Below are 72,089 nucleotides of genomic sequence, written 5' to 3'. Positions count from 1 at the left end.
GTCGAGGATCGATTGAGCATCCAAAACTTTTCTCGATCGATCAAGGATCAATCGAGGACTGTGGATCCAGAATTTTCTTAAAGTGTTTTTTACATATATAAAAGAGCAAGGCTATGTGTAATTTGTTTACGCATGTTTTAAATTTAAAAAACCTTTATTTTAAAACATCTAGTGGGAGAGAGATACAAGGGTTGGATCTCACGGCCTCCATTAACGGTTTATAGTAGTGTGATTAAGCACCTCGTCTTGGCATATATGTCTTGGTCCCTTCGAAGGGTGTTTAATTCTTGGAACTACAGATTAATCACACTACTATGTGTTTTTACATTAAGAACGACCACGCTACCGTGAAGTTACTTAATGACTTGCATAGAATTCAGTCAAAGGTGTAGACTAGACTAAGTTTAATGTTAACCTCCTTTTGGTGATATGTCATTATTACTTAGAGGCTAAAGGAAAAATGCATATTATTAGTGCTTGATAAAAGTTATCATGATAGCACTAATAATGAGAATAATTCTCAATCAATCATAGTGTTTATAATTTACTTGCTTCCAAGAAATTTTAAACATGGGATTGGGTTGTCGTTGCATATATTACGTTATGGTTTTATTAAGGTTCCATATTATATGCTTATATGCTAAATTGATAATGTCCAGCTTACTTATTATATTCATGTTTATTGTTTTCAGATTTGAACATGGCATCATTTAGCCCACTTGTTTCTATTCTTAATCAAAACAAACTGACTGGATCCAACTGTGTTGACTGGAAAAGAAATTTGGACATTGATCTTACAGCTGAAGAGCACAAATATATGCTTACTCAACCATGTCCTAGCTTTCCTTCATTAGATGCTCCTCTTGAGGAAAAACAACGATATGATCGTTGGCAGAAATCTAATGAAATGGCCAAGTGCTATATCCTAGCATCTATCTCAAATGTTCTACAACATCAAATACAGGATGTAGAACTAGTTTCGGACATTATGCAAAGTCTGAAGGAGATGTTTGGTGAGCAAGGCCGTTTAGCAAGGCAAGAAACTATGAGGCAAATTTATAAAATCAAAATAGCTGAAGGCAGTTCAGTGAGAGAGTATTGTCTTACAATGATCTCTAATTTGAATACATTAAAGGTTTTAGGTGCCGACATTGATGGAGAATCCTAAGTGGATATGATACTCCTGTCACTACCAGAATCATTTAAGGAATTCATACTCAAATACAATATGAACAAAAAGATTTATTCTTTGTCTGAATTAATGAATGAGTTAGTGGCAGCGGAAGGCATCCTTGGTACTTCTAGTGTTGAAGCCAATGTAGGTGAAGCTTCTACTTCCCAACCTAAGTCGAAAGGCAAGGGTAAAAAGAAAAAGAAGAAGAAGGAGGAGGAGGAGGAGGACTTCACTAAGCAAGAGGGTAAGCAAATTGCCTTAGGGGTTGCCGATAAAGGAAAGAAGATCAAAGGAAAGTGTTTCTATTGTGGTGAGAAATGACATTAGAAGAGGAATTGGCCAAAGTTCAAGGCTGCCAATAATAAGGGTATGAAAAGTTCATTCCTCCTTGAAATATGTTTGGTGTAAAATCCCACAGATTCCTTGTGTGTGGATTCAGGTTGTACTAATCATATCTAAAATTCTTTGCAGGGGTTCTAGGAGACCCGAAAGCTTTATGAAGGGGAATCGTTTCTTACTGTGGCTGATGGGAGCAGGATTTCGTTTGTAGCTATTGGTGTTGTTAATTTGTGCTTTGAGTCTAGGGTTTTAATATTGAAAGATTGTCTTTATGTACCTAATGTTCGTAGGAATTTAATTTCTGCAACTTATTTACGTAAAGATGGATATTGTGTTATCCTTAAAGACAATGTTGTAATAAAGAAGGGTAAAGTGTTTATCTGATCTGGCAATGTTGTTGATGGTCTTTATAGTTTAACTCCTGATAAGCATGAATTACATAATTTTGAATTAGATAATAACTCTTATGTAAAATCATTAAAGAGAAAGTTTCCTTCTAGTGATGCATATCTTTGGCACTTGCGTTTAGGTCATATTAATTCTAATAGAATTCAAAGACTGATCAAAGATGAACTTTTAAAGCCCATGGACTTTGATGAATTTCCAATTTATGAATCTTGTTTGGAAGGTAAAATGACTAATCGACCTTTTAATGCAAAAGGTAGAAGAGCCCAAGAGCTGCTTGAATTAATTCATACGAATGTATGTGGTCCTATGTCAATCCAAGCAAAAGAAGGTTATGAGTACTTCATCATTTTCACGAATGATTACTTAAGATATGGTTATGTGTACCTAATGAGACGGAAGTCCGAAACCTTTGAAAAGTTTAAAGAGTTCAGGGTTGAAGTTGAGAATTAGTTGGGTAAACGCATAAAGGCCATTCTATCTGATCGAGGTGGCGAATACCTTCTTGAAGATTTCAAAAATTACCTAATTCAGAATGGGATTATATCCCAATTAACTGCACCTGGAACTCCTCAACAAAATGATGTAGTGGAGAAAAGGAATAGGACTCTTTTGGAAATGGTTAGCTTCATGATGAGTTACTCAACTTTACCAATTTTTTTTTTTGGGGTATGCCTTAGATACAGCAATACATCTTTTGAATTTAATTTCATCAAAATTTGTTCCCAAAACACCCATGGAATTGTGGAGTGGGCATAAGCCTAATATGAGATATCTCCACATTTGGGGTTGTCCAGCACATGTGCTAAAGGGGAAGGTTGATAAGTTGGAATCAAAATCAGAAGTATTGTTGCTCGTGGAGATGTGGTAGTAGCAAAGATTGATGGTGCAAAGAATCTAGCGTATCACTTTACTAAATCCTTGCCCCAAAGGACTTTCGACTCACATTTGGAGGAGATGAGAGTTAGATTAATGCCCAATAGTCTTTAGGGCAAGTGGGAGATTGTTAGGATGTGTGCCCTTAAATCCTATTGTATGATACTATGTGTATGACATTATGTATGACTTAATGTTGTGTTTAATAAAGTTGTTTTATTATTATCTAAAAATAATGGTAACATGAATATTGGGACATTATCATATAGTCCATGAGGTGCATTGTATGTGATTTAGTCACAGAAGATGTAAATCACAAGTTCCTTGTAAACTCAAAATGTAGTTTGTAGTCGGTGATGAAATTAAGTGTTTCATTTGTGAAGACTATAACATATCAATTAAGATGATTTGTCTTGATCATAGAAATGGAGATTTCTAGTTGGTATGTTGATATGTTTTAAGAGTTAAAACATATTAAACTGGACCGCTGTGAGATTTATTATTCTCCTAACAATTGTCAATTGAATAATAAACTCACAACTTATATTTACATGAACTCTTAATCCTAAGAAAATAATGGACCTGATCATGAAGTGTAGGTTACTTTGATACATCAAGAGTGAGATCTAAAATTACAGTCCAGACCTCAATATGTTGGGCAACCACATTTAGTGTTGATGGAACATATATTCTCAAGATGGAATTCATAATCTCTTAACGGATATACAAAATATTCCCTTGAGATAAGTTTAATGGGTTTGTTATTCAGAGAGTTAGACCTAAACACTTTATTAAGGAGTTACTAAAGTATATATTTATAGAATTGAATTTCATAAATATATAATAAATAATTTTAAAGGATTAAACTAGATACTCAAGGATAAGATGTAATAATTTCCAAAGTGACAATCTACATTCATGACTTTGTATTACTACGAATATTTTATGAAGGGGTTGCATGTACAATAAAGTCTTAGGATATAATTTATGAATAAGGTCTAGAGTGCAACTATATTTATATAGTGATATTAAATATAATTAATGGTAACTTTGGACTTGTCAAGAGTTGACAGAAAAACTGAAGGCTCATTGGAGCTAGTGTCTTATTAGTCTCTTTTGGTCTCACTCTAAGCTACACACTTAAGCCCAATTAGAAAGGCCTAAAAGGTCAGCTTAATTAGATAATCAGTTAGATACAAAATGAGAAATATACAAAAATTTTTGTAGGAGAGAGAATTGTAATAACACTACTGCGAAGTGGTGTATATGTAAGTGTTAGACACTTTGACATTCTCCCTTATAAACTGATTAAGAGACCACACATCTTGGACGTTGGTGGAATTGGAGTGAAGATTGAAAGTGTTCTTAAGTGCTTCTGATCTTCGGTTTTAAAATTCATTACTCCAAGTTACACTCTCTTGTTCTCAAATTCTAAAACTTATCTAGTACATGTTAACTTTTATTTAATGAAGTAGATCTGTTATTTTTTCGCTACGTATGTTTTGTATGTGATACAAACATGTTATTTTTCATCACTAGTCACAATTGAGACTCCTTATAGTTGTTAATAAAGCTCACATCTACCCAGTAAATACCCGATGCGGGACTCATCACACACCCACACACATCACATAATCAATCAAATTGGAGTATCATAATCTCCCCCACTTAAATTCCTAACGTCCTCGTTATGGCCTACTTTGTGGAGTAGTGTCTCCAAGCCCACACAGAGTTACTGGGCCAGCTCTAATACCATATGTAACGACCCAAGGAAAAGTGCTAGCCACATCTGCACTATATCTCAAAAGGACTAGTCACAATTGAGGTTCTTTATAGTTGTTTACAAAGCCCAGATCTACCTAGTAAATACCCGATGTGGGACTCATTACACACCCACACACATCACACAATCAATCAAATTGGGGCATCACAATCTCTCTCACTTAAATCTCTAACGTTCTCGTTAGGGTCTCTGAGCCCAAACGGGGTTACCAGGCTGGCTCTGATACCATATGTAACGACCCAAGGAAAAACGCTAATCATATCTGCACTATACCTCAAAAAGACTAGTCACAATTGAGGGTCCTTACAATTGTTAATAAAGCCTAGTTCAACCTAATAAATACTGATGTGGGACTCATCACACACTCTCACACATCACACAATCAATCAAAATGGAGCATCACACTATAAATAGAGGAAAAACATCAGAGACATGCCCTTCTTTTTCTGACTTCTATGCTCCCCTTACATTAAAGACGTTCTAGCAGCCTTGGTTTTAAGAATTTCCTTTTTGTAAGTAAAAAATATTTAGATCTAAAAGAAGTGAAAATTTCTTTGATTTCTAAAGTATTCTTCCATTGAAGGGTTCATTCATGCAAGTAGTTATTTAATTTCGTTCTTGTATTTATTTTTCTTTTTCTTAATTGATATATGTGTGTTGTTCTTTGCATGGTTTTCATGGATATATGTCTGATTTCATTGTCAATATGATCTTGTTCACAATTTATATATGCCATGTTCACATGTTTAGTTAGATTTTTCTTTAATTGATTAACGTGTTTATGATTTAATTCTTCTTTAAATTTCAAGATCTACAATTAATCACTAAAATTAAAAAAACAAAACAAAAAACAAAACAAAACAAAAACAGATCTGTATTTTCATTAAATACAGATCTGAAACTTTTCTGAACAAAAGTAGGTCTGTATTTTCATTAAATACAGATCTGAAATTTTTTGTAAACAAAAACAAATCTGTATTTTCATTAAATACAGAATTGAAAATTTATTGAAATTTTTTCTAAACAAAAACAGATATGTATTTTCATAAAATACATATCTGAAAATTTTTCTAAACAAAATCAGATCTGTATTTTCATCAAATACATGTATGAAAATTTTTTGAACAAAAACAGATCTATATTTTCATTAAGGCGTAAATGCACTTTTGGTCCCTACATTTTGGGGTCATTTCTATTTTTACCACTTTTAGTCCCTAAACCAATTAACGCGTCACATTTAAGTCCTTACCGTCACCCAACTAACAGAAAATGCTGACGTGGCTAACGACATAGTGAAATAATAATTAAAAAATCTATTTTGGTATTAAAAAATTGTCACGTCAGCGTGTAAATTAATTTTAAATTAAATAAAAAAATTAAAAACAAAAAATTGAATATGAACATCAACAACAACAAACCCAGAATCAAAAACATGAACATCAAACCCAGAATCAAGAATATGAACACCAAAGAACAACACCACAACAAATAAAAAAAAAAACTTCTAAAATTCCACACCCAAAACACACAACACCACAAACAACAATTCACAAACCCAAACTTCAGGAACAAAATTTAGCAATGAAAACAAATAAACAACCCCAAAAAAACCTAAATTCCCAAATCTGAGAAAGCAACCCCCACCCGCTACTCTCAACGATCACGAGGACGAGGGCGGCGAGCACAACCAATGTTTGAATTTGAACTTGAATTTGAGCTTGAAGCTTGCTCAGCAGCGGGAGGAGCGCAAGGAAGTCGAAGGAGAAGGTGAAGATTCGGTCGCTGATGGTCCCAGTAGTAGTAGATCGAGTTACCGATCTACTAGCAGTATCCGCGAGATCAATTTGGTGTCGTCTGATGCGATATACGATCTGCGATGCATCGCAGAGAGGATGATCGCCACCGGTTACTTGCGGGCCGCAAAGGTTTGCGTTAGGGTTTTGTTCACGAGCGAAAAGAAGCTCTGCTAGCCGATATCGACGACGAGTGCTTCGTTGAGACCATGAAAGGTCCGACGATTCAGCTGTTCAATCTTTTCGAAGCGATTAGCATCAGCTGCCGATTGCTGGAGAAGCTGTTCAAGATTCTAAACTTACACAACGCTTTGATGGTTTTGATTCCAGACATCGATATCGTGTTCTTGATTCTGGGTTTGTTTTCATTGCTAAATTTTGTTCCTAAAGTTTGGGTTTGTGAATTGTTGTTTGTGGTGTTGTGCGTTTTAGGTGTGGAATTTTTAGAGGTTTGTTTTTATTTGTTGTGGTGTTGTTCTTTGGTGTTCATTTTCTTAATTTTGGGTTTGATGTTCATGTTCTTGATTCTGGTTTGTTGTTGATGATGTTCATATTCAATTTTTTATTTTGATTTTTTTTTTATTTAATTTAAAATTAATTTATACGCTGACGTGGAAATTTTTTAAAACCAAAATAGATTTTTTAATACCAAAATAGATTTTTTAATTATTATTTTACTGTGCCGTTAGCCAGGTCAGCATTATCTGTTAGTTGGGTGACGGTAAGGACTTAAATGTCACGCGTTAATTGGTTTAGGGACTAAAAGTGGTAAAAATAAAATGTAGGGACCAAAATAAAAATGACCCCAAAATGTAGAGACCAAAAGTGCATTTACGTCTTTCATTAAATACAGGTCTGAAATTGAATTTAGGGATTTTAATATCATTGTAATGTCATGCATCTTTTAAATGGATATATAATGGTCATTTAGAGTCTAGAAGGCCAGATTCCGTCTGGGCAGAATGGGTGCCTAACATTTTCTCATTCCGTAACCTAACCCCTGAACTTAGGTTTGTGGATAGTAGACTAGTGTTTTATCTTTTGTTTTGGTAGATTGTAATTAGGATTGAAATTTTGTAATTTTTACATAGATTGTATTTAGGACCAAAGCCTTGTAATATTACTCTACCAAGATTATAGATTGTATTTAGGACCAAAGCCTTGTAATGATTGTTTGACCAAGATTGCATTTACATAATTAATGAAGTTTGATGTATTTAATGTAAAATTTATATTTATTTTTTTCTTATTTTTTGTAACAAAAAAATAAGTGGCAACTCCACACAGTTACCCAAAAGAGAGGTGTCCTAAGCACCCAAATCTCTTTTTGAGAGCCCCAAAGTTTTCGGTCTCTCACACTACCCTTTAAAAAATTCTAAACAAAAATAATTTTGTTCTTACCCACACACACCAAAAAAAAATCTCAATAGCTAAGCTTAAGTAGTAGCAAAGTTAGAAGTTAAAACTACCGCACACAGCCAACAATAAAGCCGCCCCCCTAACTTAAAGTTCTATCTCCATCCTTGAATGTAATAAATTAAACCTTGTGGTTTCAAAACTAACAAATCAAATCTTGAGATTTAAAAAAAATTAAAAATTAGTTTATATAGTTTCGAAAGTAATAAATAAAATTTTAAGGTTTCAAAATGTAACAAATTAATCATTAACCCATTTAAATGGAATGGCAATGTATTTAGGATTTAATGGGTTGCTTTTTGAGCCCTTATGGTTTATTTTGTTAGTACTTTTGAAACAATATGGTAACTTATTTTTATTTTTTGAAAATTATTATTTAATTTGTTATTTTGAAACTATATGGTTTAATATATTACATACCTAAATTTTAGGGTTTGAAATTTAATTTTCTAAAAAATAATTATGTAATCGGATTTGAAATTATCGAACCTTTAACTTTGGGTAATTTTATGTTGTTAAAGTTCTAATTGCAGATAAATAGATCTATTCTAATTAAGAGTGTGTTTGGTTGGAGTAATTTTTGGGAGGATGAAAAATATGGGTCAAAAAAGTTGAGAGAAAATATGATTTTTGGTTATTTGGTAAAGAGGGAAATGGAGGTGGATTTTGGAGGGACTCGAGTGTTTTTTACCTGGGTCCACCAAAAACAAATCCTCCCAAATCGAAGACAAAATAAGGAAGAAGAAGGTTCTTAATATGAAATGACATGGGTACGTCTATTTGTTATTAATTTTGTCGTGTGATGAGGTTCTTACTCGTCTGTCTTAATTTTATATTCTCATTGTTTGTCTTTAACCCTGATAACTTATTATTCACTTCATATTTTCAAGTTTTACCTGGTGTAATTCTAAACAATATTACACTACCTAATAAATTGTCATTGACCTCATATTTTGAAAATCTCACAATTGAATTACATATTCTATATATTTTTAAAATACATGCCAATTTTCGTGTCAAGATTTTATTTACTATTCAATCCATAAACTCATCTTTTATGCATTCATTTAAACTACAAAAACTTGAATTTAAACAAGGACACCACCGCACACCATTGGTAGTATGGTCACTTCACAAGTATAAATGCTTGTGGGATGTAAGGGCAAGGGCCGGAGTTCAAGTCTCTATGAGAGTGTTTACACACATATACACTTAGATTAGGCTAGAGTAGAAATTCTATCTTATATAAAAAAGTTTAGCTACAAAATTGGTTGTAATCTTATACTACAACCTTACTCAATATCTTTTTATTGGAGGTGAATCTTGACAATTCATAATTAGATTACATCTTCTTCTTATATCCTTCATGTTTGCAAAATTTCTAGAAAATTAAAGATGAATAGTTGTGTCATTGATCTTTAATTGGTTGATGACATGATTATTGATCTTTAATCACCTTGGAATTTTACAAGCATAAAGATTAGAGAATATACGAAAATAATGTAATACAATGGTGGATTAGTTAAAATTGACATTAAATTAAGAAATATTAAGTGGTGTAACATTATTTAAAAGAATAAATGCGTAGGAGGGGAGAGTGGCAACCTTTATGTGCCCATGGCAACATAGAGGAAGATAGACACCAACACACTTACTAGTTATTAAAAAAACTAGTCGCAGACCCACACGATGCATGGGAATATACAACTATTTTGTAAGATTTTATAATATATGATTTATTCTATAAAACGTACAGGAGATATTATTTCTAAAATTATTCTTCATCTCTCCATCTTTACAAATATATCATTCTATTATTTTGAGTTTTTTTATTATTTAAAAACTTAGGTGCATTCGATTGATATTAGTCTATTATATTTTTTGAGATGAAAGATAGAAATACTATTTTTTTTTTTTCAAGTGATCTATTTTATTCAAACTTTTGTATAGTGTGTTATGGTTTTTTTTTTTCTACAACTAAAATTTTAAGTTCCAAAATTAATTATTTGAATTTCTCATTCTCTTAAGAAGATTATCATGATAATCAAACCTCATTACAAATTTACAATTGATATTACTTAAATAATTTATAGAGACATTCAAATACATAATCATCACACTTCTTAAATATCTAAAAATTAACTTAAACCAAAACTATAAAATAGAGAGTACACACCACCAAAGTGTATCATCCAAAAGTAGAGACACAAAAAAATTCATTAATCTAAATTTACAATTGCAAGAAAGAATTAATAATTGAGAGAGAGAGAGAGAGAGAGTGAGAGAGAGAGAGAGAACAATCACCTTTTTTGGAAGAGAATGTGAGAAAAATAATAAAATTATATAAAATAAGATGAGTAGAAAAATATTTAATAGAAAAATTTATAGTTCTAAACACCAAATTATCCAAATCATGCATGCAATAGAATAGTAAATCATTCTATAATTTCAAATGATAACATGTAACAAATAAAGAAAATAACATTAAAAAGATAATAAATTAAAATATAACTAAATCATATTAATCTAAAGTAGAGTAAAACATTAAAATTTATCAATCTAAAGAATCAAACATCCACCAAAAGAAATAGATAAATATATATATATATATATATATATATATATATATAGAGAGAGAGAGAGAGAGAGAGAGAGAGAGAGAGAGAGTATTCACCTTTTTGTATGAGCAAAATATGGATTGAATGAAGAGAAATAACAAGTTTTTATAGTAAAAAAATGGGGAGAAGAAGAGTCAAAATAAAAGAAAGATGAAGGGATGGAGAAAGTGTAAGGCCAAGGTGTAGAGCAGTGGGGAGATAAAAAGGTTAAAATAACTAAATGTTGGAAAATGTGTAGTCAAATTAATAAGGAGAAAAAAATTAAAATAAGAGAGAGAAAATATTGAAAATAGATTGATGATGTGGTGTTGGTTTGGTGCTGATGTGGCTCAACAGGAGCACGACAACATTAAACTCTACGCTTTAGCTTTTAAATACATATAGATATAGATGAGCAAAATATGGATTGAATGGAAGAGAAATAACAAGTTTTTATAGTAAAAAAATGGGGAGAAGAAGAATCAAAATAAAAGGAAGATGAAGGGATGGAGTAAGTGTAAGGTCAAGGTGTAGAGCAGTGGAGAGATAAAAAGGTTAAAATAAGTAAATGTTGGAAAATGTGTAGTCAAATTAATAAGGAGAAAAAAAAATTAAAATAGGAGAGAAAAAATATTGAAAATAGATTGATGATGTGGTGTTGGTGTGGTGCTGATGTGACTCAACATGAGCATGATAATATTAAACTCTACGCTTCAGCTTTTAGATATATATAGATATAAATGAGCAAAATATGGATTGAATGGAAGACAAATAACAAGTTTTGATAGTCAAAAAATGGGGAGAAGAAGAGTCAAAATAAAAGGAAGATGAAGGAATGGAGTAAGTGTAAGGTCAAGGTGTAGAGCAGTGGGGAGAAAAAAAGGTTAAAATAAGTAAATGTTGAAAAATGTGTAGTCAAATTAATAAGGAGAAAAAATTTTAAAATAAGAGAGAAAATATTGAAAATAGATTGATGATGTGGTGTTGGTGTGGTGCTGATGTGGCTCAACAGGAGCTCGACAACATTAAACTCTATGCTTCAGCTTTTAGATATATATAGATATAGATGAGCAAAATATGGATTGAATGGAAGAGAAATAACAATTTTTTACAGTCAAAAAATGGGAAGAAGAAAAGTCAAAATAAAAGGAAGATGAACGGATGGAGTAAGTATAAGGTCAAGGTGTAGAGCAGTGTGTAGAAAAAAAGATTAAAATAAGTAAATGTTGGAAAATGTGTAGTCAAATTAATAAGGAGAAAAAAAATTTAAATAAGAGAGAGAAAATATTGAAAATAGATTGATGATGTGGTGTTGGTATAGTACTGATGTGGCTTAACAAGAGCACGATAACATTAAACTATATGCTTCAGCTTTTAGATATATATACAGATATATATGAGCAAAATATGAATTGAATAGAAGAGAAATAACAAGTTTTTATAGTCAAAAAATGGAGAAAAGAAGAGTCAAAATAAAAGGAAGATGAAGAAATGGAGTAAGTGTAAGGTCAATGTGTAGAGCAGTGGGGAGATAAAAAAGTTAAAATAAGTAAATGTTGGAAAATGTGTAGTCAAATATATAAGGAGAAAAAAAAATTTAAATAAGAGAGAGAAAATATTGAAAATAGATTGATGATGTGGTGTTGGTGTGGTGCTGATGTGGCTTAATAGGAGCACGACAACATTAAACTCTATGCTTCAGCTTTTAGATATATATAGATGTTTTATGTAATAGGGGTATAAGAGTAAATTTATACAAACTATATTTTTTATCATCTAATTTTTCTTATTAACAAAAAAAAAAGAGTTTTCCCGACATATATTTAAAAAAAAAATTCAATTACTCAAATTTTTTACCTCCAAACCAAACATTATTTAAAAATATATATAAATATATAAATAAATTTTTTTTAAAAAAACTTCTCTTATCCTCTCATTTTTCAATCCGTTCTTTATTTTCTATCCCCACTTTTCCATTCCTCAATATACCAATTCTAGAGACTAGCTGGTTTAATACTTGTCTCAACCAAGTAGTTGTTATAAAAAGGTGTAAATACACTTTTGGTTCCTATATTTTAGGTCATTTTTTGATTTGGTCCCTAAATTGATTTGGCTCCTAGGTCAATCCTTGACTTTTTAAAATTGTTTTTAAAATAGTCCCTACCGTCAAGTCAATTACGGAAAAAACTGAGGTGACAAACGGTGTGTCTTACTTGCTGACGTGGATATTAAAATATAATTAAAAAAACTTATTTAGCATTTTTGAAATGCAACGTCAGAAATAAATTAATAACAAATTAAAACAAAAAATCCAGGTCAGAAATTTTAAAATAAATAAATAAATAAATAAACATTAATTTAATTTAATTAAGAAAAAAAAAGCTTTTTCAGCTTAAAAAATTGAGTTCCTATCCCAAAAAATCTCACGAACCCCAACCCAGACCAAAATTGAGTTTCTATCTCTCTAATTTCTTTTTCATCTGCTCCAAACCCAAATCACCCATGGCCAGAGAACCATCCCAAAATCAAAACAACCATCCCAAAATCCCTACCCTAACCCGATTGAGAGAGAAAGAGAGCAGAGGAGATTGAGAACATTTAAGAGAGGGAGATACAGATCGAGGGAGAGAACCAACGAGTAGATGCCAGAGAGGGTTTGGGTGGTGGATCGGTTTGGAGCCGCCGATTTTTTGGCTTTCCTAGAGAATCCGAATCCTGGAGAAACCAAGTTTTTGGGTTTTTTGGAGTTTTTGAGTTTCTGGGTTTCTTGAAGCAGTCGAGCTTTTGGGTTTGTAGCCACTGAGTTTTTGGGTTTCCTGGAGAATCCAAAAATAGCTCTCTCAATGGAGGCAGTGGAGTCGGTTAGGGTGGTGAGTCGATTTGGGTGGCGGGTGTGCCGTGTTCACCAAGACGATACGTATGCCGTGTTGTTGCGGCCCAGATCGGCGGTGGTGCTGTGTTGTCGTGGCCCAGATCGGTGGTGGTTTTTGGTTGTTGTGAAGCCCAGATCAGTGGTTCTCACACCTCTCTCTACCTCACCCTCACTCTTTTCTTATCTCTAAGGTTGATTTGGAAGTTTTTAGCTTAGGATTTTTGTGGATTTGATGTTAAGGCTTTGCTGGTTGCTGGGAAATTTTGGAAGATTTAGGAAGATTTGATTCGGTGGTGGTGCTTTGTTGGTTGCTTGGGTTTATGGATTTGATTGCTGGAGATATGGTTGGGGTTTGGTTGAGATCTGGGTTTGGGGTTTGGTTCTTTGCTCTGGAGATTGATTATGGGGAAGAACACAAAGAACAAGAACTGTTTAGAAAAAATAATTAAAGGAATTAAAAAAAAAAAAAAGAACAGAAAGACATTCAATTAATTTATTTTGATTTGATGTATTTAGTTATAAAGAAAGCACAAGAAAGTTACAGAAAATGATAAGAAAATAAATATTAATTTGCTAATAATATGAATCATACTATGAGGAAGAACACAAAACAAAAAACATGAATATGTTCTTCTGAAAAAAAAGATTTAAGACTAAAAAAAAATTTTTGATTAAATTTTTTTTTTGGATAGGAACTCAAATTTTTAAGCTGAAAAAAGCTTCTTTGTTTTTTTCTTAATTTAATTAAATTAATGTTTATTTATTTTAAAATTTTTTACTTGAATTTTTTGTTTTAATTTTTTATTAATTTATTTCTGACGTTTTCAAAAATGCTAAATAAATTTTTTTAATTATATTTTAATATTCACGTCAACGTCACGTCAGTCAGTAAGACACACCGTTTGTCACTTCAGCTTTTTTTGTAACTGAGTTAACGGTAGGGACCATTTTAAAAACGATTTTAAAAAGTCAGGGATTGACCTAGGAGCAAAATTAGTTTAAGGACCAAATTAAGAAATGACTAAAAATATAAAGACCAAAAATGCATTTATCTATACTACTATTTAAGGGGCTTCTGTTTGGATTCCACATTTTAAATGCCTAAAGTACCCTCATCATATCTACTTACAAGTTTTCAACTAACGAGGATAAATATGTAAATTAAAACTCTTACACTTTAAAACCCACAAACTCACGTACGTTTTGCAGTTTCTATATCACTTTCTATCTCTCATTCTTCTTCAGAATGAAAATATTTATTTTAGCTCTACATCCTCCTTTCTTTTTCTTTAGTTTAAATACATTTATTGTCAGAGGCTCCAACAAATTTTCAAGTTCTATCTTTTGCAAATTCTTTTTTTTTTTCTTTGGTTTATGATTGACTTTCTTTGAGCTTTACTTTTTTTTTCTTTTTATATGTATCACGTTAACTTTTTTTTTTTCTTCTTCTTTTTTTAAATGTAATTATGAAATGAATGGTTCCTTCATATAAATGATCAATTACTATTTTCTTCTATTTCCTCACTTTTTTTTTTTTTTCCTTCTTCATATTTTTTTGTTCTTTTTAAGAATTTTTTTTTACTATCATCGTATATGTTTTTGGCGTTAAAGTTTTTTAGTTTTTTTTTTTACCATCATTGTATATGATTTTGGCGTTAATTTTTTTTTATTTAGTTATTTATTTAAATAGTTGATGATGTGGTGATTAGATTTTAAATTCTAAAAAAATTTTATCTTCTATTTCCTCACTTTTTTTTTTTTTTTTTTCCTTCTTCGCATTTTTTTTTCTTTTTAAGAATTTTTTTTTTACCATAATTGTATATGTTTCACCAACTATTTCATAATGTTTTGGAGACTGTTTGGTGTAGTCTTGCTTATGGGAATGCCGATGCCTTGGTCTTAAAGGTTTGATTTTTACTTCGTTTTTTTTTTCTTAGCTTTTTCTGTATGGCTTTGTTATTTTATGATGAATGTGTTGCAGCTTTAATAGGAGAAGAAACAAGTTATATTTGAGATAATAGGGAACGATGTAGATAATAGCATTGTCTTTTTTCCTTCTTCGTATTTTTTTTTCTTTTTAAGAATTTTTTTTTACCATCATTGTATATGTTTTGGGGTTAATTTTTTTTTATTTAGTTATTTATCTATATCTATACTTCTATACTATTATTTAAGGGACTTCCTCTGCTTGGATTCTTCATTTTTTAATTCAAAAATGTCCTTACACCTCTATATTTAAGTAGAGACAAAACTAAAGGACTCTAACTCCCACTAAAACATTACCTAAAAAATAGAACCACTATCCTGTTAAGTTTTAAATTACTTTATTCACTTTTAAATTACTTTTTCAAAATAAAAATTATATATATTAGTTTTTATTTATTTATTATTATTTTTTTACGTGATATGTGGCAGTTTTTTTTTTTCTTTTAGGAAACAGTGGGTGGGTCTTTTTTTTTTTTTTTTAAAGAAGGTGGGGTAGTTTTATTTTTTTTACAGAACTTGGGATAGCTGTTTTTTTATAGAAAACCGTAGGGTAGGTTTTTTTAGAAGGTGGGACGGTTTTTTTTAGGAGATAGTGGGGATTGTGGACAATTTTTATTTTTCCACTTTTTTGTTATTAATTTTTGTTGATTTACCGTTTTAACCTTATTTTTTATTTTTTAGGAATAAGAATAAGTTAATTAAATTAGGGGTTTTTTTTGTAAGTTGAAAATACAATAACTAACTTTTTGAATACTCTTAATATATAGAGAAGATAAAATTAAAAAAAAAAACACAATTTTTTCCTACAAAATAGGACCACTAACAAAAAAAAAGCCTCATTGCACGCGCTCCGCGCGTGTGATGAGGCTAGTTTATTATTATTTTTTTACGTGATATGTGGTAGTTTTTTTTTTTTTTAGGAAATAGTGGGTGGGTCTTTTTTTTTTTTTTTTTTTTAAAGAAGGTGGGGTAGTTTTATTTTTTTACAGAACTTGGGATAGCTGTTTTTTAATAGAAAACCGTAGGGTAGGTTTTTTTAGAAGGTGGGACGGTTTTTTTTAGGAGATAGTGGGGATTGTGGACAATTTTTATTTTTCCACTTTTTTGTTATTAATTTTTGTTGATTTACCGTTTTAATCTTATTTTTTATTTTTTAGGAATAAGAATAAGTTAATTAAATTAGGGGTTTTTTTTGTAAGTTGAAAATACAATAACTAACTTTTTGAATCCTCTTAATATATAGAGATTAATATATAGAGAAGATAAAATTAAAAAAAAAACACAATTTTTTCCTACAAAATAGGACCACTAACAAAAAAAAAATCTCATCGCACGCACTCCGCGCGTGTGATGAGACTAGTGCCTTATAAAAACTGTCGGTTCTCCCTCTTTCTCTCTCTCTCTCTCTCTCTCTCTCTCTCACACACACACACACACACACACACACACACACAGAAAAGGCGGTTATAAACAATTGTTATTAAGAATGTCGTTTCTTAATGTAATGATGTCTGCAAGACTGCAACTCTGCTTAACCCCTGATGCTAACTGATGTTGCCATTTCTCCTAAACTTCCAAATCCCAATCCAGGTATTTTGTTTTATTACGTTTTCCTGTAATTGGGAATTAATTAATTCATTTTTATTTATGTGAGAGAGAGACCCACATGTGTCGGTAGCACTTTATTCCAGAAACAGCCAGACTGGCTTGTTCATAGCGTATTAGCCTGGGCCACGTGGGCAATAATAGTTGGGCGGTGCCACATCAGCATAAAATATACTCTGATGGTTTGGATTTTCTTTTCAGCTTGTAGAAAAACTAGCTGCTCACTTTATCGCCTGTCCAGCCTGTTGTTTTCAACTTGGAGCTCACTTCATTGGGTCCAGTTAACATGTCAATACAATAGTTTGGGATTCTTCTCTCTGTGCCATTCCTTTTAGTCCAACCCTTGTGCTTATTTCTTTATCTCCAAAAAGTGAATTGTGATTGAATTTCAACTGCAAAAAATTGTTCCATTTCTATCATTTGGTTTCTTACCTCAAATCCTGCTGTTATCTAATGCTAATAGTTCTATATTTTTTATTTGATATGGAGTCTAGTTACAAAAAAGTTGTGATTAACCCAGGTGAAAATCTAGTGGTAAGTTCTAGTTTGCCTCGCTATCAGTGTTTGGGTTCAAGTCACCATTAGTACTTTGGGTTGTAGGTTAATGTGAGATGCTTGTAATCCTGTCAAGTAAGAAGTGACTAATCCTACAATCCTAATGGCCTGTTTGGGAGTTTAGAGAAGGAGGAGAGTAGAGGGGAGTAGAGGGGAGGGGAGTAGTGGGGAGGAGAGTAGAGGAGAATGATTACCCTCCACCTTGTTTGGATGTTTTTATAATTAGTAAGGGGGAAAGGAGTAATTAGTCATTCCCCTTGTTTTTAACATTGTAATTTTATAAATACAATAAGGGTAAATTAGGTAATTTACTTTATCAATAATTTTATGTGCTCTACTCTCCCTCCAAATCTCTCCAATTTGGGGGAATTAAAAATGAGGGGGTTGGAGGTAGTTGAAACCCCTTCAAACCCCTCCAAACCCCTCTCCCTCCTTCCTTAAAAAATTCCCAAACAAGGTAATTAAATTACTCCCCTTCCCTCTACTCTACTCCCCCTCCTTTTTTAAACATCCAAACAGGCCATAAGGGAAAAAAGTTGTGATTGATGAATTGTTAAAGTGGTTGTAGCCTTATAGGTGTGACTTGGTAGGCATCTTCATTTATCCACTTTAATTGAACTGCTCTCTTGTGACCACTCTTGGTGGAACATAGCCATTTGGTAGCAGGTTCCCCCATCCACAATGGAGGGTAGCAAAATTTAGTAAGGTTGTGGTTGGATTGAATAGATGATGTTGATCATGAATTTAATGTAAAAGCCATCAAACACTAGGAAGGCCCAAAGCTAGTTAGGTATGTACGGATACTATAGTAGCCCCCCCAACAAAAAAAAAATGGTCTTCCTATAAAATGGACTGATTTATGTGCATTATTTGGTGGCAAACATGAAATGCCAACTGTTTCAATAGGTCATTCCAACAATGCACTAACATGTCCTTAAAAAAAAAAAAAAAAACAAACAAACAAACAAAGTGTGATTTGAAACTTGCAGATATTAGGCCTCATTTTCTTTGGATATATTAGTGTCGTTTTGTGGGCTTTACTTTTGGGAATTCGGATAAAGAGGCAAAAAGTTCTATGGTGGAGATATTTGTTAAGTGGAGTAGGTAGGACCTTGGTGGATATCTCATTCAACAATGACCAGGTAGGACCTCGGTGGATATTCCTTGAGGGATCTTACAATAAGTTTTAAAGAGGTTTAATAAATTTTATGATGTTTTTCACAGTTAAGGTAGCAGCTTGTTTTCTCCACAAAAAAATAAAAAATAAAAAATAAAAATTGATAAGAGTCTGTGATTGGTATATAATAAAAATGATATTAGAGATAGTCACATGTCAAGACAACGTTGTATTCATCAAAATTTATCACCTCAGCAAGTTGTGAATGAAATTGTGAAATTTGTTGTGTTTATAGCATGATTGAGATATAAAGATTCAAGGTGTAGTAATTGAGGGATAAAAATATTAAAGAATACCTAAATAATCATATTTTAAATAATAAGAAGAAGAAGGAGAAGAAGAAGAAGAAGAAATTAGATTTGAAAGAGATTATGGAGGTCAAGGGTACATTGATATTAACCAACACTTAAGTTCAACTAGTGGATATCCCGCGCGATGCGCGTGTTTTTTATTACTTATTTTATAATACTCATATGTGTTATAATATTTGGAAAATTAATTTCGATTATGTATTATACGTCACAAAAATATAATGAATGAAAAAAATTGTAACACAATATATCCATAAGTAACCATAATTAATTGGACTTTAAAAATGTCACTATATGCCCTTTTATGTTTGATTAGGTGTACATGTATATTTAGTTTTTACATTTGACCGTTTTCAATATAAAATTTTTTATTATTTCCTTTTCTTTTTCTTAGAAGTATTTATTTTTTAAAAAAGAAAACACGTGAACTTTTGAAGGCTAAATATCTAAGATTTAAGGTTTATAATTTATAATTCTTAAAACTAAATATACATGCCAATAGATTAAAAATAAAACAATAGTTGAACAGGGAAATATAAACTTATACTATTTCGTATCTTACATTTAATTTTACTTACATCTGAGTACCTTAATCACTTACAAAGATTAAATACTTTCCAAAAATATAAATAAAAACAAAAAACACATACCTTTTAGAAACCCCATATATTGTGAAAAGATTGTATCAAGCTTTGATAGTGTTGTTAATGAGTTTACTTGCATCTGGGTACCTTAATCACTTACAAAAATTAAACACTTTCCAAAAATATAAATAAAAACAAAAAACACATACATTTTAGAAACCCCTTATGTTATGAAAGCATTGTATCAAGCTTTGATAGTGTTGTTAAGGAGTTTAGAGCATATGCACCTGAAACCAAAGGCAATTTCATACTCTTTTTTACACTAATTTCTAACTCTTTGTCGCTCTATCTCTCTAGTCCTATTTTTCTTTTGGCCTTTTGATATTTTGTGAAACTGGAATATATAAAAGAACATGAAAACTAACATTGAATGGAGAAAACCTTTCATTTCTTAAATTAATGAAACTAAAAGTGGAAGAGTTCAAGAAATTGGAAAAGGGAGTAGAATTAAATCTTTTAATTTTCTACATTTATGGCTTAAACTAATCATTGATAAGAAAATGGGAGGTGAAAGGCTAAACGAAAAAGTACTCATACAAAGCGTCACATAGCAGAACCTCATACACTTCTGCCTGAGGTCTCTGCTTTTATATATATATTGATTGATTAAATGGATTCATATATATGTGTGTGTGTGTGTGTATTGAGAAAGAAAATGGATTCATATTTAATTTAGTCATATTGATTTCATCCTTATTCAATCAATTGATAGTATGTAAATATTATAAAATTAACTAAGAGGGAGTGTAACCACTCAACATAGTTTGGTGCCACTAGATATTTGTATTAGAATATAGAAAACAAAATTAAGAGATGGAGTTTGAAGGGGTGAAAAAAAATTGTGTATGCATAAAGGCTTCCAGTGGTATGGGTCGATATCACACTCCCATTTGCTACAAAATTGACATTTTTTACCTCGTGCTATTCAAATTAACACAATTGGCCATTCTATTAGACTTTGATCACTTTTAACCAAATTAACAATTGAAAATGACCACATGGAAATATGTGCTAGACATGAATTATATAATGTGCAAGCTTTTTGGCTTATGTGATGTCCACATGATTGTTTTTCTCTCAACAAAAGTGGTGGAATTCTGATAGAATGGTCAGTTGTGTTATTTCAAATACCATTAGTGTTTTAAAAATCAATTTTGTAGCAAAGGTGGTCTGTTTAATAATGATCCATACAATAGGGGGTCACTTTGAATTTAACCCTAAAGATAAAGTGATTATATAAGTCAATTAAGTGTGGTCTTGACTAAAATGATGATAAGATGCAGAATGAAATGACCAATTGTTTTAAATTAACGACTAAAGAAGTATTTAAAGAATCTAAAAGATGTGGGCATCTAAGAAGACTTGGTGGTAAAAAAAAGGAAGAGGTTCAAGTAGCAATGTGATTAAAAAAGAGAGTTATAAAAGCCACCTATCTATACGTAGAGACAATATCACTTATGAAAATTATTAAGAAGTGAAAAGAGGAGCAAAATATGATGTCCAAGTGTGGGCGCAACGGGCTAGGACTTAGGAGGAGTACGCCTCGGCCAAGTGGACTGGAGTGGAAAACGAAAATGGAGCCATCACCTAGATTAGGTCTAGAAACCATAAATATAGCACCCTTTGTGGAAAGACTGATCTACTACCAGAACACGCGTTTGAAGTTTAGATATGGAGATAGGAAGGTGTTAAGCATCCAACCCTATGCGACCTGTGGGTCGACTTTCACTCATTGTTTCTTACATCTTAATCTTATTATAGACACATTTAACATTCATCATTTCTAGACTCACACATACACTAGCATATATCTAGCAATCAACATAGCATTTTTTATCCCAAACCCTAACATACATATATCATGCATCTCATTATACCCAAGGCAGCAAACAAACAAGCATATATCAAATCCAAGACATGGCATATAAACTTGCACATCATGTTCATCAAAATTTATACCATATTCATAAAGACAAAACAAGATCATACCCACAAACAAATGCATGTTCATGTGAATGCACTTACCTCACTTATCTCACTACAACATAGCACCTATGCATCAATGCATGGTCATGTTATATGCATGTTCATGATATATCAAATAAAGAAATGAAAAGAAAAGAAAACCTAATCTAACATGTGAAGAACAAACAACAAACAAAACATAGAGGCAGGAACTCATAAGCATAAAAAAAGAACAAGATAGATGCATATTAAACAAATAAAATGAAAAAAACATGAGTAAAAAATGGTTAGATTAGGGTTTATGCGCATAAGTGTACATGCACATACATAGGGCCTGCATGTCCAACCCAGTTGTATGTGTACGCATACTTTGAGTATGCGTGCACATACAGAAAGCATGCGTACGCATACAAGCCCTAAAACCCCAACCTAGAAACACCAAAACAAAACAAAAACTTTAAACTAACAATCTAACAAGCTCAAAATGATAAAATAAAGAAAACCTAAACTAAACAAACATATTGTAACAAAACCAAACAAGAAAACAAGGAAAAGAAGATCAAAACAAGAAAACGAAGAGAAAAAAGGACTTAGAACATTATACCTCAAAACACAAAACTCCTTAGCTTGATTTTGATCGTTCACTTCAGTCAATCTATTCATAATCAAATAAAGAATTGATTAGTAAACTTGAAACTTGAAGATCAAGGCCAAAAAATGCCTCAATCAGAAAAATATTGGCTTAGGGATGTCTTGTGAAAAACTTCTTCTTTGATTCATTATTTCTAATGAATCTTGTGTTTTTCCTTAGGATTTTCTGTGTGTATTGAAAAGGACCATGTATGGCTTTTTATAGTTGAAAAATGAGGGTTTGGAATGGCTCTCAGATGATGTGAAATTTGTTCCAAAATTAAGTTTTAATACGGAAAAACTTGTCTTTCATAATTTCTGTAACTGTAGCATGCACACGCATGCCCATGTATGCGTACGCATGCATGAAGCATGCGTACATAAAGCTACGGTATGTACGCACATATGTGTGTATGTGTATGCATGCCCTAGGATTTCCGTGGTCTTTCTTTTCTAAAAATAGCTTATTTAGTTAATAAAAGAGTTATATTTTTCAAAAATACTTTTCTCAAGTCAATTTCAACTTGATCGGGCCCTAAACCAACTTTGGGTTTTAGAATTCCAACATTATTGGGGAACAGGAGTCCCAGTCGTAAGGGGTAAAAAGTGCGATGTCTACACCAAGAAGATAGATTTAAGTTTTATGATAAGTTATATAGCAAGTTGAGGAGAAATGTTTGAGAAAAAGTATAATGATAAACTTGCTAAGACAAGTAAATGAAAACAATAGACTTGAATTGTATCAAATGCATTATTTATGACAATCAAATGGAGGAGGAACACTCAAATACATTTGTAAAAGAATAAGGAAGATATTCAAAATTGTACGAATTATTGTGAAACTAAACTTATTAGTCACCTTATGTAACTTTGGAAGAGAGTGATTGAGTATAGATTAACTATAATTTGAGAGAATTAATTTGGCTTTGTGCTATGGCAATCTATGAACTATTTTATTACTTAAACATCTAATGGTTTATTAACCTAGAGAAAACATATGATATGCATACCCATAGAGGTTTTTGGGAGGGTTTAGAGTAAGTGAGTTGCTCTAAAGTATATTAAATTGATTAAGAACATGTATGACAAAATTGTAAATAGTGTGAGAACAAGTTGACGCATCATAAGTGTGTGTGTGTGTGTGTCACTACAGTTTTACGTTAAAAATCAATATTATGTCCAAATATTTTTTCACTAGTATGGATAGACTCAGTAGACTAATTCAATATGAAGTCCATTAGTGTATGCTTTTTGTAGAATTATATAATTTTAATATATAAAACTAAATGTGAAGTTAATATCAAGTTACAAATTTGGAGGGGTGATTTAGAAACTAATTATTTAATCTAATTATGAATAAAACAAAGTTCATGAAATGTAAGTAGAATCGAAGGTGAAGGGGGTAGAAAACTTGATGGTAAAGAGATATCAATATTTTGAATTAATAGTTCATTAGAATTGAGAGATTGAAAGATGTGAATCATAGGATAATAGCTATGTAGATAAAGTAGAAGTGCATAATAAGTATTGTGTGACAATAGAATACCAACTACGTTAAGGGAAAATTTTAAAAGTTTTTTTATAACTTACCAAATCAACTACACCCTATGATATTTAGTATTGTAATATTAAGAAGCAACATGTTCATGAAATGAATGTATCTAAAATGAGAATATTAAATGGATAAGTTGAAATATAAACAAAGATAAGATTGAAAATGAAGAAATTCACTTAAAGATAGAAGTGACTCTATTGATGAAAAGATGAAAGAGTTAGTTGAGATTATTTGGTCATGTTTAGAAGACTTTGATTAATACACCAAAGAGGAAGAGTGAGTTTTATTCAAGCGAGGGAGAGTGAAATAGGTTAGAGAAAGATTAAAAATAAAAATAATATTAGCAAAAGTATGAAAAAAATGATATCTCAATTAACAATGTGACAAAGGGTATGATTATGATATGATAGAATATTAGAAATGAATACATATAGCCAACCATGATTATTTTATAGAGGTTCCATAACTAACTCCAAAGTTTTGAGGCTCAGGCATGGTTGTTGTTGACATGGAATGTTGTGATTGATGTATAATAAAAGTGGTTTCAAGGATAAGCATATGTGAAGGTGATGTTGCTCAAGTCACAACTTTCTTTAACTAATCATGAAAAATGCTATGAAAATTATTCTTTCCCTAACATTTCTATGCCTTTAGTAATTGTAAAAAACATAGAAAGTCTCAAAAAATACATCATGATTAGGCTCACAACTTTCCCATTCTTCTCATGTGTCAAAAAAGAGCAAGGGAGAAGTTTTCTAACTTACTGCACACTTCACTAAGCTATGCTTTAGTGCTTGTAAGGGTTGATTAAGCCACTCACTTAGTATGTTCATTGCTCCAAATGCATCCCTTCCATCTTTTTCAAACTATGGGGGCTGCTTGGGACTAATGAGCTAGCTCGTTCACTTTTTTAAGGTTGTTAGTACATATGTTAGTCTAGCCCACTAGGCTTAGGGTTAGTGTAATGTTCTTGTAGTACATTCATATTACTTATACATCACATATACTATAACTATATAAGGCTCTCTATTGTACAGTATTACACATAGAATATATATCAATATACAAACCATTCTCTCTCTCTCTCTCTCTCTCTCTCTCTCTTTATATTTTTAACATGGTATTAGAGTCAAACTTTGTTCTTGGGTTCTAGCAAAATTCATCTCTATCCATCAAAGAAGATTCCCATGTGCACAAATCCACCTCAATCACAATGCTGTTGCTTGCCTCCAAATTTGGACTCCATGGCATCACATAGAGAGCCTCCCACAAAGTCATCATCATTGCTTCACTCTGAGTCCAAGATCCAAAAAACCAAGCAAAGCCATGTCTCAATCTTTCAAATTTGTGCAAATCCAGACTCCTTTTGAAGAAATTAACCATACAGGCCTCCTTCCTGACATCCTACGAGCAAAACCTTAATATCTAGCCTTCAATGGATGTCGCACAAGCCTCCACTAGCTCCAATAACAATCCCTCATGCCTCTCGGATTCCATGCGTAGATCCTCCTTTGGTCACATGCATTGCCATGTCAACCTCATTGTCTGTCGATTTGCAAAATTTAAGAATCTAGCATCCATACGCTTATGCACGTGCCACCATGTGCCACCCGAAGATCTTGCCCGCTTAGCCATGCGCTTGCACGCGCCAAATTACCTTTGTTGATGCCATCTAATGATGTCACCCTCTTCACGTCAACAGCCACGCAAGCATGATATGTCAAGTTCACGTCATCCACGTTAGCATCTAGTCATCGCCACATTAACAAAATGCCATGTCAGCACTACTATGGTTGACCCGACTTAGTTTTCCGGTTCTAGAATAGACTTGTGATGTTAGCATGACATTTAGTGTGCGTTTAGATACTGTTTATTTTGCTAAAAACTGAAAACAATAAAAAAAATATTTTTCGATTACTGTTCAGTACTGTTCACTACTGTTTTAGCACTGTTCTTATGCCTGTTTGCACTGTTCATATCCCATGAACAGTGCAAGAGGCGTTGCACTTAAAAAAAAGGCCAAAAACGTGAGATGTAGGACATGGACGCGCAAAACAAACAGACCCCTAACCTGTGGACCTTTGACCATTGACTACCTTTGACTTTGACCATTGACCTTGACTAAAAGTGAAAATTTTCAAATTGACTTCTTCCTTGCCACCTCAAGTTTAGGGGATGTCAGTATATACGTCATTCTAGCCCATTCGGCTTGGGTCCAGTGCACTGTACATATAGTACATTCATATTACTACGGTTCTCTATTGTACAATGTCACACACACAATATATAATATACAGATAATTCAATCTCTCTCTCTTTCACTTTATGTTTCTAACAAGATTTTTGCTTCACTACGCTCAATTATTTAGAAAATAAGTAAAATACTTCCTTTCAGAAATAAAAAAAAAAAATTATGGCATTTGTACAGAATTTTAGTGGCATACTAAACAGTGAAAAGGGGGAAAACAAAAAAGTATTGCATTATTGTGGAAAAAAGCACCACCACCTTGTAAGTGAGAAACCATTGAGGCATAATACTAAGGTCCCTAGTAATTGGGACCGAATAGAAGTAAGATACATTGATGGAAGCTAATTTAATAGGATTAATTTAGGAGGAAGAATATTCTGAATTGAGGGGGATGATTTTTAGAATTCTCATGGCGTCTATACAGATCAATGGAGCATCGAAGCATAAAACTCAAGAATAGGATGTATTGATTCCTTTAGACAATGGAACCATACAAATATATTGACATTAGACCGTGCGCACGAGGGATCAGATAGAGATAAAAGGAGTTGCACTAATCTGAGTACAAATATGCGTAAGTACAGGCCAAAATGGCCTACAACTAGTAGTAGGAAGGAGATTGGAGACACTTGTTATGGGAGGGGTACCCAAAAAGAAGTGTATATGCGATTGTTTGTTCATAGGTGAAAGTGGGTTAAGTTTGCTCATAGTGTTCTACACGAACTCATGGTTAGGTTCCTTTTTTATTTTTTATTTTTTTAACTGTTCTAGAAATATATCCCACCCAACCCTCCAACCGAGTCCTCTCCAGGTACCATCCAAACTATTTTGATGTAATTTCAGGTCCTCGAACCTTTGTTAATATTATTTTTGGGAATCAGTGCTTTGTGTGGTTGGAATTAGAATTTTTCTTTCAATAAGTAAATAAAAAAAGAAACAGTGATAAGTGATGATAGTTTGCTACTTTGAATTTTAGAGTGAGCTGTTGGAAGAAGACAGAGACTTTATCCAACGAAGTTCTAGAAGGGGTCAGGAAAGCTTGAAATCTTGCTTATCGTACAACAGCTCCAATTCAAACATCAATACCTCTACGCAAACGCAATATCAATACAAAATTCCCTGTTTTATGTTTCCCATGTTGTTCAGTAACCAGAAGAAGAGCACCACAAAATTTTTTTGGTTTTCCCCAAAATGCATATGCTTTCATAAAGGTATCTATCAGCTAGACAATGAATGAATGACACAACAGTGTCTTTATACAGCCACCATAAGCTTAAAATGGAAACGTTGAGCAAATAGATCTCTACGATAAATACAGGCCAATCTTAAATGGAATAGCTCTCTTTCCCTATTGGGTATACACGTAACCATAGAGACAAATGGCCAAACTTAGGACAATAATCCCTTTCCTCAAAAGAACATGTACATGCAAACCCTCCTTTTCTTAAAGAAAACTGTCAGAACCAAAGAAAAATAAAAACCTGTCAGTTCAAGCAATTTCCAAGTTCCCAATGTACCATGAAAGTAGAAACACAGAAACTTCCAAATCATTCATCCATTCCATACAACAGCAACTAAACCCTTTCATATAGAACTAGAGGGATCAGAAAAGAACTCTACAAAGAGAATCATCATTATAATACAAACATTCCCCAATGTTTCCTCTCCCTCAATCAGTACTAGTGCTCTCTATCATTAGAGGTTACAATTTTCTTTTTACTACTACTACTACTAGTATGCATCATATAATCCCATGAACAAGTACCCAAAACAAAACAAAACAAAACAAAAAAATAGTAATAATCCAAGTGTCTAACCCCACCTCAGATTAAGATCCTCTCTCTAATTTTTCATTTGCCACAAAGTTTTTAAATGCTAATTGCTAATTAAGAGAGTAAATTAATCAAGCACACCTACCTACTACCTTGACCTCACAATGGAGCCGCCATTACTGCCACCCCCACCACCACCACCGCCACCACCAACAACTGAGCCACCCTTCCCAACCCCAACTCCCCCATCAATACCCTGGATTCCATGATGATGAAAGCCACCAGAACCGTACACGTGTCCCTGATGATGACCCATAACACCACCATACATCCCAGCATACATTCCTCCAACCCCATTATACCCACCACTATTTCCTGACGAACTAACACCCCCACCACTTCCACCACCACCACCAGCGGCGCCACCACCACCAGCGGAGCCACCACCACCACCACCCCCATCCTTCTCACCTGGCCTCCCTCCTCCTCCACCTCCTCCCACAGAGCTCTTCTCTCCTTCCATCTCCCTATACTTCTGCAGATAAATCTTGAGTGGCTCCACGTACTCTTCAAACCCCAAAGTAGTCATGGCCCACAACAAATCGTCACCATTAATAGTCTTCCTCTTCTCTCTCTGACACTTATCCGAAGCCTCCCCAGTGATGAAGCTAATAAACTCAGACACACATTCTTGCACTGTTTCTTTAGCATCCTTTGAGATCTTAGCGTTTGCTGGCAATGCCTTCTTCATGATTCTGCTCACGTTTGCAATCGGAAGAAACCTGTCTTGTTCTCTTGCTGACAACTCGCTGTTCGCGTTGTTGCTGTTGTTGTGTCCTCCTGAATCGTTATCCGAATCCGCCATCCCCAAACTCAACCAACTCTCTTTTGACCTTCAAACTTTAAAAGCTTTTCTGGGTCTGATCCAGTTCAACCCAAATGGACCAAAATTCAACAACTTTCTGCTAAGAACTATTATGGGTCTGACAAAGTTTCAGACAAAAACAACAACAACAAAAAAGAGACCAAAATCCACAATTTCACGCCGTAAATCTATATGGGTCTGACTAAGTTCACAATAAAGTTACCAAAAAAAAATTTAAACTTTCACAGAACAGACCAAAAATCCAAAATTTTTACGGGGTCTAATTCAAATTTACAAAACAGTCTAATAAGTAAAATTCCAAAACTTGTTTCCCCTAACACGACCAGACCCAACACAACTATTTTTGAAAAAAAAAAAAACAAAACAAAAAAGTTTATATCACAAAACAAAGAAGTTTAAAAGAAGCACAACTTGGAAAGTTTTTTTTTTCTTTTCTTTTAGCAGAAATTAAGGTACGAGGGGTGGGGATATGGAGGGGATTTAGAGGAAAGGTGAGGGGTAGAATTGGAAATATAAGGATATAGTAGGGACTGGCCGGGAAAAGTGGAGGAGCTCCGGGAATGTGGGTGGAGTTTTTTTCTGTGTTTTGCAGAGTTTAGAGAGAGAGAGAGAGAGAGAGAAAGAGAGAGAGTTGAGATAGGGAGAGGTGTTAGGGTCCGTTGGATCGTTGGGGTAATAATTGCATCGTGAGCGACACGTGGGTATCTCTCCACCGTTTATTTCTCGATAAGAATGAGTCACGTGGGTTGTTAATAACCGTTCGATCGTTAGTGGGGGCTGTGAGATCTAGACGTTACTGGGCTGACACGTGGCGGGTTATGTCAAGTTGGGTTAAACTGTCTGTTTATAACTTTTGTAAGAATCTTGTGGCGGGTTCATGAAATCTGAGCCGTCTGTATCTCTATGTCTACACACGTGGCATTACATTAACCGTCGATGAGTTTATGTGAGTGTAAACGGCACTAGCTTTTGTGTCGTTTTGATGTAGAGACTCTTGAAGGCAATGCCCTTTTTCTTTTTCTTTTTTCTTATTTTATTTTTGAAAATTGTATTTTCAAAGAGTCAATTAATCCAATGGCTATAAACTCTTTGTTGATTTGTCAACCTAAAATTGTTGCAAATTGAGGGTGGGTCCTAAATTCCACTTATATCAAAGTACTGGTGTTGAAGGACTTACTTTTTGTAAATCAAAGCATGATTTGCGTACAGTAAGTTTATGCATTAGATGACAGTTTAATACATCATCTTATGTTTCAGTGCCACAAAATATTAGGGGTAAACAAAAAATTATTAGGTTCTCTAGGTGGAATATATCCATCACTTATATGAAGGTGAAATCTATTCATCAGTCCTTTATATAGGGTCCACATTTTATGGAACGAGAGTGGACTTTGTTCAAAGTACCTAATTATTTCTCAATATAAACCAAGTTTTCACTTATCATCATATAGATTTTTTTTTTTGAAACTTTTTAAAGATTCATTTAACCCAATGGCCACTATAATTTTGTTGACTTGGTTATTAGTTTAAACAAATTACTCATTGCTTGAAAATTATTGTGAGTTTTTCAACATTTTCACTCACACAATTCGACAGTGTCTTTCTTGTCGTTGCACAGTTTTAATTTAAGCCTCGTGCGTCCAAATAGTGTATGAAAATTTTTTACTTAGCAAGGGAAAAAGAACACAACAGTGCATGAATATGGTCATTTGATTAATAAATTATGGCCCATAATTGAGCATTTTGATCTGATCATGTTTAAGGCTTAAATTTGATGATTAGAATTTGTTATAAGCTATGCCAAGGCTTAATATTGTAGATCATTTTCTTTAGGCATGTAACCGTGTTTATCAACTTTCATTACCAGAACAGTCTGTGTTCTTTTTATTACGAGATTTGAACACCATAGTAAAAAGTAAAGAGGACTTATGTTTTGTATAAGTGTGGAAGCAATAGGGGCATCACAGAGCTAGTTCTGAGGAATAGTATGGGTTCACTGAGTGAAGTAGGTGTCCACAAATCTTGTAAAATCTCTATTGAAATCCTAATTCATAGTGGCAGGAAGTTCAATGCCTGCCAAACAGCCCTCATGTCACATATCTCTGAATATCAAAATTTAATTATAAGACTGTGGTCCAAAAGTTCTGGTAAATTGCCTCAAAGGATGTAGACGCATGCTTATAAAACCAATATGTGCAACTTGGTGGAAGTCATATGGAAGTTTCTATATGCTATTGGATCATTTCAAAATTGTTGTTGCTAGTTGGTCAAATTTATGGCTACATAACGAAACAAGAGGGTATGTGACCTAATGTACAAGTCAGCAGCTGAGGAGGCATGGTTAAGTAGTGCAAGCATTTTTTTTTTTTAAGAAAAAAAAAAAAAAAAGGTACAATACCATAGCTATGCAAATTGGCAGGCAAAAATGGTCGAGAACAAGTGAGCAATGCATAAAAATGTGACAGTTGTCCCTCTTTTGTATATCACTGTTTTGTTTAGGACTTGATGAATCTGGGCGCCCTAAAATAGTGCTCTGTGACTACTTTGTTTATGTAAATAGTTTATATAAATAAATAAAATATCCCTTTTTTACCCCAAAAGAAAAGAAAAAAATAAATAAAGAAGGAAAGATACAATACCATAAGTCCATAACAAGTGTGACTGCCTGAATTTTCAAAAAAAAAAAAGACTGCCTGAAGAATTTTGGACACTCTCCTTAATTCTTTTGCTTCATTTTCAGGGTTTTGTAAATTTCATCTTGCAATTTACGTTTAGATAGGGATACCTTCCTCTTATAATTCTTTTTAGGTGTTAAAAAACATTAGAACTCTCATAAAATTCCTCTCAGATCGATGAACTAAGTTTATAAAGTTGTTAGCATACATTTGTGAATGTACTTTTGGGCCCTTAAGTAGAAAGATATGATTAGCTTTAATTAGTATCATGAAAGTTTCAGAACAGTTTGCAAAGTGCTGATCACTGTATATGAAGACTAACTGATTGGATCAAGCTAATGATGACTTATTATGGACTACCATATATTATTCCTCAATAACTTCTGTGGATAAACGAAGTTCCTTATGAGTTTTATGCCTTCTTCCTTGGTGGATATATTAAGTGCTGTATGTGGAAGGTGGAAATCAATCAGGTAGATAAAATCAATCAGGTATTTAATCAAAATGTGTCATGATGAGACTGATGGAGCCACATAGTCCCCCAGCAATCAAATATAAGGCTAACCATTACTAATAAGTAAAACTTGTAAATAGATATAAAAAGTAAAAACAACCAGGAATCATGAATGCATTACAAAAAAGGGTATGATACGCAGCAAGAATATCTCATAGAAATGAATAAGAATACTCGAGCAAAGCTCAAGTGGAGATAGATCAGCTACTAACAGCTGCTAATTGCTACATTTTAAAGAGATGTAGCATAACTAAGGCTAACTATGACTTAAGAAGAGATGAGTAAAACTAGCAAACAGATACAGAAGGTAAAACTGCAAGGAGTCATGGATGACTGGTCACAATCTGATTAAGAAAGTTCAAAAGGCTTTGATATGCAGCAAGAACAAACTTATACATACGACGAGAAATACTTGAGAAAAGCACTAGTGGAGAAAGATTGGCTCCTTTCAGGTGCAAAATTCTACATTTCAAAGAGCTTTTCAAAAGCAGATTAAAGCAAAAGTAATATGTTTAACAACTTTTCATCATTTGAAATTGACCTTAGCATAACTTAATTTGTTGGTAATAAATTTACATTAAATGTATCTGAACACATGTAGTCAATAATAATTTTTTAACATCAAGATTTAGTCTTAGGGCTTTTTCATCTTCTGGAACCCACAGAATAGTTCTAAAACATAGGATGATGCCAAATGAACAAAAAGAAAGTATCAGTGAAAAGAGAAATGCAAGTGAGATTCCACCAATTGCCTATGGCCTTCAAACTTTTAATACTTTTATGTGCATTAAGAGAAAACAAAGGGCCATAATACAAGTGCCTTACTGGGTATCCAATGTTTGGGAAAAAAAAGCTACACAGTTCATAACAATATAACAAAATAAGGGAAGATAAGAAGTATGACATCCTAAATTCAACAAAATCCAGTGTGGATCAAAAACTTAACAAAGTTATTCATAACTTTCAAAACACTAAATTCATGCTTCAATCTCAAACCTTGAACACTTGATGGAGCCCATGGATATGTCAATCTCAATCAAATTCTCTTCCTCATTCATCTCATTTATCTCTGATATGAGCTCCATTAGACAATGTTGCTGGAAAATGGACTCAGGTGAGAAATCTGGCAGTTTGATCTGCTGCTTATAAGTATTAACTTTTGGCAACTCTTCCTTATGACCAACATACTGCCCACTTGGAAGGGCAATTTCAATGAGGCTTTCCTCGTCGGAAATTGAACCATCCGAGTAATCTGGACTCTGATCATCCACATTATCATGAAACGGCCACTCCACTTCTGATTCCTCACTAGTCGATAAGTGATACAGACATTCACTCTCTGAAAGTGAATCAAATGATGTGACCAAGTGTTCATCAATCTGACTCATACCTTCTTCTTGAGCTTCCTTCTTTAGTGTTATAGTTTCACTGTGAGGCTGAGGTTCTGGTTTTACATCTTCCATCTGAACCTTTCCTTGGACTAATTTCTCAGCTGCAGCTGGTTTGTGCTTTGAGAATGTGAAGTAAATAGTAGAAAAGATCAATACTGTAGATGTTAAGAGGATGGATGAGAACCCAAAGACCAAAATACCAGCAGAAATTAGCAGTGGAGCAAGGACAGCAAACCATGGTAGTGGGTTTCTAAAGCAACATAAAGGAGATGCCATTTGATCTTTAACTGTGTTTTCCAAGTTCATGAATTAGACAAAAGCCTAGCCTACTAATCAGTAATCCCGAGAAAAGTAATTATGCAAGAAAAAAGGAGGACTTTCCTTTTTATTCAACTGCAAGCACAGTATATGGAAGATAAAATGGGTGGAAAAGATAAAACTTCTAGTAAGACATAAGGATTAAGTATAAACTATAATATAGATCAAGGGCATATGAATAAGAAAATTAGCTATGAAGATACCATAAAAGTTGATTGATGGATCTACTATAGATTGAAAAAGCAAATACTACAAGTGAGGATAAGATATTTTGTAGACACAAGAAGGGCATGTGACAGTTTAAAGCTCCACTGCTTTTCTTGTTCAAATATTAGAAAAGACACTTAGCTAAAAAGGAAAGGTTTTTACATGGGATTCAAACAGAATCTGCAGATGACATTAATAGGGATATGAAAATGGCATGAATAAGGAAGCAAGAAACAGTGTGATGCCAAGCTGTGCTTTGAGATTTGAGTTACAGATGTACCTGCACTAGCTAACACAGAAGAAGAAAGCTAAGAGAAAACTGCCTCTTTTCTTTCTTATAAAATTGGATTTGTGCTGAAAATAATGGGCTGTTACTCTTATCACAGGCTCACAGTTCCCCAGTCCCCATTGCTCCTAAAAAACTGGGTTTTTGCTTCCTAAAACCAATCAGGTAGTTTTCCTCTGCAACTGATTCTCTTGAAAATCACAAAACCTCCTGGTTTCCCACTACTGGTTTATGGTCTCAGAGCTTGGAAATGAGAGAAGCCATGTGCACATATCTCAGCTCACCACATGGCACTTTCCCTCCAAATTCAATGCAACAAAACTTGGGATGAAAGAAAATTATAAAAAATAAAAAAATAAAAATAAAACCCCACAAAAGGCAATATTCTTTTTCTGCTTCTGTGTACTCCAAGAATACTATTATCACAACCATACATGAAGCTTCATCAAAGGCTCATGTTTGCTCATTTTTTCCTTCTAACCAATAACAGCTTGTTTGTCTTCTATTCAAATGCCTCATCTGACTTTTAACACACCCTAAAAGAGAGGGAAAACATAACCAACTCTGTGCAGAAACCAAATGGCTTTCAAACACTGTGTGCTATTGAATTCAAACTATCATTGTATCTGAAAGAATATCAGTTCTTTTGCTTTAGGCTCAGAAGAACAGACCTTTTAGTTAAATTCAGGAACTTTGCTGCAATGACATCAAATCTTTACATACAATCAACCAAAATGAGTATTTTCACGTGTCTTCTGTACCACCTCTTATAGACATAGAAAACCCATGAATCTATTAGTTGTATATATGTAACACACCAAGAAGTTGTAATTTTATATCCCACCTTTTGTTATTATATGAATTTTTCATTAAAATTAAGCGCAGAAAGAGGTGACCGTACTAGACATAACAAACGAAAGTGGAGCTTATTTTTTTCATTCAAAAACTCAGTGACAAGCACAAAGCAAATTAAAATTCAGACAAAACCAATTCAACTGATAAAAAATTCAAATAAATGAATGTGTTTGACTTAAAAAAATAATTATTCTAGTTCCTATACAGTCATGCACCCAAGTACTTCATTTCATTTCAATCTTTTGCATTATTCAGGTAATATTTTGCATTGGCTAATTTTATTCATTTTGTGAATGTGAATATTCGTTGAGATAAGAAAGAAATGCTTTGCATTAATTAATAATTTGTACCAAAAAAATATATTACTATCCTAATATTAGCTGGTGGTAGTCACTTTTTCTTTACAACACAAGATTAAAAAAAATAGGAGCTTTTAATAATATATAATTTAAATTTTTGCATGGCATAATTACTTAGAAAAATAAAAATAAAGGCTATAGTACCCTCAACCAAATAGAATGGAAACACCTATATATATCAACCTGTTATAAAATTCATAGTTGCTATTATGGCAAACCCTTCCTGCCCTAGTATATAGCTAGGGTTAAAAAAATTAAGTTATGGTACATGCTTTTTTTGTTTCAGGATTGCGCCACTAATGATGGCTTCAAGTATGCTTTAACATATGGGCCACCAGTGTCTATATGTACCTACCAAAAATGCTTGCCCCACTCCCACCATTGTAGGTGAAATGCAATCTTAGAGATTGGCTTAACTCAATGCCCTTGATTTATCATTTTCTTGAAGATTGTTTATAATATAACACGGTCTTTCAAAGCATGTGGCGCATGGGCTACTTACTATCTAGTCTTCCACCACTCTATGAAATGATGTCAATTGGAGCGTAAGATTTCTACATATTTTAGTTCAAGCTGTGCTAATTGAGATCATTAATTGGCCCTTCACTTGTTGATAGGGACCAAGAATCAATGAAGATATAACTCTCTCTCTCTCTCTCTCTCTCTCTCTCTCTTTCTCTTATTTGTTAAAGAGGAAAAAAAAACGAACAATTTGTTTAAGTCTCAACATAGAAAAACAATGAAAAGGAAAAGAATTACAAAACCACAATATATCCTATTCTAGTGCTTCAATAGTCAATTTCCTCTTGTTTGGCTATTTGGTCAATTGCCTATTGCTTGGCTATTTGGTCAGTTTCCTCTTTTGTTTGTTATGCATGACTAAACCATCTTAAAAGACTCTTATTCTAACCTCGATTGAAGTTATTTCTAATTTTACACGAGTACCATATTTTAGTTTTGTCTTAAAAGACGAATTCTAACTTCGACCGAAGTTATTTCTAAAATTTCACTCATTTGTACTATATTTTACTTTTTATTTTTATTGAGAACGGTTCCTCTAACTATTTCAAGAAAAATAAAAATAAAATATAATTTGGTAAAAATAAATGAAAACCTACTATAAGATGTAAATTGTGCTAGGGAAGAAATGTAACGAAGATGATGCCACTTGTCGGCCAATTGCAGGTGCTAGTTGCACAAATAAAGCAGTGTCACATGAAACCCTACCTGGATTATCTTTTGCACTACATTTTATTTTGACTACAACACAAAAAATCTTAATTAAATTCTTGAATTTTATTTAATTAATAAATTTTTTGAGCTTAAAAAACCTTTAATATTGAAAGAAGAAATGAGATCAAGAAACCCAACCGGTGTTGGGGAATGTAACATAAGGAATGTTTTAGTTGTGCGCATATCGATTAATGTGAATGGGAGGGGACCATATCTAAGTTTTGATGAATGTTTCATTGTAATTGTAGGAGAATTGATAATATATTCTTGCTTTGAATCTAGAGCTAAGACTTTTTTTGTGAGACTTATGAGTATTTATTATTCTTTATTGTTATTGTATAATTCTATATTGCAGATAATATTTCTTTTATTAATAAATCATTTTTAACCTAGAGAATATAAATTTAGATATGAAAAAGATATGTAATACAGAAGGAGAGAGAAATACAAATATTATTTGAATTTAAAATATAATTTGGTGATAAATTTGTTATTAGATGAAAATTTCCCAAATGAAACCAAAATTCATAAAAGAGTTAGAGGATAATGAAATAATATATAGAAAGATAACGATAAAAATTATCATAATAATGCTTGTTTAGGGTCTTTTTTTTGCACCAAATGCCACACATGGTATCGTTAAGAAAATTATGACATGTTACGCAAGAATTGCTGACACATGGGAAAATTTAAAATTGGCCACCAAAGAAAGAGCCTAAGAGGATTTTTTAGGGCCTATATGGGTTAGGCTTTTACCAAAAATCTTAAAAAGAATTGGACCCATTCATTATTTCACAAAAAAATGTTTTCAAACCCCATTCTATCTTGCAAGACTAATTGGGCCCAAAAGCCAAGAATTCATTTCTAACGATGTGCTTCACTACGCAGAATGAGCCCATAACGATTCTTGAAGTAGAAGATCACTCATCAGTCTCGTTAAACTCTCACTCCCATGCATGTTTCAAAAGGCCAAAGGATAATTTTTCTTTTTAGATATGTTTGAGTTTTGGCGTCTACTCTATTATAATTGCTCTTTATTATCAAATTAAGATATCAATTAGATTTTAGTATAAGTGAGATTCAAACTCCAAACCTTATCAGTTAAGTTAAATGAAACCTACCTAAAAGATGAAATTTTAAACCGAGGATTTGCTAGCATTGCATTACTTTGAGCTTTTTATAAATGATGGGATAAATAACAAGAGATGCCCACTTCCCACCGAACTTTTTTCTAGTGGTACAACATGTATCTCTCTAGCTCGCTACTTATTCTTTACAATGGGGGTAATCAAAGCATGCTCAAGTAGCATATATTTATAGTACATATTCTCTTTCAAAAAGTTAGTGTAGCTTCATAGGTGCAGTCATGGAAAGTAACCGATAGCTACTTTAGAAAAAAAAAAAAAAAAATCACATGATGTTTTTGATTTCTTACCATACATTTTGCATCATTTTTATTCTAAAGGAGGCCTAGGAGTGAGTTGCTTCATCTAGGTGTTTAAGATTAATTTTTTTTTTCCTCCCTTCTCTTTTTATTGATTTAATACTCAAAAGACTTGGAGCAATTTGCAAAAATCCGAACTATGTGACTAGGTAAGAGTAAAGTGCCCAAAAGATAGGGAAAAAAAAAATCAGCAAAACTCAAAAGCATGTTTTCCTCTGGATCAATCTAAATTTTACTAGATAATGTATTAACTGGTGGAGACTTGAGAGTTCAAGCCAATAGAGGCATATTATCTTTTAGACCTGACATGTTTCTAATTTAACTATAGGGTTTATGCTAGTTTGAAGTTCCAATCTAGGCATGCTGCACCATGCAGGAATTTGTCATCAACCCAAGAATAAAGTGCAAAATATTATAATATAAAAAATCTCAAACATGCAAAAAAGAAGAATGACATCTTAGGGTATGCTTTTCCTTAACATTGGTTTCCATGAATTCCTATCTATATATTTATTTATTTATTTTATCAAGCATCATAAACTATTCTTCAAGGTAAAGTATGAAAGACAAATTCCAATATCAAATAAACATAAATTTAGATGCACATTATAGAAAGCTATTACTAAAAGTAACATATGACCTAAGAAAACTTTGTCTTCAACACCGAAAGTAATTACATAATAAAATTTTTCTTTACAAGCAGCACGGTATGTCATTCCATCAGTGGTGATTTTAGGAATTTTGATTAGGGTATTCATTAAAATACTTAAATAAAATAAAATTTAATAAAAAAATATCGAGTTATCAATAAAAAAAAAACACAAATACATGAAATTTTACTATTTTTTTCTAAGAGTTTTCATATTTTAAAATTATTTCACGATAGTTTATTACCAATTGTCATTATTTATTGTTGATATGGGTAAGTGTGACCATTTTATTTTTTTAAATTTGTATAACATTTATGAAGTTGTCATTATTTTTATAAAAATATTTTAAACTAAATGACAAAACTTAACCCATTGGCACTGTATTAAATTAGCCAACACATCAACACTCATCCTACATAAATAATATACTAAATGTCTACGTAATTAGTCAAATACTTAAAAAATGACTAATTTTACTATTTTTTGTTCTTAAATTGCTAAATTTATAATAAAAAGTTATTATAACATGATGATAATATACATGCATGTAACAAACTCACCGTATTTTCTAATTGTTAAATTATATAAAGTTAAATTATATTTATGGTATACAACACACATTCACACACATCACAATTCACACAAATAACATTATAACAAATAAAAATGACAAACATAATCAATATCAGACACACACTTGCATACATATAATATAAATTTATAATAAATAGAGACACTCACAACTCACAAACACTCTCTTTTTACTCTTAGAGAGACATGTGTTCTATATTGTTGTTTGGTTAATTTAGCATGGAATAATTTGAGTTGTTTGGCTTTAGGTTGGGCTAATATGTGATCGGAGTGTGTAAGATTTAAGCCAGAGTGTGCAAACATATTTTCAAGGGTAAATTATACTAATAAAAAGATATTATATATAAATTGAAAAAAATTTCAAGTTGCCTTCTATCAATCACCAATGCAAGGTGCTTATAGAATAAGCATATAATAATTATTGCTAAGTGGTTTTAAAGTCTCATGATATCCATAAAATCTTAAATTCAAAATTTCTTGCTGGTATTTTGAGATTACCCCTAAAGAATTCCTCCCTTTGATAACTCAATGTGTGTGGGACCCATTTGTACCTTCCCCCCCTCCCTTTGATAACCCAATGTGTGTGGGACCCATTTGTACCTTCCCACTTGCAATTATCCATATGTACAATTGATCTCCTCACCCACGCATTAATATTTTTTGTAGTACTCCTCCTTGATTTCTATTATGTGTAAGGGTGTGTTTGGATTAATTTTTCTTTGTTGGTTTATTGAAAATAAGGAAAAATATAATTTTACCTTAAAAATTTACTTTTTCTATTTTACTTAAGAGAAATGATATGTTCACAACATTTTTACAACAAATCCTAAGTGGCAGGATGTTACTGGTTGTTATTGTTGGGGCAAAAAAGTAATCTTAGTGTTAGGTTCAAATTTGAACCAATAACAACTAACCACCTATGATTTGTTGTAAAAATGTTGTAAAAATATTGTGGACGTAGCACCTCTCTTTACTTAATTGCTTTTCAAAAAACTCACATTAGATTATCTATTTTAACTTTATTTCATCAAAATATCAAAAAAAAATTTATTTATTTTTAATTTGTTTCTCTCTTTACAAACCATAGCCATTGTTTACACTATTCTTTTATTCTCGAGAAATGTAAAAATAAATAAATAGAAAAACATGGAATGCACAATTACAGTGCTAATGTATATTTGCACAAATATTATAGCAAAAATGCATTTTGCACAATAAATTTATAAGCTAATATGTGTGACCGTTAGAGTTTATTGGGCAAAATTTGCCCCTTATGTCATTTTACCATAGTTGATGTGAGTGCTCTATGAAATATAAACATGACGTGTACTCCACAATAATAAAAGCAAGTGGTTATTACTTTCATTAATAAAAGAAAACCACATATTTCATAAACTGGTTTGGAGTATCACTATAACTATACTTGGCAAGTGCCTAATAAAAATTGTAATGTTTGGAACATAATGTTTTATATATATTTTTTTTTAATATATATTTGTTTTTACAATTGCTGATATGACTTTTTGTGATTAAAGTAACGACTCATTCATCTACCTTCATCAATCACATTATTTTTTTATTTATTTTTCAATTAGTCATAACAGACTATATCTACACTTAAGGAAAAATGTTATGTTTTGAAGTGTACATGGGTCAAGCCAAGTCGGGTTTGGACTCACCCAACACCCAACTTGACATAATTTGGTGGGGGATGGTAGAAACCACCATCAATTGAACAGAAATTACAACTCAATTGTTTATGTGTCCATAATTGGTGGTTGGTTTGATGAAAACTGGCAAAAGATGACGGTAGTTGCAGCTCTAGCAATGACATCATGGTCGGAGGCTAGTGGTGATAAGGAGAGGCAAAGATGATCTCGAGATCTCTCTACTATGTCTCGACGGAAATCTCATAAAAAATCTCACTTTTGAGTGTTTGCATGGAAAGGGTTGAGTCGAATTGAATTCCTAAATGAGAAAACCTTACTTAACTTGCTAAAGGTGGGTTTCGGAACTTTGGACTTTTTCAGTTGACTACCTCTTGCCAATGAAACCATGGCTTTAAAAACCAGATAGAATCAACTAGTTCAACCGTGAACCAAACCCAAAACCAATTCAGTAAAACCGGGTGGTTCAACTGGGAATCGAACCCTTTTTTGGTTTTTTGATTGTTCCAAGCTTTAAAACCATGGTTGAAACAACTCAAATCCGAATGAGTTGAATCAAATCTAGCGGGTGGATTCGTTTGAGTGAATCTTTGGACAACCCTTATATCCCTAAACTCATTGGAAGAAGAAGAAAGAAGAAAAAAAGAACAAAATCAAACCTAGTCCTAAAAATCATCCTTACATCACCATCCTCAACACAATATATAGAACTTCAGATTGCAATAGGTCTAAAAAGGTAATTTTACAGGTTTAAAAATGTAATTTTGTATAGTAAAGTGAAAGGTTATCATTAGTCCTCTATATGATTATCCAGAACCAGTAGATGCAGAGGAAAACCAAGTAACATAGCATTGTAACCCGAAGTCTAACCCCATAGACATAGAATCTTTTGAGTCAAAAGAAGCAAAAACGAAAAAAAAAGAAAGAAAAAGAAAAGAAGGAAAAAGAAAAAAGACATAGAATCTTCCCAACTCATGGGAGGAGAACTATACACAAAGCCACTGTTGATAACGTTATTCACACAATTCAGATTCCTTGTACAGTGCAGAGCTTAGAGAGAGATTTAAAGACTAAACCAACAAATAATAATGCTACTATCCCTTCAGCCAATCCCTTGTATTAGTGTGGTTCTTTTGCAGAGATGGGTATGTCACAAACTTAGACTTGTGTATTTCTTTAATTTCTTCTTTATGGGTTTCTTCTGTTTCCATCCTTATATATTTTCATGGAATTTTTTTTTCTTTGGTTTTGTGCTCTTCTGGTTTCCCTCAATTAATTTGATTGATTTTTGTTCATGGGCTTGTTTTGTTTATCGTTTTTAGTTTATAGGCGTGGTTTTCTTTGCTCTTTGCTTTTTATCTTTTTTCTTTTTGAAACATCACATATTTGTACTTTAATACAGTAGTTTTTATTCTTCTAATTTTTCAGTTGATGGGGATGGTGATTTTTTTCTACTTCCATTAGTTTTTGTTTTTATAATTTATTCTTTTTATGAAAGTACTGATTTTTTATTTTATTTTATTTTATTTTATTTATTTTTTTATGATCGATGAATGTTATTGTTCTGTGATAAAAATATGGTTTTGAATCCTGATTTCACTGATTTTGACAATAATTGTCAATAATATAACTGGGATTGTTTGCTTTCAGTAATGGGAAATAATGCTGGTGTGAGAAACGATGGAACAGGCTGTTCTGGAGCTAAGAATTTGGAAGACAACCATGACCATTTAATGGACTCAACACAAGGTTATGGGATGGTGCCTATGCCCATTGTTCATTGTCCCCCACATAACCACATAGCCTACCAGCCACCTTTCATTTTTAATCCAGAGGTCAGTTTTTCTCTCGAATTTTAATTTTCAGAAACATCTTGTCCTTAGGCATATTATTATTATTTAAAATAGTTATGGAGAAAGAGATCTTTAAATGGCATATGTTTGTTTGTTTATATCAATAGCAGTTATTTGAATTTGGAATTTTAGAGAAAGAGATCTTTAAATGGCACATGTTTGTTTGTTTATATCAATAGCAGTTATTTGAATTTGGAATTTTAGGGAATAAAAGAGATATCTACTTTAATTCATTGAAAAGTGTGGCTCTGTATGTATATGGGAAGTGGGATATGTCATATGTGGTTATACAGTGTTATGTGGAGTTTCTTTACACTTCTTTGACTATTTGACAATTATTAGTTTGATGGTTCCTGTGAAGTTTCCTATGCATTTGCTGAGGGAAATTGGATGAAAATATATAAGATCTTACATGCTGCAAAATTAGGATGAATTGTCAAGCTGTGAAACCTATTTGTAGTTGCTTTGGACTAATCTAGTTGGTTTTGTTTCCTCAGGTAGTATGTCCCCGTTGCTATTCGGTAGTTAGTTAATAAAAAAGGCAGGTTTTATGGTACATATATTGCCACAAAACAAATAGGATTGTATTTCAAAAATTAGTTTTTTAAAGACTACTATAAGAAGTTAAGAACATCTCTGGAGAGTAAGTACCCCTGTTTAACCATGCTAAAAGTGGGTAGCTAGCAAATTTGAGTTATTGCTATACATGTGAAAATGCATACTCATATGACCCTTTATACAATTTTGGTTTCCACAATCATAGAGAGACACACTTGAGGACAGTCAAGAAATCTGGTGATAGTTATACATTTAAAAGATTCATTCTTGTTTTGCATTCTTTTCTTCATATAAATTTAGAAATTCATCCAAAATATAATATGCATTCTTATAGTTATACACGGACTTACTGCCCATAAGATCTTTAATTCTTATGAAATTTGGTTTCCACACACAAACACGCACAGACACTTTAATATGGATATTGGCTTATAGAATAGTCTTCTTATAGGTGCTTGTGACTCCCATGCCAACGCTTCGTCAGTTTATGCAGTCCCAAGTGCATGCATTGCCACAAAGCACAATAAATAGTAAAGAAGAACTCATTGGAAAATTGATTTCTGTCAAGATCACATGGAACTATGGTGGCAATTCAGTAGGTCTCGTGGGGTCATGGAGCAACTGGCAGACTATGTAAATTACTTTTCTTTTCCAAGTTCCTACTAGAGTCATATTTATCCTTCCACTTTATAATTTGACATGCTAAACTTTCTTTTGTTTCAAACCAGGGAGTTCTTGGAACATGCAGTAAAAAATGCAACAGTAACCATGGCGCTCCCAGTTGGAATCCATTACTACTGTTTTATTGTTGATGGAGTGTTGACATACGCTTCAAACTTGGATTGGATCTGTGATAATTATGGAGATCACTATAATATCTTATATTTGCAGGTAACTTTATGGTTCTTTATTTGAGTGTTATTTACAAATTGATACAATATTTCTTGTCATTAATAATATTGGTAGCACACAAACACACTCTCTTGTTATTGACAATGTTTCATCTTTCACTTATGTTACACATCTGTTGTATCAATGAGAACAATGTTAATAACATTGTAGGTAGCATATCCCGTAAAATAAAATTAAATATCTAAATTGTTTGTCCCTCCTATCGCCTGAGGGATACAATTGCTATGGATTCAGTATACTGTTCATATTTGATAGTATGTCTTTTCCTTGATTGTACTTCCAGCCAAATAAAAAAATAAAATAAGGCTGCATCATATAAGAGTCTCGGTCTCTATACTTCCTTTGTTTGAACACACTGATGGAAGTACCAGTTCTCTTTCTGGTCCCTTGTAATTACATGATATTGTCATGACAAGTTTTGATCAGGAACTTAGCTTATGTTTTATCTTCATTTGAACTCCCTCCTAAAACTCCTAGTCCTTTGTCAGTTTGTGGTTGGGTTGGGGAATAGAGTGAGATTTTGGCAGGATGAGTGGTATGTGGATCAACTTTTCCAATTGGCTTTCCTAACGCTGTATGGTATTGCCATTGATAAGGAGGTATTTGTAGAAGCTTCTTTGTCAAGGCAAGGGGCGGAGGATAGAAGAATTTGGGATGTTCGATTTATTCGAGAATTTAATGATAGGGAGATGGATGAAGGGCTGCATTTTCTTCGTATATTGGGTGCTAATACTCCTCCAATGGATGTTGGAGATCGGATGAGATGGAAGTTGAAGCCTAATGGAGATTTTGACATCCAATCGTATTATAACAAATTGCAGGATTCTCTCTCAATTGTCTTTCCTTGGAAAGGTATATGGAGAGCAAAGGCCCCTAGGCGAGTTTCTTTTTTTGTTTGGTGTGTAGCTTGGAATACGATCCTAACGGGTGATAACTTGAGATTGAGGGGATTGGATTTTGTGGACTGGTGCATTATGTGCCGACATTGTGGAGAGATGGTAGACTACTTACTTCTTCATTGTGATATGGCTTATTGGTTCTGGAGCTTTGTCTTTATAACTTTTGGCTTGTCTTGGGTTGTACCTAGATCGATTCTAGATTTACTTTTTGGCTGATGGAATTGGTTAGGGAAGCATTCGTCTTAGATTTGGAACTTAGTTCCGTTGTGCATCTTATGGTATATTTGGAAGGAATGGAATCGGTGGACTTTTGAGGATTTGGATAGTTCCGGTGATTAGATGCTTGCTTTTTTTAGCGGGACTCTTTTTGATTGGTCTCAGGCATGGCGACTCACGACTAGTGATTCGCTTCCTTCTTTTCTTAGCTCTCTTTCTCTTTTGTAATTAATTTGTTGATTGATTTTCTTATGTTTTTTCTTTGTTTTCTTCTTCTTGTATTTTCTGGGTTTGCTCTATGTTTTTCATGCATAAAGTAGCCGTTTGTATATATAACATTCTTACTTATCAAAAAAGAAAAAAGAAAAAAGGTAAAGATGAAAGGAAAATGGATGCTATTGCTACACAGTTAGCAAAAGAGGCACAAAAGCCTTTATCTTGATCATTTCCACTCTTATCCAGTCACCCTTTTAGTGCCATGGTATAATCAAATATATATTATTGATATCTTTTAAATTTTGTGCTTAGCTGTAATTCAAAAGTGTTGGGACTTAATTTACATCTGTTGATATTTTTCAGCTATTATTTCCATTTGGTGATTTTGCATAAGAAATTTTAATTTTCTTCCTGTAATGTTTCAGATTTTGAATGCCTTTCTGAAGTTGGATTCTTAGCTTGTTACAATGGATTTAAATCATTATTTAATCTAATTTGGTTTCACCTTGTAGGAGGATGTCCTGCAAGCGCCTTCAAAGGGTTTTGCAAATCTGTCTGATTTTGAATCTCCTCCTTCCCCACCATCAAGTTATGACAACAAATTTTTCACTGACAAAATTTTTTATTATAGAACCAAAGAAGGTAACATTTGCGAGATTCAACCACCAGAACTACCGCCACAGCTAGAAGAAGCGATTTTGGATATGCCATCATGCTCCTTTGATGTATACCAGTCTCTACCAAGGCCTCAATTTTCACAAGTAAATCATCTATATGGTCACAAAGAAAATGAAGATCAGTATGTGATAGTCAGCTCTACAGAGAGGTTTGCTGATAAATATATTACCACAATATTATACAAGCCTGCCTTTAAAACCAAACCACCATGAATTTTTCTTATTTTTCCTTTATATATTTCAAGATTTAGATTTATTTAACATTAGTGACTTTGGTTAGGAAATATTATTTGGTCTTCCAACTTTTGGACAAAGTTCAATTTAATCCTTCAATTATTAATTGTGTTAATTTAGTCCCTCAACTTGTAAAACCAAGTCATTGTCATCCTTGTGTTTCCTCACCATTTTAATTTTAACAAAATTAATAGTTAAAATTTACTTGATTTTGAATTTGTACAATTTCCGTTTTAATCTCAATTAACCACATCCATTAATTTTATTATGATTTAAATGAAGATGAGATGTAAAGATGAAATTTAATTGATTTTGATACTTGAGGGACGAAATTAACACAAGTAATACTTGGCTGACCATATTGAACTTCACCTCATGGTTATAAGACTAAATTAGTAATTTGGATGAACTATTTTCATTGATTTAGTACCATAGATTTAGTGGGCTGAGAAAAGAGTTAAGTAAAGAAATAGGATCTTTTGTTATATAACACATTGGTGTATTTGATATTCATTTTTGGACATAATTATGTGCTTTCCAATTTCATTTGTGAGCTTCCTATTTGTGAGGAGACTTCCAAGAAAATTGTAATATGACTGCATTTGCGAGAGTTCACTAGTGAGTATAACCCAAGTGTATAGTATCACTTTGAATCTGATGGCATTTGATGACATCCTTTCATAGAAAGCATGGTTTGGTTTCATATGAGAAGCTTGTGACTTAAAATAATGACCAGAGCAGAGATATGTAGCCCTATTATGCCTTTTCTTTGGAAAAGATTTAGCTCCAAACTAGTTTGAAATTATCATCCCTATAGCCCATTATGTGACAATTGAAAAAACTATCTATATGTAGTTTTAATAATATGACTCTTTTCGTGAATCACGTGATTTGTTTTAGTAATATACATGAATAATCTTATAAACTGCAACGTAATCCATTGGAAGAAATTCTTCCTAATTGGTTTGGAGCTAACCTTAACCCCTTTTCTTTTGGTTGGGTGGTGGTGGGAACCCATATTATATTGTTCAACTAAAATTTTCAATCGACAGCCTTCTTTGAAATGATCGGAATCTTAAGCCTATTCTGTTATATTTTAAATTATGCACAAATTCAATCAAGTTTATATGTTGCACACGCTTTAAAATATGAGCAATCAACGTTTATGAAGATTACCATTTCTTCTGTGCCTGCATTTTAACCAAAAAAAGAAAAAAGAAAAGAAAAAAAGTGTATTGATTTTCATAAGAATTCTTGACAACCAAGATTATGTAGTTATATAGTTATGCAGTATACAAAGTGGGATAAATTAGGACTGGCTGATGTATCATCAATTTTGTAACTGGTGACAGTGAAAGCAGATCTTTGTCATCAATTAGAAGGATTTTCTCTCCTTTTTCACATGCTGTCTAAACCATCCTATTTGAATCAAATATAATCATAAAGGAAGTTGTTAAACCAATCAGTTGCAGTAAAGGGTAGACAAGTCAAGAAATCCCTTTGTGCTTGTTGCCCTTCTGTCATCAAAATTTTTGCTTAAGCAAGAGCAAGTGGACATGTAACTAGTATGAAATGGTTATTACCGGCAAATAACTATAGTAATTTACTTGCTACGTTTCATCTAAAAAAACTCAATACATATTCAAGCAATTGTTGAAGAACATACGCTTTGAGAATTGTTGGTTTCTAAAAAGATTGAACATTCATGACATGTAACACTGCTGCTTGCATCAACAGTCCCAAGCAATTCATCGAACAGGGACCTTAACCCATCCATTTGCAAAAGCAATGGCTAAGATTACAAAAGGTGTAGACATTCCAAATATGATAATATAAGGAAGAGGAGTCATCATGGGATTCTCCCCTTCCCTTTCTCCTGCTGTTTGCCAATACCTGCAATTAGCAAACCCCTTTCAATTATTGCCAATTTGAACCATTAGCAATGCCAATGACATGTTTGTTGAAGATCAACTTGGTTGAATTATTAAAGCTAAGATTACAAATGGGTGGAAGGCTTACTGTTCTGGTTCTTCTTCTCTAGTTATGAATTTCTTCTTTCCTTCCTTTCTGATTTCTCCTTCCCCACCACCTATCAAAACCAAAATTTTAACCTCTAAAGCTATTATTTGAGTCTAAGTTTACTCAAGATTTGAACAAAAGCAAACAATAACAATGAAAATTGAGAAAATACAGTTAAATATGGTGAAATAACAATAATAAGAGAGTATCTCTTACCCAAGTCTGCACATATTTTGAACTGATGGACCCTTGTCTTTGGTAAAATGTAAGTGCAAGAGAAAGGGGATGATAATGATGGCTTAGGTGATGGGAGAAACTGGGTGCTGAGAGAGGAAGAGAGTGTCATTTGGGCTGCCATTTTTTTCTTTTTGGAACTCTTGTATGCTTTCTTTGCTCATTTCTTGACCATCACATATATTAGTTCTGGATATGGATGTGGTGGGGACTGATATTAACAATAACCTTGTGTGACCAATATATGATCAACATGCCCTAAAGTGAATCACTCTCTTCAGATATGTGGTGTAGATTCGCTGCTAGAGTGAATGGACAAAACTAGTCATTGCATATCCTCCACTTTTGGTGTATCAAATAACATAAGGGAGTATTTCAATTAGTTTAACTGGTAAAGTTTTGATGGTTGAATAAGAGATCTGAAAATTAATCTTCGCCTACAACTAAAAACTAATTGGTGTTTTGGTATGATGATAAAGAGCATAATCATCATAAGCGGATGTTATATATTAAAACTCTATAATAAAAAAAAAAAATACAATAACCGATTGTTTCATCTCATCTGGTTGAGAAATCAAGAAGCTTGGAAGTCCAATCATGATTTTTCCACATGGTCTCTGAAGAATTTTTTTTTTCTTTCATTTTTTAAGGAGCTCAATTTTCACGGGGGACTATTATGGGTTGCTTTAATGTCACGATGAATATAACTGGCCCATCAAAATATCTGTTTATGAGGGAGGGATGGCAATTTAATTTATTAATCTAAATCTAGGCTAATTCTACAATTTCCACACTTTTATTTTTTTGTAAGTTACCCAATCAAATCTTAACTATTTATTTTAAATAAATAATTTAATCCTAACTTTATATATATATATATATATATATATATAAATAAATTACATAGGTTTCATGTCATTAAAATCGTGTGATTATAAAATATTTAACTATTTGAGAAATCAATTACAAATTTCACAGCATTGTTACAAACCGGTTATCGTCGGCCCAATTGTTTGCTTTTGGGCCGAGGAATCTATTTGATTTGTGCAAACAAATCGAGGTCTAGAGATAATTGGGGCCTAATTGGTAGGAAGATTTTTGTTTTTATTTTCAAAACAGTATAAAAATGGTTTTCAAAAAATTGAAATTGAAATTAGTTTTCAGATAATAATTTTTATATTTTACGTGTTTGACTCCTATTTTCATGAACAATTTTCAAAATACTAAAAACAAAAATAATTGTTTAGGAGACTATTTCTATTTTTTAGATTTAAAAAAAAAATACATTTACAAAAAGTAACGTGTAGAATCTGTAGATTATTATTATTTTTTTTTTTGGTGTGGATAATGATAAGAGAATAGAACTCATCACGTTTTTCATTTTATTTTTAATGATAAGTTTCAAATTTGAAATGTGAGAATTCTTTTTGTGACAAAGATAAATTTCTAAATTTAAGAGATAAAAGAATTTGGATAAATATGTGGGGTCTACTGTACAACTATATCATTAAAAACATTTTCAGTATCCTGAAAACACCCCCTAAGCCGTTTTCAAAATCCTGTTTTTAATCAAGAAAATATGATATAGTTTTTTGAAAACTGTATTTAGAAAATATTAGCCAAACAATAAATTAAAGTGTGGGACCCACCATTTCATGAATTGCAAAACAAAAAATTATATTTAAATACTCTTACCAAACAACTCCTTGATGTATTGGATTTGAGATGAGGGTTCTATTGTCGATTTTATTTTAATAATTTTTTTTATATCATTTTAATCTTCCTTTTTGTTCATATGCTCAGCATGTTCCCTTACTACACTCCTAATTTCAAGAAGGATATCGTTTTAAACGTTTTCAAATCATTTGCAAAGTTCTTAACGATTGTATACAAGACTATTTATTCCTTTCTCGTGTGTTTTTTTATTTGTTTTGTTTTTATAGTAAATTATAAAGTATACAACCGTTCTTCAAAATCTTGTAGATCAATTACATGTACGATTTTCATTAATATATCATCAAATTATTATTAGTTGTAAATGTAATAGTTTTTAGGGTAGAAAAGTACAATATCTACCATGTTCGCCTTTGGATAGACCACCATTATATTGATTAGTAGCTTGAAGTTCCATTGGAATAGGATCCATCAAATATCCACTGTCTTTTTGTGTCACTGCCAATTATGATGAACTTAAAAGATTATGTCAACTACATGGTGTAAGAATTCATAAAAATACAAACTTTAATTTATCTATAAGTAGTCGAACATTACCTCTAGACTATCAAAACTTCCTTTATTTGTAGGGAGATCAATGTCTCTGCCCATCTTTTGGCTCAATGGACAATCCTTATAAGCTGGACTAGGCCAATTTCCATATCAAATTTGCCTTCTTCTATTTTGCAGGTTTTGAATAGAGATGGAATTTAGCTCAATTCTTTTGCTTCTACCTATTTCGGGTTGAGCAATAAAGTATTTATTCAGAACAAAAAAATAAGACTATCAAAATTTCTGCATCATTTACTTAACTTCTTGGTCTCCTTAATAAAGAATACTTGGTCTACCCCTCTGCCAAAATGTGTCCGTCAACACCTCAACATGGACCAGCTTGAGATTGCTAGAATTCTACCACTTCTGGCCCCTGGGCCACCTAATAAGAAGTAAAATTTTTTTCACTCATCGGCTATGCTCAAAGATCAAGGATATCTCATTTTGCCCTTGCTAATTTATATCTATATCTATATCTATATTAAATTTTTGTATATCATAGTAGAAACTGAGAGAAAGTTGGTTCTTACATTTAAGGAGGTGTTGACAAATAGGATAACTGCCTATTTAAAATTCAGACACGTATATAGTTTTTAAAAAAATCGGCTCCCCAAGCCTTGGTAGTCATGGGTTATTCTACGTTACAACGTTTGGCTTTTTAAACCCTGCAACGTTTGCAATTAAAAAAAAAAGGTATAAATTAAATAACCGATCTGTTTTTTTTTTTAAAAAAATTTTAAAAACACCGTTTGACTGCCTTTTTAGGTATATTAAAAATAAAGCCCGGTTTAAAAAAAAAGAAAATTGCAGTTAAAAAAACCCTAGCCATCTCTTTTCATCAGACTACGCTTAACATCTTCCCTCTAAAAGAAAATCGCCTACCAATACTGTGACACAGAGAAAGGGAAGAAGGAAAAAAAAAAACTTGGGATCCAGTGGACATTCGTATGTACGGCCATCGCCATTTGATCTGCTGCTCTGCTTCATCTCTCCTCTGCAACAAAATTTTTCTAAAGGTCAGCGTTCTTTTCTATTTTGGTTTTTTGAAACTTTTCGCCATTGATTTTCCTTTTCGGATTAGCATATTAAATCTCCTATGTGTATATGTTTTTAGTTTAAGACCAGGTGTTTATACTACAAGAATAAGCACCTTACCTTTCTATATATCTACTTTTCAAAAAAAAATTCTTACTGAATTGTCTAAGATTCTTCTTTGACTCCTTTTGAAAAATAGAAGGGTTTGTTCCTTTTTCTATGCAAAAATTATAATTTGGGGTTTTATGTCCTAGTAACATAAGGGATTTTGCCCTTGATTTTTCCATCGTCGAACCCATTCCCTCCACCAGTATAGTTTCTGTTTTTTGGTTTTTAACTTTTATTTTTATTTTTTAATTTGTGGTTATATCTGATTTAGGTCGGGGTATTTTGACTGGATTGGATACATTATATTGTTTTGCATGAACCTGCCATTATCTGAAAGAGAGTTTCTAATTTTTTTATTATTTTTGTATTTATCTGTTTAATGATTTGTTATAGTAATTATATATAAAATGAAGTTTGTCCAAGCTTCCAAACTAACCTAAATTAAGTCAAGTGCTTAAATAATTAGACAAATTAAGCAAAAACCCACAAGTTGAGGTAATTCTCAAAGAAATTTGTGTAAGTTGGAATTTAGTTGATTTGATGGGAAGCATTTCATTTGCAAGTAGAAATGTGCTCTATTATTTTAGGTCTTTATTGCTTCTATCAAAAAGAAAGGTTTTGATCTCAACCTGTATCATCCTTTTCTGACTTATAAATAACTCTCTCTCTTTCTTCCCAAGTTTCATTGGTGTTTTTCCTTTCTCCCATTAATTTGAGATCGATATACAACTACATCAGTGCAGTTTTTTTCAATAGAATTCATCTTTTGAAAATGACTTTCAAATATTTATGACTACAGAGTTTCTTTCTTTGACCCCAGGATTGTTAATTAATCCCATAAGAATTCTCACTTTGTGTCAAAAAGTGTTACTGTTTGATGTTAGTTTTGCTTTAAGTATTTATTTTATATATCCTTGGCTAATGGAAGCCAAATTTTTTGCCATCATCATATGGGAAATAGCCAACAGATTGTTAAAAACTAAAACAATCTTTCATATTTTTTGCAGCTCAAACCATATTACAATGTTTGCTTCCGCTTCTTTTGTATTCTCTCTTTCATCTTTCTTTGCTGCGGTTTTTAAAAACTTCTTACCCTTTCATTTTGTTGAATGCTGAGTTTTTTGCCAGGCACAACACGGGTATTTTGCAAGAAGAGTTGCTGCATCAAACTAAGAGGTTTAGATAGCCTGATTTTCCCTCTATTTATCTCATAATTTGAATTAAATTTTCTCCGTTGATCTGTTTGGTTTTGATTAGACTCTGAATTGCATATTTTAATATGCTTTTTTCTTCATTTTTTTATTAATTCAATGTATTCTTATTTTGTATTTTACTGAATTGTTAAACTGTCATGACTTTATTATTATTATTATTTTGCTATGCTTTTAATGGCCTGCATTTGGTACCTCCACCATATTCATGTATTGGATTGACTTAAATTGCCACATTCTAAACAAACGGCACATTTCTCAAAGAAAACTTGACATCCACTCTGTTTTGCTTCTTTTTTGCAGCACCTATACCCAAGGTTAGCATTTTGTTACTTGATTTGTTATATTCTTTACTTTGATGCTTTCTTTTTGATTTATCATAGCCCAGCTTTTTTGTGAGTGGCGTCATGGGGTTTAGCTGTTGAATATATGTAAGGAAAAACATGTTTGCCATTTAATAATGGTTGAATATTGATTTGTTATGAATATTAATGTTTATGGCATCGACAAGAATAGTAGAACCCTAGAATCATGAAAGGCCATCTATAAATCAGGTCGACCTCTATATATGCTGATTATTAAAAAAACAGACCGAACTCATTTTTAATACATTAGCTACATACTTATTTAATTAAATTTATTTAACTAAGACTTTTAATTTTAAAATATTCACTTCAAATATTTACCTTTAATTATTTGAATATATTTACATTCTCATATACTAATTATTTTTTATGTGTAGACATTGTGTTTTACATTTAGCAACCTTTATTCTAGAGTGTGCAACCTTGCCCTATGGTCAATAAGGTAGAAGTTAAAAGCCGGTTGTCCAAAAATAGGTTTTAGGAATTTCTTTTGTCAGTTTGGATTTTTTTTTTTTTAAGCAGAAGTTTGGATGACATTTAAGATTAGAAATCACAAAAATTACATTCAATAAGGCCATTGCATATTTCCAAATCAGACAATTGCCAAATACACATAAATCTCAGAATTAAAGTTCCAAATAAATTCTTATTGTGGGTTTATTACATTTCCCAATTTCTCATGTGGGTAGGCCCATACCTTAAGCTAAAAAAGCCCAATCCATTTCATCTAATAACCATGAGACCTATGGAGTTATGTGAGAGCATCATATACAATTAAAGCCAATCCCAAACCCAGCCTCACTCATGGGAAAAAAATGTCATTGATTGCATGATACACTTTCTCTTACTGAAGTAAATTAATACAGTTTGCTTGAATGCTGATTTTCTTTTTACTTATCTCATATTTAGAATTACATTTTGTTCAGTTACTGTAATCCTGTTTTAATTGGCTTTGATTTACATGTTTTAGCCAGCTTCTGTCTTTACAAATTGATTTCTTTAGCCAATTCTCCCTTCTACTTATTTCACATCCTCACCACTGTTTTTTATTATTTGAATTTGAATTAAAATCTGGATGTTTATTCTCTCTCTTTCAATGTTTTGGCCTGAGATTATAATCTTCGATTATTTATTGTCATCAAGGACAATCTAAGTCATTAGATGATCTGCATTCATAGGGATAGGCAGTTGGTAAAAGAAAAAACGGCAAAATAAAACCTCTCCCTCTTTCCAATAATTAATTTCGCACCCACTCTGTTTCGCTTCTTTTCTGCTGCACCTATACCCATGGTCAACATTTTGTTACTTGATGTGTTATACTCTTTATTTAGATGCTTTCTTCTTGATTTATCATAATTCAGAGTTTTTTTTTGGGTGGCATCATGGGTTTTAGCTCTTGAATATGTGTAGGATAAAACATATTTGTTGTTCAATAATGGTTGATTTCTTACCATTATTTTTTCAATGTTTGTAGGTTTTTCTGGTTTGGGCTGCTCTAAATAAGTATATGATTCATAAAATGTTTCATTTTGTATTCTATGTTTTGTTAGTAGCCATATTTGTAAGATGGATGGTTTAAGAACTGAATGTTTGAGAAGTAAAGTTATTTTGTAATTTTTAGTAAGTAAAATTATTGGTTTTAAATGTTAATTACTGAGTTTTTGCAGATTGAACTGCATTTTCTCTGATTGCCTTTGTTGTTTTTCTTCTTGATAATTAATTTTACTATTATTTCGTTATTGATATATGCCTCTGATTTACTAGAATGCATATTAGACTTTGTTTTTTTAAAGCTTTGTACTGCTGCTTATTAAACTTTTTTTCTTTTAATTTTTGTATTGCTCAGGCTATTAAGCACAGTTTATTGGCAGGCTTTTCTAAATGTTGATATTGTTAGCTTTGTTTATTTTGTTTATTCATTTTATTTTTATTGTGTTTATCTTAGTGTTTTGGATTGAGTGCTTATAGATGCTTTAATTTTATTTATTTATTTTATGAATAGAAGATTAAATTAATAGTGGGTGAAAAGCTTCATGAATTCCATTACTTGGATGTGTGTATAATCTAATCTATCTCTGTGTAATTTTGAAGCAAAGTCTAAAAAATTTGAGGAACTTTAGTGTAATCAATCTTGATTCTTGCTGTCTTATTGAGTGCTTATGTTTAGGTGCTTTTGTTTATTTATGACTTGGCTTTCATGAAAGTGTTAAGAAAAAATTTAAGAGCAAGGCATATTTGATTGAATGAAGGGTTTGTAATAGCCAAATCATGATTACCAATTGAAAATTTGTCTCTTAAATAAAGATTGACTATGTTGATGACGTATATTAGTACTTTATTAATTTGTTTTACATATGATCAAACATACTTGCAAATTAGACCAGCATTGTTTATATATGTATTTTAGTCTCTCTGCATTTATCCCTACCAGTGTTTGTTTGGTGTTGATTCAAAATTTGTAATATTTCATTTATATAAACCTGCCATGTTTTCTGAATTTTAAATAATTATGATTAATTATATAACACACTATCACATGTTTTATAGGATCTCAAGTTTATAGCAGCTCATTTCTGACTTTTTGAAAAAAATGGAAAATGCAAGACAAGCGTGATTAAAAAGACTGATGCTAATGTTTGAGAGGCGATCCAGCAAAAAATGGTATGAAAGGAAAAATAGTTTACAAAATAAACTTATCCAGGCTAGGAAATCCAGGGGAATGGTCACTGTTGAAAAGAGGAAAAAAAACAAGAGAGATAGAACAACATTAACGCATGACTGCTCTATGGTGCAGTCACCTGGTACAAATATGGATTTTTATGCGTCAAGAGGTTCGTTTCTCTTTCTGCCACTTTATACTTATAAATTTTTTAAAAAATTCTTCATAAAAAATTGAAAATAAAACTTTCAATTCACATTTGATTATTAGATATTGATGTTGGCATGGATCATTCCTATGAAGAAACTAGATTATACATAAGTACAAATGATACTTTGGTAGAAGATGGATTCAATAATTGTGATATACCTCAACAAATCCAACAATCAGAAAATGAGAGTGGTTGCGAAGAATTTCCGAGTAAATGACTTAACTTAAATTTACAAGGAAATTTTTTTTTTTTTATTCATTTTTGTTTACATCATTATTGTTGTTCTCATATTTTAAAATTCATATAGAAAAATTTATTGAACCTTGGAATTTTGGCTCACCTTCTTATGTATGCGTGCATTGCGGTTCAATTTTATGGTATGAAGAGAGAACAATCAAATCTAAGAGGCCAAGGAACCCAAAATTCTCTCTTTGTTGTATGAAGGGTAAGGTTAAGTTACCTTTGCTTAAGAAAGCACCTCCTCTTATTGATGAGCTTTTAGATCCTCTTGGTAGTCAACAATCTAAAACGTTTAGAACTCTAATCAGAAGTTATAATGCAATGTTTGCAATGACATCTATGGGTGGTAAAGTAGATAGTAGAATTAACAATGGAAGACACCCTTACATTTTCAAACTTAATGGCCAAAACCATTGTAGAATTGGAACTCTTCTTCCTAATGATGGTCAGGATCCACAATTTGCACAATTATATTTCTACGATACTGAAAATGAAGTTGAAAATAGAATGAACGTCTTTAGCAATGGTGAAATTAATAGTGACCTTGATCCATCTATTGTTGATGCATTGGTCCAAATGTTTGATGAATCAAACACTTTGGTGAAGATATTTTGGATGTCTAGAGACCGTTTCTTTGATACTGATGTTCACCGTTTAAGATTACGCCTTATTGGCTCCCGAACTACAGATGGAAGAGAATATAACCTGCCTACATGTTCAGAAATTGCCGCAATTATCATTGGTGATATTGGTGCTGAGAATGCACATCGTGATATTATTGTTGAGTTAAAAGTAGGAGGGTTACAACGTATTAATGTGCTGCATCCTTCATACATGGCATTACAATATCCCCTTTTGATCCCATATGGCGAGGATGGTTTTAGGCTCGGCATTTTGTATAGTAATGTAGATGGAATCAGATCTGATAAAACTGATTATGTTACAATGAGAGAATACTATGCATATCGATTGCAAGAACGTGAACATGAGGGACATACTTCGGTATATGGTGGTAGATTGTTTCAACAATTTGTTGTAGATGCCTACACATGTATTGAAGAAATTCGGCTTATGTGGGTAAAACAGAATCAAGACAAATTAAGGATAGAGTTGTATAAAGGACTGAAAGATGCAGTTATAAGAGGAGATACCACCCCTGCATTTTCAGGCAAGAGATTTGTTCTACCTTCAAGTTTCACTGGAAATTTCACATAAGCAAAATGACTCATGTAAAGTTGAAAAACATCAGGTAATTGAAGCATTCTTCCTTCACCTTGCTTACTATATGATTCAAGCATTAGTCTACACATAATTTACTATATATATATATATATATATATATATATATAAATGATACATAAGAATGCAAATTATTGCAGGACACAATGGAGGAAATTGTAAGAAAATCAAGGAAGGACAAGTACATAGCCAGTCCAAAGATAGAAATAGGAGAAACATTTGTTGAAAGGCATGAAGAATGCCGCTCCAAATGCTTCAAAAACATCAAAGGTACTAAGCAAATTGCATCAAAGAAGAAAAAAAAACTGAACTCTAATGTATATACTACCTTACTCTACGAGTCTTTATGTATTTCATTGTATTGTTATTTTTTTTTCTTTAGAAAAGTAAACAGAATGTACTACTAAGTTACTGTGACTGTCATATTGCCTTTACAAATTATCATATTAGATTTGTAACATTCACCAGGTATTCTCAACAAACATTGCTGGATAAACTCAGATTGAATGTATATCTGCCATAAACTCAGATTATTTTAATCTTTTCAATTCCATATTAATATGATAAGATTTTTTAATGTTCCAAACCATAAACTCAGATTGAAATAATGGTGTAATAAAAGTTCAAAAGATTAAAATAATAGTGTGTTGAATGAATGGTCCAAATTGATAACTAACGAATCTTACACACTTTGCAATAAACTTTTTCTTTAAAAAGTGATTTTATTACCCAAATTTCTCTTTTACTTATGAGATTTCAAATGACCCCACGCATTGCGCGGGTTAAACATTAGTTATATCTAAAAACTGAAGCGTAACATTTATTGTTGCTGAGCCCCTGTTGCGCCACCTCATCGTTACGTTATTAGCCACGTCATTAGCCATGTGTTAATTAATGACTCCCTTACCTTAATCAATTATTAACTTCTTTATTTGCCTCTTTAAAAAAAAAAAAAAAAACGCTTTATTTGCTGGTTCATTAAGATAGCTCCTTCAATTGGGCTGATATTGATGAACAGATACCATAACATTAACATCAATGCATTAAATGATTTTTATTGTGGAGGAGGTTAGGAGAAAGGTCAGTTTGCCAAAGATTTTATTTTATTTTATTTTATTTTTAAAATGGAACCATTTAAACAATAGACTCTTTATTTTCTATCTATGGAATCCAGATGTAGTAATAGACAATACAAAACAAAACGTTACGAAACCAAAAAAGAAAAAAACAGAGCTTAATTGTTTTACTTCTCCAAATCCGTTAGCTATCTCTCCCTCTCTCTCTCCCACATGGTTTACCTTCCACCTCCCCCTTTAAATCCCTCACCCTCAGGTCTTCTTCCCTAAGTTTCTCTCCTTAAAAAACACTATTAAGAATTCAGAGATGGGCATAATTGATGATGATGATATTATTTGTATGCATGGTTTCTACAATTTCATTAGATTTTATTTAATTTGTTTTGTATTGTTGAGTTCAAATTAGCATATGATAGAGACGGCATCGAGGTGGGACTATAATTAATCAAGGGTTTAGATAATCCAATGATAAGAGGCAAAACCAACCTATCAACAATGTTAGGGGCGCAACCCAAATAAGCAATGTCTTGGTGAGGTTTTTTTTTTTGGATAGGAAATACTATCATACTATTATTAACTTTGAAAAGCAACAATTACATCCTGGCCAAGAGCTTGTCCTAAGAAACAAGAAACCTCTTCTACCCAAACTGAAAAATTAGCAATGCCTAAAGCATGTCTTGCTAGTAAATGAGCTGGCCTATTGCCTCTACGATCCATCTGAGAGAAGTCCACATAGAGAAAAGTGTGAGAAGCAGCCAAAGACCCATACACCAGAGCAGCAACAGAAGAAGGCGGTGGGGACTACTCCAACAAAACTTGTATCAAAGTCTGGGAGTCACTCTCCAACGTAAACTCCTGTATAGATAAGTCCTTCGCAAATTGCAACCCAACCTCTATAGCTTTTGCCTCCGCCTCAATGGCCCCTAGAGGAGCTATAATCCGCTTGTTACAGGCCCCAATCAACGTGCCGCCAGCATCCCGAATTAGTACCCCAACACTTGCGGCTTTTTGAGCCTTAAACACAACACCGTCCACATTTATTTTATATTGATTTGGAGGCGGGCGGGGGGGGGGGGGTCCAGTTCATAACAACAGAGGGCGTCAGACCACCAGGTTCCATAGAACATGCTTGGTACTCCCCTAAATAGTCCAAGGACCACTGCAACAGCCTTTGACTGGTCTTTTTCACTCCTCCATGTCTACATTCATTCCTATTCGTCCAAATGGCCTAAGCTATCATTAAGACCTTCTTAACCCGACTTTGTTCCCACTACTCCTCCATCATCACAAACCATAACACATCCATAAATGAGTGGAAACGTAAGCTGTCAAAATTTCGAAACAGCTTTGAGTTGCGCCAAACATCACGGGCTCTAGAGCAACCCCAAAATAAATGGCCCGATCAACTTCCCTCTGACATTCTTCACAACAACTATCCCTTAAGACTTTATGATGAACCAGGTTTGCTTTCGTAGGTAATATGTGTTGGAAAATCACGTGTTTGTATAGCATACTAAACATATGCAGCGAAAAATTCATGATACTACTTCATTCGCAATTGATAACATGTGCTACGTAAGTTTCAAAATTTGAGAACAAGAAAGCGTACCTTGGTATGGTGAAATTCAAAAAAATCTAAATATAAGTACTTGGGAACACTCTTAATCTTCACTCTAGTTCCACTTGATGCCCAAGAAGTGTGGTCTCTTAATCAGTTTCTAGGGAGAGAATAAGAGAGTGTCCAACACTCACATACAAACCATTTTATTTCCTATATATTCTTCATGAAAACCCTCATGAAAAGTCTTATGAAGACCTTAATAAAATTTTGTATGTTTCTCTCCTTATATATATAACTGATTATCTAATTAGGCTAGCCTTTTGGGCCATTCCAATTGGGCTCTTGTGTGTGGCTTGGAGTGGGACCAAAAGGGACCAATAAGACACTAGCTCCAATGGGCTTTGGGCTTTTCTGTCAACTCTTGACAAGTCTAAAGTTACCATTAACTATATTTAATACCACTATATAAATATAGTTGCATTCTAGGCCTTATCTATAAATTATATCCCAAGAATTTATTATACATGCAATCCCTTCATAAAATATTCATAGTAATACAAAGTCATGAATATAGACTGCCACTTTGAAGATTGCTACATCTTAATTCTTGAGTACCCGGTTTAATCCTTTATGTTATTCGTTATATACTTATGAAATTCAATTCCATAAATATATACTTTAGTAACTCCTTACTAAAGTAGTTGGGTCTAACTCTCTAAATAACCAAACCTATTAAACTTATCTCAAGAGAATAGTTTGTATCTCTGTTAAGAGATTATGAATTCCATCTTAAGAATGTATGTTCCATCAACACTAAATGTGGTTGCCCAACATACTGAGATTTTGACCGTGACTAATAGATCTCACTCTTGATATATCAAAGCAACCTACATCTCATGATCAGGTCCATTATTCTCTCAGGATTAAGAGTTCATGTAAAAAGAAGTCATGAGAGTTATTATTCATTTGACAGTCGTTAAGAGAATAATAAATCTCACAGCGGTCCAGTTTAATATGTCTTAACTCTTAAAATATAGCAACATACCAACTAGAAATCCTCATTTACATGATCAAGACAAATCATCTTAGTTGATATGTTATAGTCTTCGCAGATGAAACGCCCAATCTCATCACTGACTACGAACTACATTTTGAGTTTACAAGGAACTTGTGATTTACATCTTCTGTGACTAAATCACATAAATCACATACAACGCATCTCATGGACTAAGATAATGTCCCATTAGTTCATTTATAAATAGTCTCATATAACTAAACAATTTAATTATTTATGACATGCCAATAAATTGGATTTTAGGGCATAAACCCCAACAATCTCCCACTTGCCCTCAAAAACAATTTATCATATATCTGACACTTATTTCCCTTTAGAGTAATTCATTATCACTCTAAGGTAAGACTTGGAAACAAGTTACAGCTAGATTTATTATATAAATTATCTTTTCTACTACTATTTCTCATGTACTTATATCTCTTTAATGAGAAGATACTATTTACACTTAATGTGTATCTTCACCACCTAGAGTGAACACATATCTTGAAGTTCAACTTCATAATGTGTATCTTCACCACCTAGGATGAACACATATCTTGAAGTCCAACTTCATGAATCACAATCAAACTACAAATCAGTATTTGTACATCCAGTAACTATCAAAACTTCACTTTTGTGGACAATCATATAATCCCTCATTCTCCCTAGATATTTGAGCATATGTTTTAATCCCACTAAATTAAGTGATCTTTGATTAATTGATATTTGCGTACCATGCCCACCGCAAAATAGATATTTAGCCTAGCATGTAGCATAGCGTAAAGACTTCCTTTCAATTTGATATAAGGAACCGTCTTAATATGCTCTTCCTTTTATATGTCTTAGGACCACAATCCTATATAAAGGAACTTCAAACTTAAAAGGAAAGAATCCATTCTTGAAGTATTACATGCTATACTTGGCTAGAATCTAATCTATTTAAGTAGTTTGAGATAGACCAAACATCCTAAATTCTGAATTTTTACAAAGTTTAATTTTTAGGATGTGACCAGTCTTTCCCAAGTACTTTATATCAAACTGGACTAGACAACTAAAAACTCCATTAATGACATTATCTTTACATTATTTTAAATGATTAGAATGTCATCAACATACATTAAGAAAATTATTATTCTATCTAGCTTTTACACACATAAAGCCTTTTAATACTTGATCAAAATCAAACAATTTGATTTCTTGATCAAAGATGATATTTTATGATTTAGATGCTTGCTTTAGTCCATAAATGGAATTTAAGCAACTTGCATACTAAACACTATTGGTTCTTTGTTATGTACAAGTCTAATTACATCACAAAGATGTCTTTCTTAAGATTGCTACTAAAAGAAGCTTTCTTAATATCCATTGCCATATTTCATCCAAATGATATATAATGGATAAGAGAATCTAGATAGAGCCAAACTTGACTATTGGTGAAAAAATCTTTTCATAGTCGAACAATTTTTTTTCTTTCTGAATAAATCTTTTTGCCACTATTCTTGATTTTGAAGGTTTACACCTTCAAATCTATCAATTTCAATTTTCTTGTAGACCTATTAAAAAACAATAGGCTTAATGCTACTAAGCGTCTCTACAAGTTCTAGACTTTAAATATAATCTAATTCTATTTACATAACCTTGATCCAGTAATCCATATTCATATAATCTATCGCCTCTACGTAGGACCGAGGATCAAATTCATATCATTGTGGAATGACTTCAAAATTTTATTCCAAAAATATGAATTTATTTAATAATTGATAATCCTCCTACTACGATGTTGTATCAGTGAATTAGCTATATATCTAGAATAATGCCTTGTGGTGTATCTAATACGACCATTTCATTTCTAAATGTATTTTATAGTTGTCTTATAACAAATTCTGACATTTGTCTTCTAGAATAAATCTACGCTTAGCTTAAAGATTATTCACATAGTCATCATCAAGAACTTTGTATTTGTACTTTACAAACTTCTTGTCTTCTTTAGGACTATCAAAATAATCTTCTGCAATTCCTTTTGAATACCCATCATTAACACACATTTTTCTACCTTTTGATTTCAATTTGTTAGACTTCCTTTCTAGCACAAGTGCTGGACATCTCCAAAAGTGGAAGTATCATATACTAGGTTTTCACCCAATCCACAATTAGATAGATGTCATAGGAACAAACTTTTGAAATCAACTTTAGAAAATGTATGGTAATTATTAGAGTATATCTTCAAAAGAAATAAGCAAACGGAAATACTTGTCATGTACTTTACTATTCCTAAAAGATTCTTATTCCTCCTTCATGTATGCACTGACTTAAAGAAGTCATTGAAACTATATTCCTTTTACAATAAAGGAGCCCTAGATCATATTATCCTCTAAATAGAATTCATAGATTGAGAATTTAACAAAATAATGGTTCTAAAAGCCCATAATTCACCAATCTTGAATACCATTTAGATTAATAAGATCTAGATAAGTGCCAAAACATACAATACCAAAGGATGAAAACTTTATCTTTAAAAAGTAAAACATGTAAATCTCCATCTAGAAAATAATCATGGAGAATGCTTAGCTTTACCAAAACTGGAAACACTTTCCTTTTGGTCATGCTTTTGAGTCTAATTTCCTTTTTGGCAACTACTAGAGCAACTAGCTTGCCCAACTGTTCGGTATTATAATTCCTAGTCTTACCACCCTTACCTTTCGGTCTTGGCTAAGAATTTGAATTAAATCATATTGATCCTAGCCTTAGCTTTTAGGGTGTCTTCTGTTGCGTAGAACTCACCCATCAATTCAGATAATATAAAAAATTAAAGAGCCAAAGAAGATAACGGATTATAGGCCTATTAGTTTATGCAATGTTGTGTACAAGATTGCCTCAAAAGCCATTGCAAATAGTTGAAACGGTTTTTACCTTCAATTATTAGCGATACACAAAGTGCTTTTGTCCATGGAAGGTTGATTACTGATAATGTGTTGGTGGCTTTTGAAACCATGCATCATATTAGCCAAAAAGGGGGGGGGGGGTAAGTAAATTCGATATGAGCAAAGCTTATGATAGGGTAGAGTGGGTTTGGCTTGACAAAGTTATGGAGAAATTGGGTTTTACTGATCGGATGAGGGATTTGATCATGAGATGTGTTTCTACGGTTACTTATTCAATTAAAATTAATGAGACACTGAGGGGACACATTATTCCATCAAGGGGGATCCGTCAGGGAGACCCTTTGTCACCTTACCTTTTCCTTTTGTGTGTAGAAGGCTTGTTTGCTTTGATTCAATCAGCAGTGGATAGGGGTCAAATAGAGGGAGTGAAAATCTGTAGAGGTAGTCCAAGATTGTCTCATTTGTTTTTTGCAGATGATAGTTTGATTTTCTACAAGGCGACGTTAAAGGAGTGTGATGAACTACAAAGATTGCTAGCTGTGTATGAGAAAGCTTCTGGTCAACAATTAAATCATGCTAAAACATCTTTGTTCTTCAGTGGCAACACTCCAAGGGAAGTTCAAGAGGAGAAAAAGAATAGGTTTGGTGCCCAAATAATTAAGCAACATGAGAAGTATTTTGGATTGCCTTCTTTGGTGGGGAGAAATAAAAGAACTACTTTTAATGCTATTATGGAGAAATTGGGAAAAGTGTTGGCAGGTTGGAAAGAGAAATTACTGTCAAAGGCGGGTAAGGAAGTATTAATAAAAGTGGTGGCTCAAGCAATTCTAACTTACACTATGAGTTGTTTTAAAATTCCAGATTCGCTTTGTGATGAACTGATGGGGATGATTAGGTATTTTTGGTGGGGTCAAAAGAAGGAGGAAAAGACAATTGCATGGCTTAGTTGGGAGAAAATGTGTGAGCCTAAGTGTGATGGTCGAATGGGTTTTAAGAACTTAAAGTGGTTTAATAAGGCTTTGCTTGTGAAACAGGGGTGGCATCTCCAAATGAGTGGCAATTCTCTTCTTAATAGGGTCCTTAAGGCTAAATATTTCCCAACAGGTGACTTTGTTCATGCTTCGATTGGACACAATCCTTCTTATACGTGGAGGAGTTTGAATTCTGCCCAAAGATTGGTTATTGAAGGGTTGAGATGGAGAGTTGGAAATGGAGCAAATATCAAGATTTGGCAAGATAAGTGGCTGCCATGGGGTTCATCTCATAGAGTAATTTCTCCAAGGATGTTTTTGAGTGCTGATATGAAGATTGCTGATTTGATAGATTCGACTACAGCCATGTGGAAATCCGAGGTAATTGATTGCCTTTTTATTCCTCATGAAGCTGAATTAATCAAAAGTATTCCTTTGAGTGCTACTTTGCCAGCGGACAAAATTGTTTGGGCTGAAACTACAAATGAAATTTCACTGTGAAAAGTGCTTATAAATTAGCAGCAAGTTTGTTTAAATCTACAATTTGTGGAACTACTTCTGATGGTAGTTTGTTGAGGAAGTTTTGGAAGAAACTTTGGTCTTTGCCCATTCCTCACAAGGTGCGTCATTTTTGTTGGCGTGCTTGTTGTGACACCTTACCAACCAAAGTTAAATTAAGGAGGAGGAATGTAATTGATGAGGACATGTGTGTGTGTTGTAAGGAAGCGGCTGAGACCAATGGCCATATTTTTTGGGGCTGTCTTAAAGCTCAAGAAGCTTGGGCTGCTTCGAAAATACATTTGCTGCCTTTGGATGCCCATATTGGTTCTTTTCAGGAGCTGTTATGGTATGAGATGATGACTAATGCGGCTAGGGAGGAGAAATGTTCAAGATTGGTTATGATTGCTTGGGCACTATGGAGTAATAGGAATGACATCCTTCATTGGAGTGAAGGTAAAACAGGTATGGCTGTGTCACTTTGGGCAGCAAGTTATCTCCAGGAGTATTGGTCGGCAATTGACTCAAACTGTGGTGCTACTTCTAACTGGTTTCTGCAATTAGCTGAAACTCAGATGCAATCGGCTTGGCTGCCTCCATCATCGGGTTCCTTTTTAAAATAAATGTGGATAATGCTCTTTATCCCACAAAGAACTTGGCTGGTATTGGTGTAGTCATAAGAGACTTGCAAGGTAGACTAATGGCTGCGTTATGCAGGAAAATCAAGGTTCCATTGCAAGTGCTTGAAGTTGAAGCTAAAGCCTATGAAGCAGGTATGTTATTGGCTAGACATCTGGGGCTGTGAGATGCGTTGTTGGAGGGAGACTCCTTGATTATTTCTAAGTCTCTCAAAGGAATTTCAGTACCACCCACCTCTATTGCTGCTATTGTGGAAGGCATTCATGTTTTAGGCTCTGAAATTGATGTTGTAACTTTTTCTCATGTGCGTAGATCAGGCAATAAGCCAGCCCATATTCTAGCAAGACAAGCTCTAAGCTTTGTCAATGATGTAATTTGGATTGAAGAGGTTCCTTGCTGTATACAGCAAGCTCTTATCCAAGATGTAATTGGTTTGTGATGTTTTATTAATAATAGTTTGTAGTGTGTTTATAAAAAAAAAAAAAAAAACGATTCCATGATTGGCATGGGTAGCGAATTAGACTTCCTTGGTTACTTGTAAGGATATAGCTTATCTCTGTCGTAGATGTTGAACCTCAACATTTTTGTGCACATTCCTTCCTTTCTCCTCGATTATTTGTTGCCTTTCTAGGATGAAAAGCAATTGAGAGATGTCATGAATACAACTACTTCAAATGCTGTCTTCTATTTTCCCACTAATTGAGAGTAGATCAACAAAGATTTGGACCATTTAAGGGTGTCCATAATGATTTAGAGGCCAAAATGAGCATTTGCCCCTTTTGCCAAAACTTTCCAGTAAAATGCCTCCTGTCTGAAACAATTTAGGAAAATGTCCCTGTTTTGAAACTTAATTTTCTAAAAATTGAGTTTCAATTTAAAACTTGATTTTTGGACAATTAAGTTATAGGGAACTGAAACTTAAAAAAAAAAAATTGTGGAAACTTTTTTTTTAGAACTCGAGTTCCCTGAACTCGAGTTTTGTGAATGGAACCTGAGTTCCATAAATTTTTTTTTCTAAGTTCAATTTTGCTATAACTCAATTTTCTAAAAATCAGGTTTCAAAATAATGGCATATTCTTAAATATTTTCAAATAAGGGGCATTTTGTTGAAAAGTTTGTAAGAAATGAGTAAAATCCCATTTTGGCCATGATTTAGACAATCTACACTTTTTTTTTTTTTTTCTCTTCTAGTCATGATTCGGAATATAACTTTTGCAAATCGCTCTCTCCATCTCTAAACATATTTATGGAAGGTTTCGCTGTTTTTCTTCTCCATACATTTAAGATCAAAGCGGTCATAAGAAATGTCAATGTTAAAACTACAACGAGATAAAAAGGCATTAACCAGGTCCTTCCAACATATTGGTTGATCCAGTGACACTGTCTTGAAAAGTCCGAATAAAATATGAGTCATTGTCAAAATACTGGGCTAACTTGCAGCAATAAATTTGAAGGTGGATTAGGGTGATTAGTCCCTTTGTACTTGTCAAATTACAAGGCTTCTAAACTTGTGGGGAGTGTGTAGGCAGTGTAACTAGGATAGGCTCGAGAATTCAGTATCTCTCTAGGCATTGATTCCTTGGGTGGTTTAAGTTTCATGGGCCAAACCCCCATTTGCGGCTTTTAGCTCGCCTTCTGGCTTGGATGGGTATACAAATCACTTTCAATTTTATTTTTTGTGGTTTGGACTCATTATTGGCAATGAACTAGGGAGAACGCTAATGCCTCTAAAACAGATCCTAAAAAGGAGTTGTCACCTAGTTTAGATATAGAAATCACTGTGAACTTTATAACTAAAGGATTAATTGACCCAAATTGAGACCTAGTTTAGATATAGAAATCACTTTGAACTTTATAACTAAAGGATTAATTGACCCAAATTGAGCCCAGACTCATAGTAAGTTCCTGGAAAGGTTTTAGGCACCCTAGATTGCTTAACTGTAACTGGCCTTCATGACCTGTATTACTAGATTATACCTAAATAGACTTTATTGAGTAGGCACCTATGCATGCACTCACACCTTAACCCTAAAACTTAACTAAAATGGTACATCAGACAACGAAAGTGATAAAGTATACAGGCAAATAAAAAAAATCGCATAAATTAAGTCATCCAAACTTTAAAGTTCAGCAATCATGTGTAGCTCAAACGAGCATGTAAGAACAACTAGTATGTGAGAATAGCCAAGCATGTGTGAACAACCAATCGTGTGAACTTGATCCAAATTAGAAACTTGAAATTATATGCATGAAAAAATATATGCAATGGATTCAGAATTAATAAAAGATCGAAAAGATTGTAAAAGAGAACATATGCGTTTATGGAATTTATGAAAATTAGAAATCCAGCATTTGAATGTTATCATATTGAATCTAGCATGATAAACAAATTGAAAAAACAAGCATGTTTTTGCATGTGAGTCTAGCATGGTAAATAAATTGACAAGTAAACGTGTTATTACATGTAAATCCAACATGGTAAAGAGATTGAAAAACAAATATGTTATTGCATGTGACAGACAAAAGTTTAAAATAAACAATGAGATTAATTCTTGAACAACATATGAACAAATAAAAAACATAATGAACATCTAGCATGCATAGATTCTAATAAACATAATATAATTAAGGCATCAAAACAAATTACACAAAGAAATTTGACAAGATTACTATAGTGAGTGCACTGTCTTGTGCAGGACACACATGGTTTGCCCTTTGAAAGTATGCCTTTGTCAAATGGACCAGAGGTGAAAAGTTTAGAGTTGCCACCTATTTTAGGTCCAAGAATCAACTTAGACCCCTTAAAAAGGACTACATGCTAGACATTGTTTAAGGTTGAAATTTATCAACCATTTTGTTGGCTTTATTCTGTGCCAATTTGCTTGTAATTCAGCAGTTAGAAACCCTGTATTTAGGTGGGATTCATGTAAGGGTAGTGTATGAGAAAGTGTGAAGAAATGCTCAAGACTATGCAGTGAAGTAGGGACTCGCGGCTGGCTTGCGGCTTGCAAGCCGCCAGATGATGCACACGAGTGAAGCATGTGTTGTGAAATTTTAAAATACTCGCAAGTGTACGAACCGTACCGAAGTATAGTTTGACAAGAACGAGGTCGAACCTACAGAGACTTGAATGAATGTAAGAAAATTAATTAAATCTTAACCAAATTAATCCTAATCTAGTTTAATAAAAATTGGTTGTTTTGAAAGTAAATAAACTAAGCAAATAATAAAGTTAAGCAAATAGTTAAACTAAGCAAAAGATATAAAACAATAAAAAGATGTAAACAATCAAAGGAAAGGAATTAAGGTTTTGGAATCCGCCTTATAAGTCATATCAGCATATATTTATGATTATTAATTTTTCCCAACTCACTACATGATAATCTAGAAATCAATCTTGCTATCATGGAAAATATTCTCATTAAAATCCTTATTTTAAAAATCAAAAGTATGTTCTTCTTCGCTTTTTAAGTATAAAATCAAATCATCAATTGTATCTATAGCCAAACAAATCATAAGATATATCCAATTCTAAAAATCAAATCATAAATTGTATCCATTGACAGATAAATCACAAGTGATACCCAATTTTATAATCAAGAATTAATAAACCAAACATTCAATTAATTAAGACAAATCATAAATCATGAGAAAAACATAATTGAACTCATATCTAGAATCTCATCTTAGTCAATTGATATGAAGCAAGAACAATTTAAATCATTAAAGAACAACTATAGTGGGAAAAATCAAATCACATAAATATCACTAATAATCCTTAATATGATTTCATCCTCGACCCTAATTATAAATTTAGCTACTCATAGTAATTAAAATAAAATACAAGAATAAATACTAAACATTAAACTAGACAAATAAAATAAAACTAACTGTCATGGAAGAACACCAAAGAAGTAGCCGCACTTTCTAAGTTCAGCCCCCAGCCCTAGTACTAGCCTCCCTTTGAATTTTGCCCTAAAGAGCCTTTAAATAGGTTAAGGAATCCTATTACAAGTTGAATTCCCATTTGGAGAAAATTTAAGATTTTTAGGTTTCACTTAACCGACAATTTTGGCCCATTTAACATCAGAATTCGGACTTTTCGTAAACTACAAAGTTGTATCCCTTTAAGTTAAATTTCTAGTTCAACTTGAATCATCTCGATTAGATATCTGAGCCGAAAGTTATGTCAAAAATACTAACTAATGTGCAGGCTGGAATCCTAATCCGAATTGAACTTGGATTTGATGCAAATTTCCTTTGATTCCCTGCTCCAATTGGATTTAAATTTAATTGAGTTGGTCTTCTTTAACTTCATCATGGCCCCTTGTAAATGTAAAGTCCATTAACTTTCTTCTTTGCACAAATCCACTTATTTAATTCCATTCTCCTACAAAAGATAAATTCACGCAATAAGATTCACTTAAGCACAGAATTGATTATTCACCATTACTCCAAAACCAAATATAAAATGCATGAATTACCTCAAAATAAGTATGATAATGCTTTCTAACATTGATATAAATATGCAAAATTAAGCTATTATCAATGCACATCAGCATGCAGAGGAGTTGAAGAGTCACGCCAGGTGGAGCACTACAAGACAAAACTTCCAGTCTGGCCAGGCAGTTAGCTCGCGACTCAGTCAAATCGCGAGGTCAAGTTGCCAGACCACTCTGTTTGGGAAAAACTAACCTTTCGCATTCCAAACACACACCAGTATAAATACCCCTTATACCCACGTATTGTGAAGAGCTTTTAAAGATAATTTTGAAAGAGAAACCCTAGAGAAAAATAAGATTGACTCATCCACAATTTTCATCCTTTGATTCTCCAAATTCCTCTACTCTCACTCTCTCCATTGTTACATCCTTGAGAGGTACATTTAGCCAAATTCTTTTCTCACCATACCCATATTTGTGAGAAGGTTATTTGGTGCTTGGGAAGCAGTTAGGAAGTGACCAATTGATATTGGTTGATGCTATGGGCTATAGAGAAATCTAGTAAGCTAGAGAAGACAAAGGTTCGGCGTAACCTTGTTGGAGCAAGAAGCTTGGAGGGCTTAGGTACACTGGGTAGATTAGGCTTGGAGGGTCTTTTACTGTTCATGTATCCTAACTTCATTCTCTAGTGGATTATTGACTATTTGGAGGGCGGCGGAGAGGTTTTAGGCCAAGGACTTCGGCTTCCTCTTCGATAACACATCGTTGTGTTGTCTTTGTGTTTGCATCTCTCTTCCCTTAATCTTTACCTTTTAATTGCTGTCGTTGTTGTGATTAATTTTGGTTTAGATTGTTTTACCGATTCTAATTTAGCTTATTTTCATATTCCGCACATACATTGTTTGATAATAAGCTTGTGTTGGTAATTTGTAAATTGGGGGTCTAAACGTTCATAGGTGTTTTACACACTTTTTGAACATTTAGTTGGTATCAGAGCGCGTACACTTGTTTTGGTTTTATTACCTAACTGTGATCC

General features: G+C 32.8%; 5 protein-coding genes across 6 annotated transcripts; 2 read left to right on the top strand and 3 right to left on the bottom strand.

Annotated features, from left to right (window-relative positions):
* Positions 1 to 27,091: 27,091 nt before the first annotated feature.
* LOC142614494 (nuclear transcription factor Y subunit B-2-like) lies at positions 27,092 to 28,711 on the bottom strand. Its single transcript, XM_075787015.1, has 2 exons — positions 27,849 to 28,711; positions 27,092 to 27,385 (listed from the first exon to the last, which is right to left on the bottom strand). The coding sequence occupies exon 1, from the start codon at positions 28,566 to 28,568 to the stop codon at positions 27,852 to 27,854; it is 717 nt and encodes a 238-aa protein (XP_075643130.1). The 5' UTR covers positions 28,569 to 28,711; the 3' UTR covers positions 27,092 to 27,385; positions 27,849 to 27,851.
* A 3,827-nt stretch (positions 28,712 to 32,538) lies between these two features.
* Positions 32,539 to 34,651, bottom strand: LOC142617971 (uncharacterized). Of its 2 annotated transcripts, XM_075790949.1 has the most exons (2): positions 33,975 to 34,651; positions 32,539 to 33,324 (listed from the first exon to the last, which is right to left on the bottom strand). In XM_075790949.1, exon 2 carries the CDS (start codon positions 33,239 to 33,241, stop codon positions 32,756 to 32,758), a length of 486 nt encoding a protein of 161 aa, XP_075647064.1. In that variant the 5' UTR covers positions 33,242 to 33,324; positions 33,975 to 34,651; the 3' UTR covers positions 32,539 to 32,755. The 2 variants fall into 2 exon arrangements, with proteins under 2 accessions (XP_075647064.1, XP_075647063.1); XM_075790948.1 differs by having other exon boundaries at positions 32,539 to 34,651.
* A 7,039-nt stretch (positions 34,652 to 41,690) lies between these two features.
* On the top strand, positions 41,691 to 46,798 carry LOC142614831 (SNF1-related protein kinase regulatory subunit beta-2-like). The gene is made up of 5 exons (XM_075787469.1): positions 41,691 to 41,924; positions 42,430 to 42,614; positions 43,642 to 43,823; positions 43,919 to 44,081; positions 45,946 to 46,798. The coding sequence occupies exons 1-5, from the start codon at positions 41,921 to 41,923 to the stop codon at positions 46,321 to 46,323; spliced, it is 912 nt and encodes a 303-aa protein (XP_075643584.1). The 5' UTR covers positions 41,691 to 41,920; the 3' UTR covers positions 46,324 to 46,798.
* A 1,109-nt stretch (positions 46,799 to 47,907) lies between these two features.
* On the bottom strand, positions 47,908 to 48,811 carry LOC142614832 (uncharacterized). Its single transcript, XM_075787470.1, has 3 exons — positions 48,580 to 48,811; positions 48,364 to 48,433; positions 47,908 to 48,237 (listed from the first exon to the last, which is right to left on the bottom strand). The coding sequence occupies exons 1-3, from the start codon at positions 48,719 to 48,721 to the stop codon at positions 48,093 to 48,095; spliced, it is 357 nt and encodes a 118-aa protein (XP_075643585.1). The 5' UTR covers positions 48,722 to 48,811; the 3' UTR covers positions 47,908 to 48,092.
* Positions 48,812 to 64,658: 15,847 nt separating this feature from the next.
* LOC142616201 (uncharacterized) lies at positions 64,659 to 67,050 on the top strand. Its single transcript, XM_075789085.1, has 4 exons — positions 64,659 to 65,855; positions 66,311 to 66,437; positions 66,548 to 66,745; positions 66,836 to 67,050. The coding sequence occupies exons 1-4, from the start codon at positions 64,659 to 64,661 to the stop codon at positions 67,048 to 67,050; spliced, it is 1,737 nt and encodes a 578-aa protein (XP_075645200.1).
* The last annotated feature ends 5,039 nt before the right edge of the window (positions 67,051 to 72,089 follow it).

The sequence above is a fragment of the Castanea sativa genome, chromosome 11 (genome assembly GCF_040712315.1).
Source record: "Castanea sativa cultivar Marrone di Chiusa Pesio chromosome 11, ASM4071231v1".
In the NCBI taxonomy this organism is placed as follows: Eukaryota; Viridiplantae; Streptophyta; class Magnoliopsida; order Fagales; family Fagaceae; genus Castanea; species Castanea sativa.
The sequence above is the reverse complement of the archived record's forward strand: the minus strand, read 5'-3'. Positions and strand labels throughout refer to the sequence as shown.

Excerpts from the sequence above, each read along its gene's own strand:
- LOC142614494 (XM_075787015.1), bottom strand. The coding sequence starts at position 28,568 with ATGGCGGATTCGGATAACGATTCAGGAGGACACAACAACAGCAACAAC.
- LOC142616201 (XM_075789085.1), top strand. The coding sequence starts at position 64,659 with ATGAGCAAAGCTTATGATAGGGTAGAGTGGGTTTGGCTTGACAAAGTT. Across the intron at positions 65,856-66,310 it reads CAGCCATGTGGAAATCCGAG|GAGCTGTTATGGTATGAGAT; the intron begins GTAATTGATTGC and ends GGTTCTTTTCAG. Across the intron at positions 66,746-66,835 it reads AGCTAAAGCCTATGAAGCAG|TACCACCCACCTCTATTGCT; the intron begins GTATGTTATTGG and ends AAGGAATTTCAG.
- LOC142617971 (XM_075790948.1), bottom strand. The coding sequence starts at position 33,475 with ATGAACTTGGAAAACACAGTTAAAGATCAAATGGCATCTCCTTTATGT.
- LOC142614832 (XM_075787470.1), bottom strand. The coding sequence starts at position 48,721 with ATGGCAGCCCAAATGACACTCTCTTCCTCTCTCAGCACCCAGTTTCTC. Across the intron at positions 48,434-48,579 it reads CAAAATATGTGCAGACTTGG|GTGGTGGGGAAGGAGAAATC; the intron begins GTAAGAGATACT and ends TGGTTTTGATAG. Across the intron at positions 48,238-48,363 it reads AGAGAAGAAGAACCAGAACA|GTATTGGCAAACAGCAGGAG; the intron begins GTAAGCCTTCCA and ends TGCTAATTGCAG.
- LOC142614831 (XM_075787469.1), top strand. Across the intron at positions 42,615-43,641 it reads CTTTCATTTTTAATCCAGAG|GTGCTTGTGACTCCCATGCC; the intron begins GTCAGTTTTTCT and ends GTCTTCTTATAG. Across the intron at positions 43,824-43,918 it reads TGGAGCAACTGGCAGACTAT|GGAGTTCTTGGAACATGCAG; the intron begins GTAAATTACTTT and ends GTTTCAAACCAG.